Below are 70,160 nucleotides of genomic sequence, written 5' to 3' on the forward strand. Positions count from 1 at the left end.
TACTGATTTTACTGTTAACTACCAAGTATGAGAAACACCAGTGAATGTTGTGACAGCAACGAGTGTGAGCATTTTCACGACCAGACTTGACCAACACTGGCGAAGGTTATAGTACAGATATATTCTGGAAACAGTACCAGTACTTGTCGTCTCTCAGCAGCAGAGACGTGACCAATCGCCCAAACGCCTAAAGAGGCGATCAGTGGCGTAGAGAATAATGTAAAGTAAAATTAAGATAGCATCACAACTTATAACAATTAACGTGGAAAATATATTCGAAGTTGCTCTTTAAGGAGTACATGATATAAAATGGTTCATTCTAAATAACAATGTTATTTTGTGTTGGGAGTAAGAAGCTCCATATAACTTTCACACCTCTGTCATCTGGTGTTGTTGCCAACTTGTGTAGTATGGCAGGCCGTTGGTGGATGTGGTGTAGTACATGTGTGTGTTGGCTCCCACAGGGTAAGTTTGGCAGGAAGTACGTGGATTTAGAGGAGGAGCGCTACCGCCTCAACGTCTTCTTGGATAACCTTCAGTACATCGAGGAGTTCAACAAGAAGTATGAGAGGGGCGAGGTCACCTACAACCTGGCTATCAACCAGTTCAGTGACATGGTGAGTTGAAAACATTATATATTTACAACTTCATAAACTTGTCATGTATAATAACCTACAAAACGGTCCATATCAGATGAGTCTTGAAGAGAAAATATGTAATCTACATTTCATACTCATGAGACGTTTCCTAACTTCTCAATTCTTTCGAGAGATTTTCGATTAACAAGCCGTAACATTCTTGTGGGGTTGCAGACCAATGAGGAATTCAATGCTGTGATGAAGGGGTACAAGAAGGGCCCTCGGCCAGCAGCCGTGTTCACCTCTACTGACGCAGCCCCTGAGTCTACGGAAGTGGATTGGCGCACCAAGGGCGCCGTAACCCCTGTCAAGGACCAGGGACAGTGTGGCTCCTGCTGGGCTTTCTCTACGGTAAGTGTTCGGGCTGCACTAGGTATGTGCTGTAATTGGTGTGAATGGGATAGGTTGTTGTTCTAAGAATCAAGATCCAATATAGTTTCTTTTTGATGTTCATCCCTCCTCCTCCTACCGTGTCACAGACCGGCGGCATTGAGGGTCAGCACTTCCTCAAGACAGGCAGACTGGTTAGCCTCTCCGAGCAGCAGCTCGTCGACTGCGCTGGCGGCAGTTACTATAACCAGGGATGTAATGGTGGCTGGGTGGAACGAGCCATTATGTACGTGAGGGACAATGGTGGCGTTGACACAGAGTCTTCCTACCCTTACGAAGCTAGGGTAAGTTAGTCAGGCACAACTGATAACCTGACTATGATATATCTATCATATAGTGTAAATGTAAAACTTTTTAGCTTTGTGGGAAGTTTCTTTTATATATCGCTTAAAATACAAATAATTTTAATGAATTCGCTCTGTATTTCAAGAGGGAATATCGTTAATATTCTTTTGTGTCTCCTGTCAGGATAACACCTGCCGCTTCAACTCAAACTCCATCGGAGCCACATGCACTGGCTATGTGGGCATCGCCCAGGGCAGCGAGAGCGCTCTGAAGACAGCCACCAGGGATATCGGTCCCATCTCTGTTGCTATCGATGCCTCCCACAGGAGCTTCCAGTCCTACTACACCGGTGAGTACTAGCATACTGCACACATAGTTTCACCCATCGATAGTACATATACACATGGAAATTCAATCATTTATATTTCGCAAAAATATGGTTTTTTTTCAACTTTAAAAGCACACACAAAGATGGTATACAGTTTTGTAATACGATAAAATTGTCAAAGTATTATATAATTTACCGATATACAGTATATTTTTAACAGTCAGTTCTCATTTTCAAAATTTCACCTGAAGACTTACTTAAAGGCCTGTGAGACACGAGGGATGTTAGTTTAATACTTAGTCATCTGCGATTTTATACAATAAACATACTTTTTATAAAGAGACACTTAACTTTCTTGACTGAGGTTTTAGTTTTAGTAAGAAAATGTTACTACGGGCATTGTTCCCTTTACTATATTCACCAACATCAACTCACTCAGTAAGTCAACATATATACCATCCTGTACGATGTTACACAGTAAATCTCGCCAACTATGACACAACCCTCGCTTGAGAAGACAATATGCTCTTCATGGTTAACACTATTTGGTGTTACTCGAGAGGCCACATCGAGGAAATATGTTTTATGGTTCTGCCATGATAAACACAACACATATTCCGTTATCACTTTAACTCTCACCACTTGACTACTGCTACACATGTTACAAGGTTTTTTTATATCGCAGGTGTCTACTATGAGCCCTCTTGCTCATCATCCCAGCTTGACCACGCTGTGCTGGCAGTTGGCTACGGCTCGGAAGGCGGCCAAGACTTCTGGCTCGTCAAGAACTCTTGGGCCACCAGCTGGGGTGAGAGTGGGTACATCAAGATGGCTCGCAACAGGAACAACAACTGCGGTATCGCCACCGATGCTTGCTACCCAACCGTCTAGATGTCATGGCACTGCAGACCACTATACCAGAGCGAATGGTGGCTGCTGGAGCTGCTCCGTGACATGAGACGCCAAACATGAACAGTCTACAAGGACACCTATTACATCTTATTGGTATTAATGTATTGAGATGCAGTAATACAGTATTGATACACTCAAACAATAAAGACTGTTCACAGAATTTTCTATTATCATTCCCCATAAGAAAACTTACTTTACTGTTACTAAAGTTGATTAAAAACATAAATTAACGAAATGAAGCTTGGCTAGGTTTATAGTTTGAACGATAATATGAAGGTCGACAGTATATGATTTTCAAGTTTATTTATCAAAGCTACGTGTCATTGCGATGTTTTGGCAGAGTCACACGTCATCCTCAATGGCTGTGCCTTTACTTTTATAACCTATTTAGTGAGAAAGATCCATACAGTAGTGTCAATATTATAATTCATCATATTTAAAATAATAGTTGAATTGTTCCTGTAGATAAATAAAGACCAATGTGAACAGCCAAAACCTCTCAGGAGTGACGAAAACATTGACCTAATCAGGACAAGTCTTATAAACTATTTTATAGATATTAACAAGACCTTTATGATAAGACCTGGTGATGTCTGTACAAGTGTAAAGGGAAGAATACATCAAGACATGAAACTTTTTACACAGACAGTGCAAATACTCCAGACACAACCCCAATGAAACAAAAATTACCAGACTGAGATAAGGTAGTGAAACATCAATGACGATTGAAAATGATGAGATATTTTTGGTTAATATCATGTTCAGTGATGCGGTCTACTATCATCTTACTGGACATGTTAATAAGCCAATCATAAGTTTATGAGCCAGTGAGAAAACCCATTATCCACCAGGAAGCCATCATGAAGCCTTTCTAGTTCGAGGGTGAGCATGAAACCTTTTTTGCCATCAATTCTGAACGTTACCAAATCTTATTGGAGATAAGTTCTTGACTACACTGAAGAGAAACAGGAATTTCCACACTAGAATTCCTTCCAGGTACATTCCCTGGTGAACGTTTCATTCCAAATAACACCCCAAATATTTGGACGCTGTCCTCATCAGGTATGAACTCATATCCTCAGGAACAGAACGCGTCCCCGGGCTACGAACGGGTTCCGTTCCTAAGACCGTTCTTAAATTGGGAATGTATGCATGTTGAAACACATAATATGTGCATACCGTTCTTACAGAACAATGTTTAAAATCCCACTATATCTTAGCTTAAGTGCTTATATACATATAAAATCACTTAATTTAAGAGAAAGGAAGAAATAGAATGACAAAATACAGTAAATTAAAGTAAAAAATAAGTCACCAGGTAAATAAAATACTGTAAATTTTAAGGTTAACCTCGGTCGTATCGGTTGACGTTCGTAAGTCAGACGTTCGTAAATTGGGGACCCATAACCCCTTTTGTGGTAGCATTTCCAAGATACCGTGTATCAGGCCAACCCACACACTGTTGGAAAACTTCAAACACAACATTATCCACAAAAAAATCCTCCAGATTCCGTTCGTAATGTTATTGTTAGTTGTTGATTAGTTCACTCTTCGTGTACAGGCCGTAGCCGGACAACAATGCGCATGGATCGACAATATCATTAAGTAAACTGACTGTAATTTTATGTCTCTGTAGCCACTGACCAATATTGTGATGCATTTCACATTGAAAACTTTTATCTTCAGCCAATTAATTTGGTAAGTATTGATGTTATTATAAATACCTTAAGAACTATAGTATAGATCCTTTATTTGGGCTATATCTTTATGGACCAACCCGAATACCGACTAATCACTATCACGACTTGACAATAATGCTGAGGGCAGGAATAGTGGACTTGGTTCAGATGATAAGCTCCTCAGAAATCCCCAGGGTGCAAATGTTTCTCACTTCCTAAACAGATGAGGGGGAGGAGGGGATATGAGAAATATCAAAACAAAAGTCTACTCCTAGAATTCAAATAATACCAATTACATGGTGATTATATGGTGTCTGATTGAAGGAATGTTAATCCTACTGTCAGGTGGACTTTTTTCCGTTTTTAAAACTAAGGTAAATTCATTTCTAAATATTGTAATTTTGTATCAAGAGTTCACGATAGTCAAAAAGAAGAATGGGAATAACCCATTACGAGATTTTGATTACGAGAAACTAGATCAGGTTTTTCAGGATGTTTTGTAAATCAGTTGCTCTGTATGCAGCACAATGTACTTAGATAAAAATGACAGTAAAAACGAAGAGTTTCTAAGTTTAAGGAGAAAGAGCATTAGAAAGAGTAATGGGGTGGGGGGGGGGTACGGGTGTTGTGTGGAGTACAGAAGGAGGTTGAGAACGTACAGGTGATACGAAGGGAAGGCGGGTCTGTGTGAAAGGAGGCAAGATACATGCAATATGAGAACTAGCCCTCGTCTTTCGCTGGTTATAATATGCTTACGGGCATCAAAGTCCATGGCACGGGACAAAGAAGGCTACAGTAGCATCCATAGGTCTACTGGAACACACACGTCTTTTGGCACTTTACAGAGCTATCGGGACGTACAGCTTTCTCCTTAGACCTCCTATTGAGTGTCTCGGAGGTCGCGCACTATCGGAAAATTACTCTTCTCCTTTTTAACTTCCAGGTCAGGGAATCATAACTACTGAACAAAGATTGGGTGATAAGAACCAATTAATAATAATAATAATAATAATAATTATAATAATTGACGGTTTATTGAAAAAGTTCTGCAGCCCGAAGGCTGAAAATATACATTGGACATAAATGACTTATTACATACATTGGTGGTTTAACAAAAGCCTTCATTAGAGAAAGGTAAAGGAACATACAGTGAACATATAGATTATTGTAGGTGTTGAACAGCAAAAATATAGTGTAGTAACTCCCTCCCAGATGGTGTTAGGAGGGACCTCACGTGGTGTAGTAGTTCCCTCACAGATGGTGTTATGAGGGGCCTCACGTGGTGTAGTAATTCCTTCACAGATGGTGTTGTGAGGGTCCTCACGTGGTGTAGTAATTCCCTCACAGATGGTGTTATGAGGGGCCTCACGTGGTGTAGTAATTCCCTCACAGATGGTGTTATGAGGGGCCTCACGTGGTGTAGTAATTCCCTCACAGATGGTGTTATGAGGGGCCTCATGTGGTGTAGTAACTCCTTCACATATGGTGTTATGAGGGGCCTCACGTGGTGTAGTAATTCCCTCACAGATGGTGTTATATGAGTGAGGTGTGGTTCCAGGCCTTCCTATCGTAGACGGATTAACACATCGCTGGTTGTTGGGTCTCACTGGCCGTTATCACTGGGTACCTGGGACCTCACAGTGTGAAGGTCAACTTGGGTACCACTGTTACTGTTGAGTTGTTCTCACTGACTTAAGCACTGTTCACCACTGTTCACCTCTGTTTAACACTGGTTCCATTCCTTTCCTAAATGAAATAGTAACTTCTGGCGAGAACATGTTGATATTCCGGTGGGGAGGAGGGTTCAGGGGAGGGAGTTGGTATGGGCCAACATAACAGTTGACCTGGCTGCTCAGAGAGGAGCGCCAGGTACGTCTTGACCCTTCGGTGGTCGGACGTAAAACCTTTTGATTTTGTCGCTGAAATTACCCAAAATATTATGTCGTCAACCAAGATCGTCCAACAATTGATCCAAAAGGAAAAAATCACGAAGTGTAACGTCCGGACCTATGAGAAACTATACTTGCCTGCTTGCCTTCCTACCCACCCACCCACCCACCCACGCCTATTTTTTTCACATATAACAGTACGAATACATGATGAAGGTTATAAAGTAACTTAAAACAGATCAATTTCTCGAACAGCTTGTAAGATGATATATTTGTGAAATGCTGGATTAAATACTGGACGAAGGAATCCCCCGAGTGGATATTACTAGAGAAGAAAATACCCAGACGACTGTAGAAACATATGGGGAGGTCTTCATCAATACAGGACCTTACCTTTTGACCTGAGACCCGGCGTCGTATCTTTATGCATACGGGAACATTGTATTACACTGGTCTACCTCTTAGTGTGTAATCTCATTCTGTTTTCTTGAACAATGTCTGTCAGACAGCCACCCGCTCACTCACAGTGGTTACCAAATACTGACCCATGCAGGCTTGACCACATGATTTTAATGTCTATAAACACCGCCAGAGTAACGGGTCACTTGAACAACCAAACTACGGTAGGATAATTCACACAATAACTGATTATTTTTCCTCTGAGTTTTTATGCAATCCACAGTATTTATCTATTTATTTTTGGGTTCAGCCATCGTGTGTGTGTCGTCCATCATATATCAGAAGATAAGCGTCGTAGCTAATTTTCTTGAATTTATTGACACTTGAACTCTTTTTTTTAACATAAATTTTTTTTTTTTTTTTGTATTCAATTTATTGTTATATCGAACAAGTAATATTAATAACGTCACTAGCAAAGACAGCCTGACTTAAGGTCAGGAATGATTGACACAGCCAGTCACGATGAAAGGTGGCAGGAGGTGCAGCAGGTGGGCAACAGTAGCAGGTGTGCAGGTCCCCACGGACTATACCTGTATATATACTCTCTGTAACACCATCCCAACTCACACTCGAGTAGCACCCCTGGTCTTATAAGGTAAGTATCTTCCTCAAACCTTGTGATTAACAAGTTGTGACTAAAAGAGTTGCAACAGTGTTTCACTCATTATTAAAAAGGTCTTTACTACAGGGTAAGTCAGGTAATGTGTTGAAATATTTACTTGCATCGAAAAAGAAAATTTATAGTAAGGACTGACAAAAATAAGACACTTATGAATAGGACTAATGAGTTAACGAAGGTTTAACTTACAGTACATCATACAAGGGTTATCTCTTCATTTTTGCCCCAGATGAAGGTCGTAGCATTGTTCCTCTTCGGCTTGGCCTTGGCCGCCGCCAACCCCTCCTGGGAAGAATTCAAGGTAAGGTCACCGTGAATGTCAGTTTCTTGGTCATATAAGTCATGTGTTACTTGGTTGGTGTGACTAAAATATCATGATCATACTGAGGTGGATATACTGATTTTACTGTTAACTACCAAGTATGAGAAACACCAGTGAATGTTGTGACAGCAACGAGTGTGAGCATTTTCACGACCAGACTTGACCAACACTGGCGAAGGTTATAGTACAGATATATTCTGGAAACAGTACCAGTACTTGTCGTCTCTCAGCAGCAGAGACGTGACCAATCGCCCAAACGCCTAAAGAGGCGATCAGTGGCGTAGAGAATAATGTAAAGTAAAAGTAAGATAGCATCACAACTTATAACAATTAACGTGGAAAATATATTCGAAGTTGCTCTTTAAGGAGTACATGATATAAAATGGTTCATTCTAAATAACAATGTTATTTTGTGTTGGGAGTAAGAAGCTCCATATAACTTTCACACCTCTGTCATCTGGTGTTGTTGCCAACTTGTGTAGTATGGCAGGCCGTTGGTGGATGTGGTGTAGTACATGTGTGTGTTGGCTCCCACAGGGTAAGTTTGGCAGGAAGTACGTGGATTTAGAGGAGGAGCGCTACCGCCTCAACGTCTTCTTGGATAACCTTCAGTACATCGAGGAGTTCAACAAGAAGTATGAGAGGGGCGAGGTCACCTACAACCTGGCTATCAACCAGTTCAGTGACATGGTGAGTTGAAAACATTATATATTTACAACTTCATAAACTTGTCATGTATAATAACCTACAAAACGGTCCATATCAGATGAGTCTTGAAGAGAAAATATGTAATCTACATTTCATACTCATGAGACGTTTCCTAACTTCTCAATTCTTTCGAGAGATTTTCGATTAACAAGCCGTAACATTCTTGTGGGGTTGCAGACCAATGAGGAATTCAATGCTGTGATGAAGGGGTACAAGAAGGGCCCTCGGCCAGCAGCCGTGTTCACCTCTACTGACGCAGCCCCTGAGTCTACGGAAGTGGATTGGCGCACCAAGGGCGCCGTAACCCCTGTCAAGGACCAGGGACAGTGTGGCTCCTGCTGGGCTTTCTCTACGGTAAGTGTTCGGGCTGCACTAGGTATGTGCTGTAATTGGTGTGAATGGGATAGGTTGTTGTTCTAAGAATCAAGATCCAATATAGTTTCTTTTTGATGTTCATCCCTCCTCCTACCGTGTCACAGACCGGCGGCATTGAGGGTCAGCACTTCCTCAAGACAGGCAGACTGGTTAGCCTCTCCGAGCAGCAGCTCGTCGACTGCGCTGGCGGCAGTTACTATAACCAGGGATGTAATGGTGGCTGGGTGGAACGAGCCATTATGTACGTGAGGGACAATGGTGGCGTTGACACAGAGTCTTCCTACCCTTACGAAGCTAGGGTAAGTTAGTCAGGCACAACTGATAACCTGACTATGATATATCTATCATATAGTGTAAATGTAAAACTTTTTAGCTTTGTGGGAAGTTTCTTTTATATATCGCTTAAAATACAAATAATTTTAATGAATTCGCTCTGTATTTCAAGAGGGAATATCGTTAATATTCTTTTGTGTCTCCTGTCAGGATAACACCTGCCGCTTCAACTCAAACTCCATCGGAGCCACATGCACTGGCTATGTGGGCATCGCCCAGGGCAGCGAGAGCGCTCTGAAGACAGCCACCAGGGATATCGGTCCCATCTCTGTTGCTATCGATGCCTCCCACAGGAGCTTCCAGTCCTACTACACCGGTGAGTACTAGCATACTGCACACATAGTTTCACCCATCGATAGTACATATACACATGGAAATTCAATCATTTATATTTCGCAAAAATATTTTTTTTTCAACTTTAAAAGCACACACAAAGATGGTATACAGTTTTGTAATACGATAAAATTGTCAAAGTATTATATAATTTACCGATATACAGTATATTTTTAACAGTCAGTTCTCATTTTCAAAATTTCACCTGAAGACTTACTTAAAGGCCTGTGAGACACGAGGGATGTTAGTTTAATACTTAGTCATCTGCGATTTTATACAATAAACATACTTTTTATAAAGAGACACTTAACTTTCTTGACTGAGGTTTTAGTTTTAGTAAGAAAATGTTACTACGGGCATTGTTCCCTTTACTATATTCACCAACATCAACTCACTCAGTAAGTCAACATATATACCATCCTGTACGATGTTACACAGTAAATCTCGCCAACTATGACACAACCCTCGCTTGAGAAGACAATATGCTCTTCATGGTTAACACTATTTGGTGTTACTCGAGAGGCCACATCGAGGAAATATGTTTTATGGTTCTGCCATGATAAACACAACACATATTCCGTTATCACTTTAACTCTCACCACTTGACTACTGCTACACATGTTACAAGGTTTTTTTATATCGCAGGTGTCTACTATGAGCCCTCTTGCTCATCATCCCAGCTTGACCACGCTGTGCTGGCAGTTGGCTACGGCTCGGAAGGCGGCCAAGACTTCTGGCTCGTCAAGAACTCTTGGGCCACCAGCTGGGGTGAGAGTGGGTACATCAAGATGGCTCGCAACAGGAACAACAACTGCGGTATCGCCACCGATGCTTGCTACCCAACCGTCTAGATGTCATGGCACTGCAGACCACTATACCAGAGCGAATGGTGGCTGCTGGAGCTGCTCCGTGACATGAGACGCCTAACATGAACAGTCTACAAGGACACCTATTACATCTTATTGGTGTTAATGTATTGAGATGCAGTAATACAGTATTGATACACTCAAACAATAAAGACTGTTCACAGAATTTTCTATTATCATTCCCCATAAGAAAACTTACTTTACTGTTACTAAAGTTGATTAAAAACATAAATTAACGAAATGAAGCTTGGCTAGGTTTATAGTTCGAACGATAATATGAAGGTCGACAGTATATGATTTTCAAGTTTATTTATCAAAGCTACGTGTCATTGCGATGTTTTGGCAGAGTCACACGTCATCCTCAATGGCTGTGCCTTTACTTTTATAACCTATTCAGTGAGAAAGATCCATACAGTAGTGTCAATATTATAATTCATCATATTTAAAATAATAGTTGAATTGTTCCTGTAGATAAATAAAGACCAATGTGAACAGCCAAAACCTCTCAGGAGTGACGAAAACATTGACCTAATCAGGACAAGTCTTATAAACTATTTTATAGATATTAACAAGACCTTTATGATAAGACCTGGTGATGTCTGTACAAGTGTAAAGGGAAGAATACATCAAGACATGAAACTTTTTACACAGACAGTGCAAATACTCCAGACACAACCCCAATGAAACAAAAATTACCAGACTGAGATAAGGTAGTGAAACATCAATGACGATTGAAAATGATGAGATATTTTTGGTTAATATCATGTTCAGTGATGCGGTCTACTATCATCTTACTGGACATGTTAATAAGCCAATCATAAGTTTATGAGCCAGTGAGAAAACCCATTATCCACCAGGAAGCCATCATGAAGCCTTTCTAGTTCGAGGGTGAGCATGAAACCTTTTTTGCCATCAATTCTGAACGTTACCAAATCTTATTGGAGATAAGTTCTTGACTACACTGAAGAGAAACAGGAATTTCCACACTAGAATTCCTTCCAGGTACATTCCCTGGTGAACGTTTCATTCCAAATAACACCCCAAATATTTGGACGCTGTCCTCATCAGGTATGAACTCATATCCTCAGGAACAGAACGCGTCCCCGGGCTACGAACGGGTTCCGTTCCTAAGACCGTTCTTAAATTGGGAATGTATGCATGTTGAAACACATAATATGTGCATACCGTTCTTACAGAACAATGTTTAAAATCCCACTATATCTTAGCTTAAGTGCTTATATACATATAAAATCACTTAATTTAAGAGAAAGGAAGAAATAGAATGACAAAATACAGTAAATTAAAGTAAAAAATAAGTCACCAGGTAAATAAAATACTGTAAATTTTAAGGTTAACCTCGGTCGTATCGGTTGACGTTCGTAAGTCAGACGTTCGTAAATTGGGGACCCATAACCCCTTTTGTGGTAGCATTTCCAAGATACCGTGTATCAGGCCAACCCACACACTGTTGGAAAACTTCAAACACAACATTATCCACAAAAAAATCCTCCAGATTCCGTTCGTAATGTTATTGTTAGTTGTTGATTAGTTCACTCTTCGTGTACAGGCCGTAGCCGGACAACAATGCGCATGGATCGACAATATCATTAAGTAAACTGACTGTAATTTTATGTCTGTGTAGCCACTGACCAATATTGTGATGCATTTCACATTGAAAACTTTTATCTTCAGCCAATTAATTTGGTAAGTATTGATGTTATTATAAATACCTTAAGAACGATAGTATAGATCCTTTATTTGGGCTATATCCTTATGGACCAACCCGAATACCGACTAATCACTATCACGACTTGACAATAATGCTGAGGGCAGGAATAGTGGACTTGGTTCAGATGATAAGCTCCTCAGAAATCCCCAGGGTGCAAATGTTTCTCACTTCCTAAACAGATGAGGGGGAGGAGGGGATATGAGAAATATCAAAACAAAAGTCTACTCCTAGAATTCAAATAATACCAATTACATGGTGATTATATGGTGTCTGATTGAAGGAATGTTAATCCTACTGTCAGGTGGACTTTTTTCCGTTTTTAAAACTAAGGTAAATTCATTTCTAAATATTGTAATTTTGTATCAAGAGTTCACGATAGTCAAAAAGAAGAATGGGAATAACCCATTACGAGATTTTGATTACGAGAAACTAGATCAGGTTTTTCAGGATGTTTTGTAAATCAGTTGCTCTGTATGCAGCACAATGTACTTAGATAAAAATGACAGTAAAAACGAAGAGTTTCTAAGTTTAAGGAGAAAGAGCATTAGAAAGAGTAATGGGGTGGGGGGGGGGTACGGGTGTTGTGTGGAGTACAGAAGGAGGTTGAGAACGTACAGGTGATACGAAGGGAAGGCGGGTCTGTGTGAAAGGAGGCAAGATACATGCAATATGAGAACTAGCCCTCGTCTTTCGCTGGTTATAATATGCTTACGGGCATCAAAGTCCATGGCACGGGACAAAGAAGGCTACAGTAGCATCCATAGGTCTACTGGAACACACACGTCTTTTGGCACTTTACAGAGCTATCGGGACGTACAGCTTTCTCCTTAGACCTCCTATTGAGTGTCTCGGAGGTCGCGCACTATCGGAAAATTACTCTTCTCCTTTTTAACTTCCAGGTCAGGGAATCATAACTACTGAACAAAGATTGGGTGATAAGAACCAATTAATAATAATAATAATTATAATAATTATAATAATTGACGGTTTATTGAAAAAGTTCTGCAGCCCGAAGGCTGAAAATATACATTGGACATAAATGACTTATTACATACATTGGTGGTTTAACAAAAGCCTTCATTAGAGAAAGGTAAAGGAACATACAGTGAACATATAGATTATTGTAGGTGTTGAACAGCAAAAATATAGTGTAGTAACTCCCTCCCAGATGGTGTTAGGAGGGACCTCACGTGGTGTAGTAGTTCCCTCACAGATGGTGTTATGAGGGGCCTCACGTGGTGTAGTAATTCCTTCACAGATGGTGTTGTGAGGGTCCTCACGTGGTGTAGTAATTCCCTCACAGATGGTGTTATGAGGGGCCTCACGTGGTGTAGTAATTCCCTCACAGATGGTGTTATGAGGGGCCTCACGTGGTGTAGTAATTCCCTCACAGATGGTGTTATGAGGGGCCTCATGTGGTGTAGTAACTCCTTCACATATGGTGTTATGAGGGGCCTCACGTGGTGTAGTAATTCCCTCACAGATGGTGTTATATGAGTGAGGTGTGGTTCCAGGCCTTCCTATCGTAGACGGATTAACACATCGCTGGTTGTTGGGTCTCACTGGCCGTTATCACTGGGTACCTGGGACCTCACAGTGTGAAGGTCAACTTGGGTACCACTGTTACTGTTGAGTTGTTCTCACTGACTTAAGCACTGTTCACCACTGTTCACCTCTGTTTAACACTGGTTCCATTCCTTTCCTAAATGAAATAGTAACTTCTGGCGAGAACATGTTGATATTCCGGTGGGGAGGAGGGTTCAGGGGAGGGAGTTGGTATGGGCCAACATAACAGTTGACCTGGCTGCTCAGAGAGGAGCGCCAGGTACGTCTTGACCCTTCGGTGGTCGGACGTAAAACCTTTTGATTTTGTCGCTGAAATTACCCAAAATATTATGTCGTCAACCAAGATCGTCCAACAATTGATCCAAAAGGAAAAAATCACGAAGTGTAACGTCCGGACCTATGAGAAACTATACTTGCCTGCTTGCCTTCCTACCCACCCACCCACCCACCCACGCCTATTTTTTTCACATATAACAGTACGAATACATGATGAAGGTTATAAAGTAACTTAAAACAGATCAATTTCTCGAACAGCTTGTAAGATGATATATTTGTGAAATGCTGGATTAAATACTGGACGAAGGAATCCCCCGAGTGGATATTACTAGAGAAGAAAATACCCAGACGACTGTAGAAACATATGGGGAGTCTTCATCAATACAGGACCTTACCTTTTGACCTGAGACCCGGCGTCGTATCTTTATGCATACGGGAACATTGTATTACACTGGTCTACCTCTTAGTGTGTAATCTCATTCTGTTTTCTTGAACAATGTCTGTCAGACAGCCACCCGCTCACTCACAGTGGTTACCAAATACTGACCCATGCAGGCTTGACCACATGATTTTAATGTCTATAAACACCGCCAGAGTAACGGGTCACTTGAACAACCAAACTACGGTAGGATAATTCACACAATAACTGATTATTTTTCCTCTGAGTTTTTATGCAATCCACAGTATTTATCTATTTATTTTTGGGTTCAGCCATCGTGTGTGTGTCGTCCATCATATATCAGAAGATAAGCGTCGTAGCTAATTTTCTTGAATTTATTGACACTTGAACTCTTTTTTTTAACATAAATTTTTTTTATTTTTATTTTGTATTCAATTTATTGGTTATATCGAACAAGTAATATTAATAACGTCACTAGCAAAGACAGCCTGACTTAAGGTCAGGAATGATTGACACAGCCAGTCACGATGAAAGGTGGCAGGAGGTGCAGCAGGTGGGCAACAGTAGCAGGTGTGCAGGTCCCCACGGACTATACCTGTATATATACTCTCTGTAACACCATCCCAACTCACACTCGAGTAGCACCCCTGGTCTTATAAGGTAAGTATCTTCCTCAAACCTTGTGATTAACAAGTTGTGACTAAAAGAGTTGCAACAGTGTTTCACTCATTATTAAAAAGGTCTTTACTACAGGGTAAGTCAGGTAATGTGTTGAAATATTTACTTGCATCGAAAAAGAAAATTTATAGTAAGGACTGACAAAAATAAGACACTTATGAATAGGACTAATGAGTTAACGAAGGTTTAACATACAGTACATCATACAAGGGTTATCTCTTCATTTTTGCCCCAGATGAAGGTCGTAGCATTGTTCCTCTTCGGCTTGGCCTTGGCCGCCGCCAACCCCTCCTGGGAAGAATTCAAGGTAAGGTCACCGTGAATGTCAGTTTCTTGGTCATATAAGTCATGTGTTACTTGGTTGGTGTGACTAAAATATCATGATCATACTGAGGTGGATATACTGATTTTACTGTTAACTACCAAGTATGAGAAACACCAGTGAATGTTGTGACAGCAACGAGTGTGAGCATTTTCACGACCAGACTTGACCAACACTGGCGAAGGTTATAGTACAGATATATTCTGGAAACAGTACCAGTACTTGTCGTCTCTGAGCAAAAGAGACGTGACCAATCGCCCAAACGCCTAAAGAGGCGATCAGTGGCGTAGAGAATAATGTAAAGTAAAAGTAAGATAGCATCACAACTTATAACAATTAACGTGGAAAATATATTCGAAGTTGCTCTTTAAGGAGTACATGATATAAAATGGTTCATTCTAAATAACAATGTTATTTTGTGTTGGGAGTAAGAAGCTCCATATAACTTTCACACCTCTGTCATCTGGTGTTGTTGCCAACTTGTGTAGTATGGCAGGCCGTTGGTGGATGTGGTGTAGTACATGTGTGTGTTGGCTCCCACAGGGTAAGTTTGGCAGGAAGTACGTGGATTTAGAGGAGGAGCGCTACCGCCTCAACGTCTTCTTGGATAACCTTCAGTACATCGAGGAGTTCAACAAGAAGTATGAGAGGGGCGAGGTCACCTACAACCTGGCTATCAACCAGTTCAGTGACATGGTGAGTTGAAAACATTATATATTTACAACTTCATAAACTTGTCATGTATAATAACCTACAAAACGGTCCATATCAGATGAGTCTTGAAGAGAAAATATGTAATCTACATTTCATACTCATGAGACGTTTCCTAACTTCTCAATTCTTTCGAGAGATTTTCGATTAACAAGCCGTAACATTCTTGTGGGGTTGCAGACCAATGAGGAATTCAATGCTGTGATGAAGGGGTACAAGAAGGGCCCTCGGCCAGCAGCCGTGTTCACCTCTACTGACGCAGCCCCTGAGTCTACGGAAGTGGATTGGCGCACCAAGGGCGCCGTAACCCCTGTCAAGGACCAGGGACAGTGTGGCTCCTGCTGGGCTTTCTCTACGGTAAGTGTTCGGGCTGCACTAGGTATGTGCTGTAATTGGTGTGAATGGGATAGGTTGTTGTTCTAAGAATCAAGATCCAATATAGTTTCTTTTTGATGTTCATCCCTCCTCTTCCTACCGTGTCACAGACCGGCGGCATTGAGGGTCAGCACTTCCTCAAGACAGGCAGACTGGTTAGCCTCTCCGAGCAGCAGCTCGTCGACTGCGCTGGCGGCAGTTACTATAACCAGGGATGTAATGGTGGCTGGGTGGAACGAGCCATTATGTACGTGAGGGACAATGGTGGCGTTGACACAGAGTCTTCCTACCCTTACGAAGCTAGGGTAAGTTAGTCAGGCACAACTGATAACCTGACTATGATATATCTATCATATAGTGTAAATGTAAAACTTTTTAGCTTTGTGGGAAGTTTCTTTTATATATCGCTTAAAATACAAATAATTTTAATGAATTCGCTCTGTATTTCAAGAGGGAATATCGTTAATATTCTTTTGTGTCTCCTGTCAGGATAACACCTGCCGCTTCAACTCAAACTCCATCGGAGCCACATGCACTGGCTATGTGGGCATCGCCCAGGGCAGCGAGAGCGCTCTGAAGACAGCCACCAGGGATATCGGTCCCATCTCTGTTGCTATCGATGCCTCCCACAGGAGCTTCCAGTCCTACTACACCGGTGAGTACTAGCATACTGCACACATAGTTTCACCCATCGATAGTACATATACACATGGAAATTCAATCATTTATATTTCGCAAAAATATGTTTTTTTTTCAACTTTAAAAGCACACACAAAGATGGTATACAGTTTTGTAATACGATAAAATTGTCAAAGTATTATATAATTTACCGATATACAGTATATTTTTAACAGTCAGTTCTCATTTTCAAAATTTCACCTGAAGACTTACTTAAAGGCCTGTGAGACACGAGGGATGTTAGTTTAATACTTAGTCATCTGCGATTTTATACAATAAACATACTTTTTATAAAGAGACACTTAACTTTCTTGACTGAGGTTTTAGTTTTAGTAAGAAAATGTTACTACGGGCATTGTTCCCTTTACTATATTCACCAACATCAACTCACTCAGTAAGTCAACATATATACCATCCTGTACGATGTTACACAGTAAATCTCGCCAACTATGACACAACCCTCGCTTGAGAAGACAATATGCTCTTCATGGTTAACACTATTTGGTGTTACTCGAGAGGCCACATCGAGGAAATATGTTTTATGGTTCTGCCATGATAAACACAACACATATTCCGTTATCACTTTAACTCTCACCACTTGACTACTGCTACACATGTTACAAGGTTTTTTTATATCGCAGGTGTCTACTATGAGCCCTCTTGCTCATCATCCCAGCTTGACCACGCTGTGCTGGCAGTTGGCTACGGCTCGGAAGGCGGCCAAGACTTCTGGCTCGTCAAGAACTCTTGGGCCACCAGCTGGGGTGAGAGTGGGTACATCAAGATGGCTCGCAACAGGAACAACAACTGCGGTATCGCCACCGATGCTTGCTACCCAACCGTCTAGATGTCATGGCACTGCAGACCACTATACCAGAGCGAATGGTGGCTGCTGGAGCTGCTCCGTGACATGAGACGCCTAACATGAACAGTCTACAAGGACACCTATTACATCTTATTGGTGTTAATGTATTGAGATGCAGTAATACAGTATTGATACACTCAAACAATAAAGACTGTTCACAGAATTTTCTATTATCATTCCCCATAAGAAAACTTACTTTACTGTTACTAAAGTTGATTAAAAACATAAATTAACGAAATGAAGCTTGGTAAGGTTTATAGTTCGAACGATAATATGAAGGTCGACAGTATATGATTTTCAAGTTTATTTATCAAAGCTACGTGTCATTGCAATGTTTTGGCAGAGTTACACGTCATCCTCAATGGCTGTGCCTTTACTTTTATAACCTATTCAATGAGGAAGATCCATACAGTAGTGTCAATATTATAATTCATCATATTAAAAATAATAGTTGAATTGTTCCTGTAGATAAATAAAGACCAATGTGAACAGCCAAAACCTCTCAGGAGTGACGAAAACATTGACCTAATCAGGACAAGTCTTATAAACTATTTTATAGATATTAACAAGACCTTTATGATAAGACCTGGTGATGTCTGTACAAGTGTAAAGGGAAGAATACATCAAGACATGAAACTTTTTACACAGACAGTGCAAATACTCCAGACACAACCCTAATGAAACAAAAATTACCAGACTGAGATAAGGTAGTGAAACATCAATGACGATTGACAATGATGAGATATTCCTGGTTAATATCATGTTCAGTGATGCGGTCTACTATCATCTTACTGGACATGTTAATAAGCCAATCATAAGTTTATGAGCCAGTGAGAAAACCCATTATCCACCAGGAAGCCATCATGAAGCCTTTCTAGTTCGAGGGTGAGCATGAAACCTTTTTTGCCATCAATTCTGAACGTTACCAAATCTTATTGGAGATAAGTTCTTGACTACACTGAAGAGAAACAGGAATTTCCACACTAGAATTCCTTCCAGGTACATTCCCTGGTGAACGTCTCATTCCAAATAACACCCCAAATATTTGGACGCTGTCCTCATCAGGTATGAACTCATGTCCTCAGGAACAGAACGCGTCCCCGGGCTACGAACGGGTTCCGTTCCTAAGACCGTTTTTAAATTGGGAATGTATGCATGTTGAAACACATAATATGTGCATACCGTTCTTACAGAACAATGTTTAAAATCCCACTATATCTTAGCTTAAGTGCTTATATACATATAAAATCACTTAATTTAAGAGAAAGGAAGAAATAGAATGACAAAATACAGTAAATTAAAGTAAAAAATAAGTCACCAGGAAAATAAAATACTGTAAATTTTAAGGTTAACCTCGGTCGTATCGGTTGACGTTCGTAAGTCAGAAATTCGTAAATTGGGGACCCATAACCCCTTTTGTGGTAGCATTTCCAAGATACCGTGTATCAGGCCAACCCACACACTGTTGGAAAACTTCAAACACAACATTATCCACAAAAAAATCCTCCAGATTCCGTTCGTAATGTTATTGTTAGTTGTTGATTAGTTCACTCTTCGTGTACAGGCCGTAGCCGGACAACAATGCGCATGGATCGACACTATCATTAAGTAAACTGACTGTAATTTTATGTCTCTGTAGCCACTGACCAATATTGTGATGCATTTCACATTGAAAACTTTTATCTTCAGCCAATTAATTTGGTAAGTATTGATGTTATTATAAATACCTTAAGAACTATAGTATAGATCCTTTATTTGGGCTATATCTTTATGGACCAACCCGAATACCGACTAATCACTATCACGACTTGACAATAATGCTGAGGGCAGGAATAGTGGACTTGGTTCAGATGATAAGCTCCTCAGAAATCCCCAGGGTGCAAATGTTTCTCACTTCCTAAACAGATGAGGGGGAGGAGGGGATATGAGAAATATCAAAACAAAAGTTCTACTCCTAGAATTCAAATAATACCAATTACATGGTGATTATATGGTGTCTGATTGAAGGAATGTTAATCCTACTGTCAGGTGGACTTTTTTCAGTTTTTAAAACTAAGGTAAATTCATTTCTAAATATTGTAATTTTGTATCAAGAGTTCACGATAGTCAAAAAGAAGAATGGGAATAACCCATTACGAGATTTTGATTACGAGAAACTAGATCAGGTTTTTCAGGATGTTTTGTAAATCAGTTGCTCTGTATGCAGCACAATGTACTTAGATAAAAATGACAGTAAAAACGAAGAGTTTCTAAGTTTAAGGAGAAAGAGCATTAGAAAGAGTAATGGGGTGGGGGGGGGGTACGGGTGTTGTGTGGAGTACAGAAGGAGGTTGAGAACGTACAGGTGATATGAAGGGAAGGCGGGTCTGTGTGAAAGGAGGCAAGATACATGCAATATGAGAACTAGCCCTCGTCTTTCGCTGGTTACAATATGCTTACGGGCATCAAAGTCCATGGCACGGGACAAAGAAGGCTACAGTAGCATCCATAGGTCTACTGGAACACACACGTCGGTCGCGCACTATCGGAAAATTACTCTTCTCCTTTTTACCTTTCCAGGTCAGGGAATCATAACTACTGAACAAAGATTGGGTGATAAGAACCAATTAAATGACCATCGAGGTGTTCGGACGTAAAACCTCTTGATTTTGTCGCTGAAATTACCCAAAATATTATGTCGTCAACCAAGATCGTCCAACAATTGATCCAAAAGGAAAATATCACGAAGTGTAACGTCCGGACCTATGAGAAACTATACTTGCCTGCTTGCCTTCCTACCCACCCACCCACCCACCCACCCACGCCTATTTTTTTCACATATAAAAGTACGAATACATGATGAAGGTTATAAAATAACTTAAAACAGATCAATTGCTCGAACAGCTTGTAAGATGATATATTTGTGAAATGCTGAATTAAATACTGGACGAAGGAATCCCTCGAGTGGATATTACTAGAGAAGAAAATACCCAGAAAAGAACAACTACCAGATGGACCGTTGAAATTGTTTCTGGCAGCGAATGGGTAAGAGAGGTTCGAGACAGACGACTGTAGAAACATATGGGGAGGTCTTCATCAACACAGGACCTTACCTTTTGACCTGAGACCCGGCGTCGTATCTGTATGCATACGGGAACATTGTATTACACTGGTCTACCTCTTAGTGTGTAATCTCATTCTGTTTTCTTGAACAATGTCTGTCAGACAGCCACCCGCTCACTCACAGTGGTTACCAAATACTGACCCATGCAGGCTTGACCACATGATTTTAATGTCTATAAACACCGCCAGAGTAACGGGTCACTTGAACAACCAAACTACGGTAGGATAATTCACACAATAACTGATTATTTTTCCTCTGAGTTTTTATGCAATCCACAGTATTTATCTATTTATTTTTGGGTTCAGCCATCGTGTGTGTGTCGTCCATCATATATCAGAAGATAAGCGTCGTAGCTAATTTTCTTGAATTTATTGACACTTGAACTCTTTTTTTTAACATAAATTTTTTTTATTTTTTTTGTAATCAATTTATTGTTATATCGAACAAGTAATATTAATAACGTCACTAGCAAAGACAGCCTGACTTAAGGTCAGGAATGATTGACACAGCCAGTCACGATGAAAGGTGGCAGGAGGTGCAGCAGGTGGGCAACAGTAGCAGGTGTGCAGGTCCCCACGGACTATACCTGTATATATACTCTCTGTAACACCATCCCAACTCACACTCGAGTAGCACCCCTGGTCTTATAAGGTAAGTATCTTCCTCAAACCTTGTGATTAACAAGTTGTGACTAAAAGAGTTGCAACAGTGTTTCACTCATTATTAAAAAGGTCTTTACTACAGGGTAAGTCAGGTAATGTGTTGAAATATTTAGTTGCATCGAAAAAGAAAATTTATAGTAAGGACTGACAAAAATAAGACACTTATGAATAGGACTAATGAGTTAACGAAGGTTTAACTTACAGTACATCATACAAGGGTTATCTCTTCATTTTTGCCCCAGATGAAGGTCGTAGCATTGTTCCTCTTCGGCTTGGCCTTGGCCGCCGCCAACCCCTCCTGGGAAGAATTCAAGGTAAGGTCACCGTGAATGTCAGTTTCTTGGTCATATAAGTCATGTGTTACTTGGTTGGTGTGACTAAAATATCATGATCATACTGAGGTGGATATACTGATTTTACTGTTAACTACCAAGTATGAGAAACACCAGTGAATGTTGTGACAGCAACGAGTGTGAGCATTTTCACGACCAGACTTGACCAACACTGGCGAAGGTTATAGTACAGATATATTCTGGAAACAGTACCAGTACTTGTCGTCTCTCAGCAGCAGAGACGTAACCAATCGCCCAAACGCCTAAAGAGGCGATCAGTGGCGTAGAGAATAATGTAAAGTAAAAGTAAGATAGCATCACAACTTATAACAATTAACGTGGAAAATATATTCGAAGTTGCTCTTTAAGGAGTACATGATATATAATGGTTCATTCTAAATAACAATGTTATTTTGTGTTGGGAGTAAGAAGCTCCATATAACTTTCACACCTCTGTCATCTGGTGTTGTTGCCAACTTGTGTAGTATGGCAGGCCGTTGGTGGATGTGGTGTAGTACATGTGTGTGTTGGCTCCCACAGGGTAAGTTTGGCAGGAAGTACGTGGATTTAGAGGAGGAGCGCTACCGCCTCAACGTCTTCTTGGATAACCTTCAGTACATCGAGGAGTTCAACAAGAAGTATGAGAGGGGCGAGGTCACCTACAACCTGGCTATCAACCAGTTCAGTGACATGGTGAGTTGAAAACATTATATATTTACAACTTCATAAACTTGTCATGTATAATAACCTACAAAACGATCCATATCAGATGAGTCTTGAAGAGAAAATATGTAATCTACATTTCATACTCATGAGACGTTTCCTAACTTCTCAATTCTTTCGAGAGATTTTCGATTAACAAGCCGTAACATTCTTGTGGGGTTGCAGACCAATGAGGAATTCAATGCTGTGATGAAGGGGTACAAGAAGGGCCCTCGGCCAGCAGCCGTGTTCACCTCTACTGACGCAGCCCCTGAGTCTACGGAAGTGGATTGGCGCACCAAGGGCGCCGTAACCCCTGTCAAGGACCAGGGACAGTGTGGCTCCTGCTGGGCTTTCTCTACGGTAAGTGTTCGGGCTGCACTAGGTATGTGCTGTAATTGGTGTGAATGGGATAGGTTGTTGTTCTAAGAATCAAGATCCAATATAGTTTCTTTTTGATGTTCATCCCTCCTCCTCCTACCGTGTTACAGACCGGCGGCATTGAGGGTCAGCACTTCCTCAAGACAGGCAGACTGGTTAGCCTCTCCGAGCAGCAGCTCGTCGACTGCGCTGGCGGCAGTTACTATAACCAGGGATGTAATGGTGGCTGGGTGGAACGAGCCATTATGTACGTGAGGGACAATGGTGGCGTTGACACAGAGTCTTCCTACCCTTACGAAGCTAGGGTAAGTTAGTCAGGCACAACTGATACCCTGACTATGATATATCTATCATTTAGTGTAAATGTAAAACTTTTTAGCTTTGTGGGAAGTTTCTTTTATATATCGCTTAAAATACAAGTAATTTTAATGAATTCGCTCTGTATTTCAAGAGGGAATATCGTTAATATTCTTTTGTGTCTCCTGCCAGGATAACACCTGCCGCTTCAACTCAAACTCCATCGGAGCCACATGCACTGGCTATGTGGGCATCGCCCAGGGCAGCGAGAGCGCTCTGAAGACAGCCACCAGGGATATCGGTCCCATCTCTGTTGCTATCGATGCCTCCCACAGGAGCTTCCAGTCCTACTACACCGGTGAGTACTAGCATACTGCACACATAGTTTCACCCATCGATAGTACATATACACATGGAAATTCAATCATTTATATTTCGCAAAAATATGTTTTTTTTTTCAACTTTAAAAGCACACACAAAGATGGTATACAGTTTTGTAATACGATAAAATTGTCAAAGTATTATATAATTTACCGATATACAGTATATTTAGAACAGTCAGTTCTCATTTTCAAAATTTCACCTGACGACTAACTTAAAGGTCTGTGAGACACGAGGGATGTTAGTTTAATACTTAGTCATCTGCGATTTTATACAATAAATATAATTTTGATAAAGAGACACTTAACTTTCTTGACTGAGGTTTTAGTTTTAGTAAGAAAATGTTACTACGGGCATTGTTCCATTTACTATATTCACCAACATCAACTCACTCAGTAAGTCAACATATATACCATCCTGTACGATGTTACACAGTAAATCTCGCCAACTATGACACAACCCTCGCTTGAGAAGACAATATGCTCTTCATGGTTAACACTATTTGGTGTTACTAGAGAGGCCACATCGAGGAAATATGTTTTATGGTTCTGCCATGATAAACACAACACATATTCCGTTATCACTTTAACTCTCACCACTTGACTACTGCTACACATGTTACAAGGTTTTTTTTATATCGCAGGTGTCTACTATGAGCCCTCTTGCTCATCATCCCAGCTTGACCACGCTGTGCTGGCAGTTGGCTACGGCTCGGAAGGCGGCCAAGACTTCTGGCTCGTCAAGAACTCTTGGGCCACCAGCTGGGGTGAGAGTGGGTACATCAAGATGGCTCGCAACAGGAACAACAACTGCGGTATCGCCACCGATGCTTGCTACCCAACCGTCTAGATGTCATGGCACTGCAGACCACTATACCAGAGCGAATGGTGGCTGCTGGAGCTGCTCCGTGACATGAGACGCCTAACATGAACAGTCTACAAGGACACCTATTACATCTTATTGGTGTTGATGTATTGATATGCAGTAATACTGATGTAAATGATCATTAAATTTATTGATGAGGAAATAGTTTTATATATTACTCCAACATTATATGAAATCTTACTTTGATATTAGTAAATTGAATCATACACAGATAAACCAAAGAATCCCAAAGTTTGTAAATTTATCTTCCAGAGAAGGAGATGAGTGTAAGAGCCATACACCGTCTCGTAGAAAAATTACCTCTTCATGTATCATGATTTTATAGTCAAGGTATAAAATAAAATTTGCAGTTTTCCATTTCTTTATCAACCAATCATGCCAAATTCTGCTTTATTTTTCACGTACAATTCTCTAGTTTACACCTACTTTAATTTATAGTATGTTCTTAATATTTTTCTCTATACCTAAACTTTATCCCTCACACAAGAAGAGTTTATCACATAGTTGTAAAATATTTTATATGCCTTATAATACTATGAACAGGTAAACTTGTGTTACCTGTGGAGTCTACTCGTTTCCTCTTATTAATTCATATTCTTGGGTGAATCAGGTGAAGGCGGTGGGTGACTGATGCATATAGAGTGAACGAGGTGGGTGACTGAAGCATATAGAGTGAAGGTGGTGGGTGACTGAAACATATAGAGTGAAGGTGGTGGGTGACTGAAACATATAGAGTGAAGGTGGTGGGTGACTGAAGCATATAGAGTAAAGGTGGTGGGTGACTGAAGCATATAGAGTGAAGGTGGTGGGTGACTGAAACATATAGAGTGAAGGTGGTGGGTGACTGAAGCATATAGAGTGAACGAGGTGGGTGACTGAAGCATATAGAGTGAAGGTGGTGGGTGACTGAAACATATAGAGTGAAGGTGGTGGGTGACTGAAGCATATAGAGTGAAGGTGGTGGGTGACTGAAGCATATAGAGTGAAGGAGTTAGAGTGAGAAACGGTCTCCAACCCTTGTGGGTTCTATAGCAATGAAGACTACAACTTTACAACCCATAACTCTCACTAATATACTCTGGCAGTCCAAAATTCATAATACCAACCATTTTGTTTATTTCAGTATTATGGAATTTTCAGTGATGCAACTTAGAAATAATTAAGTTTTTGTTTTCCTGCTGTGAGAGAAAACGTTATGAAATACATTAGGAACTACAAAGCGTCACTGGAAAATATTTGACAACAATGTATTTAAGTTTATCGTGTGTGAGTGTAGTAATGGGTGTACATTCTGCAGGGCCACCTTCATCCGAGTAACCCAGCGACGTGGGTTGATATTAAATAACTTGTGGACATTACACAAGTTACTTCACATAATGTTATAATATGTGTTCTTCAGAGTATAATATATAGCTCACTTGTTCTTGATTATGATGTAAAACTGTAAGTCAATATTAATTTTATTTTTCACAATTTGAGCACAAATTAAGTCTTTTTAGAGAAATAAGAGAAATACCAGGAATCATTGTAATGAATTCCGAAGTAAACAAATATTTCGTTTTGGAAATTGCTTGGAGCTATAATAAAAATCACCATTTTCACCAAACTCTGACTTCCACACAATTTACATTTGATTCACTTTAGTAATGATGAAGGAAATTTTTATACGCAGCGAATAATTCTTGCTGAACTGTCTTTATTCTTAAAACAAAACAAAATTATTATATTTTAACATATTAACACCAACAAAGGGTAACGAGTTGATGTAGACTGTTCATGTTAGGCGTCTCATGTCACGGAGCAGCTCCAGCCGCCACCATTCGCTCTGGTATAGTGGTCTGCAGTGCCATGACATCTAGACGGTCGGGTAAGAAGCATCGGTGGCGATACCGCAGTTGTTGTTCCTGTTGCGAGCCATATTGATGTACCCATTCTCACCCCAGCTGGTGCTCCAAGAGTTCTTGACGAGCCAGAAGTCTTGGCCGCCTTCCGAGCCGTAGCCAACTGCCAGCACAGCGTGGTCAAGCTGGGATGATGAGCAAGAGGGCTCATAGTAGACACCTGCGATATAAAAAAACCTTGTAACATGTGTAGCAGTAGTCAAGTGGTGAGAGTTAAAGTGATAACGGAATATGTGTTGTGTTTATCATGGCAGAACCATAAAACATATTTCCTCGATGTGGCCTCTCGAGTAACACCAAATAGTGTTAACCATGAAGAGCATATTGTCTTCTCAAGCGAGGGTTGTGTCATATTTGGCGAGATTTACTGTGTAACATCGTACAGGATGGTATATATGTTGACTTACTGAGTGAGTTGATGTTGGTGAATATAGTAAAGGGAACAATGCCCGTAGTAACATTTTCTTACTAAAACTAAAACCTCAGTCAAGAAAGTTAAGTGTCTCTTTATAAAAAGTATGTTTATTGTATAAAATCGCAGATGACTAAGTATTAAACTAACATCCCTCGTGTCTCAGAGATGAGTTATGAAAACCATCGAATTAAACTCTAAGAAATATTATCGTGATTATAGTAACATTGAGAACATTTTGTTTTAATAGGAAATCTCATGTGTACTGTAGTTACATGTATGTATGACAACTTATGTGCACGTCTTATATGGATGGGTGAAGGCGGGTGTGCAGTGCACTAGTACTCACCGCTGCTGTAGGACTGGAAGCTCCTGTGGGAGGCATCAATGGCAACAGAGATGGGACCGATGTCCCTGGTGGCTGTCATCAGAGCGCTCTCGCTGCCCTGGGCGATGCTCACAAAGCCAGTGCATGTGGCTCCGACTGAGTTAGAGTTGAACCGGCAGGTGTTGTCCTGGCAGGAGAGCAACGCAAATACAATGATATATATTTTTCTTAAATGGAGGAGATTCATAATTTTTATTACTAAGGTTGATTGTTTAAACATGTAAAAGATGCTTTGTCCAAGTCATCCGCTCGCACTTACCCGAGCTTCGTAAGGGTAGGAAGCCTCTGTGTCAACACCACCATTGTGCTTGATGTATTTGAAAGCTTGGTTCACCCAGCCACCATTACATCCCTGGTTAAAGTAAATGCCGCCAGCGCAGTCGACGAGTTGCTGTTCTGAGAGACTCACCAGCTCCCCGTTCTTGAGGAAGTGCTGGCCCTCCAGGGAGCCGGTCTGTGTCAGGAGAGGCAGATGAGTGAGAAACAACAAAATATAATTGAGTTTCGTCAAGTGATCAATGATTTGAATAGTGTGTTCCCATCTCTCCCATCTCTCTCATCCCTCCCATCCTTCCCATCTCTCCCATCTCTCTCATCCCTCCTATCCTTCCCATCTCTCCCATCTCTCTCATCCCTCCCATCCTTCCCATCTCTCCCATGTCTCCATCCCCTGCTTTTATTGTATTATTAGCTGGGGTATCCGACGTTGTTTTTTTTTCTTCTGCCAAGTAGAGTTAACCAGAATGGATGTAGCCACAACACCCTGTCAACATGCCACAGCTCACCTCGAGGCTCACCCATTAGAATTAAAAGGGCCGCTTATAGCCTATATCCGTCATTTAAAAATCGTCGCCATGTTAAACAAAGAAATAGATAATTAGTAATTATTTTAATAATAACGAAGATAACTCTTTAAAGTAAATTTGTAGCGGCGAAAATGATACTGAAAGAGAATTAAACTTTAAGAGAGTAAGACAAGTCGGTAAGGAACTGGTCATCTTTCCATAGGTAAATTTTATGAGTAATTGAACTCACCATAAAAAACTTTTCCCGATAAAAGTGTTAATAAAAAAAATCTTCATTAAAATGAAAATAAATATAACACTAAGAAGGAACTACTACTACAGCACATACCTAGTGCAGCCCGAACACTTACCGTAGAGAAAGCCCAGCAGGAGCCACACTGTCCCTGGTCCTTGACAGGGGTTACGGCACCTTGGGTGCGCCAATCCACCTCCGTTGTCTCAGGGGCTGCGTCTGTAGAGGTGAACACTGCTACGGGCTTAGGGCGAAGAGACGTCTTGTAACCCTTCATCATGGAGTTGAACTCATCATTGGTCTGCAACCCCACAACAATTTTACAACTTGTTAATAAAAATAATTTGACCTATTTTCACTTTCTTAAATCATAACTTATATAGACATTTTCACTACATACGCAACTGTATTTTTTTAATCTTACGTATATAATGCTTTCAACTGACCATGTCACTGAACTGGTTGATAGCCAGGTTGTAGGTGACCTCGCCCCTCTCATACTTCTTGTTGAACTCCTCGATGTACTGAAGGTTATCCAAGAAGACGTTGAGGCGGTAGCGCTCCTCCTCTAAATCCACGTACTTCCTGCCAAACTTACCCTGTGGGAGCCAACACACATGTACTACACCACATCCACCAACGGCCTGCCATAATACACATGTGAGAGCTAACACACACACATGTACAAATAACAGGAAAATACAGTATCGGTCACTGGCATAGAAAGGGGTAGATGTTATGGGTCAAATTTGTATTGGGAATTTATCTTACCCACATCCACCAACTGGCACATGACACTCCAGGGATCAAGAAGTAAAGTACCATCTAACATAGATAATGGTGCTACCTTGAAGTCCTTGAAGGCAGGACTGGCGGAGGCAAGAGCCACACCGAACAGGAACAACACCGCGACCTTCATCTTCAAGAAAAGAAGATATAAAAAATAACAAGATTAGATAATTTAAAGATCAGACAAAAATCTATGATATATACACGAGATAAATGATAATAAACGTCATTATTATACTGATATTTTTAATGAATTATCTAAAAAAAATAAACCTTAAATTGCGTCATCACTTTACTCCATAAGTCAAGGTAGAGTTTTATGGAAGTTGTTATTGTGCTGTTATACACAAACACAGAGTGGAACATACCTCTTGTGACCTGAGCCCTTAGTGAGTGTGGGTAGTGGGGGTGAGGATGGGTATATATATTCAGAGAGGCCGTGGGAAGCTGTACACTTTCTGTTTTTAACTTTCTTTCTGTGTCATCTTTAACTCCTCTCAATGAAAGTCGCTGTTGACTCTTTCGCCCTGGTATATACTCTGCCAGGTTAGGTTAGGTTGAAATAGTGTTTTTCCGATGGTTTTGGATGTGTTTTGAAAAACTTCCAAGTAGGTGGATGACCGAAACGATATTTTTACCGATAGTTTCTGTCCAGGAATGTAATTGTTGTTATTAAAAGTCATAATTGCCACATCAAAATCCCTAGACACACCAGTGATGAAGGTAAGCAAGACTATATATAAACTAGTCCTCACTCTGCATATATAACACAATGTAATGGTGAGTGTTTGAAGTGTATAGGGTTAAAGATGTTAATATTGCACTGAATCTCTGGTCTTATCATCTGTATCCTGTAATCCTCAGTGAGGGTTTGATGCGATTCTCATGAGATCGTTTCTGAACCTGAGCAGAGAGCTATCATGTATCACCCAACTCCTATGGAATATCAAGATCTTGGTGTAGTACTTTTATTCGGTGGCGCCTCTCTCTTTCTCTCTCATCCGATACGTGTCACTGGAGCCTCATACAGTGAAACCCTTATCTAACGGACTACATGTGAGAGATTAATCCGTTAGAACCAAATCCGTTATATAAGAAATGTCCTTCTAACGGACTGTATGAGAGGATTTTCCGTTATATACGAATCCTCTTTTAATGGACGTGTTAGAGGTTAGTCCGTTAGATTGAAGTCCGCTATATGGAAGTTACACTATATTTTAACACCTGTGTATATTAATGAATACTTATGACAATTGTTCAATAGGTATATGAGTCAACACTAAGTAGTTAATTAGGAAAATAAAACTTGAAATACATTATTATTGACCAATTCTTCATACGAGGACTGAAAACAAAAAGAAGGCGATTCTGTTATTGTTGTGTTTTGCATTGATGTTATAATGTATTACTGAGCTTCAATAACTAAGGTCTTTAACCACGTATTCTACATTAGTAAATAAACTAGCCATCAACAATAACAAATGATTAAAATATCTTCCTGGTCTCGGCAAAAATCACCTCTGTGTACTGACTCACTGAAATTCAATTTTGTATACAACTGACGCCCGCCCTGAGATACATTGATATACTATGTAGTGACCTATGACACGTGGTGAGGTCATAATGGAATACACAACACGAACTGGACATGATTTTGGTGTTACTTGGGGAGGAAATTTTTACGAATATGACCTTAATTGAGGATGGTGGTCTTGAAACTATATATACTGTATATAAGACATTTGGGCTTCTTTTTCAAGTGTCTTTTAAATAATATGAGACAAAAATCGTAGATATGTGATGAAGGTAATTCTCTGGATTGTTCCTTTCTGTAAAAATCTTGAATATTACGGAAAAATAGACATTATTAAGTTTTCTCTAAATAACATTCCATTTTCATCATTTTTGGCTTCTTAATAATAAAATTTTACATTGTTCTAGCCTTTTAATGTCTCCTATAAATAAATATATATATATATATATATATATATATATATATATATATATATATATATATATATATATATATATATATATATATACGGAGTGTTTTATTCAAGACATCTGAAGATGTCTTGAATAAAGACGAAAGCTAAGACTCTGTTTCATTTTCCGTGTGATTTTATCAAGATTTATCTTATCCACGTTTTCATTGTGGATTTACATGAAATATATATATATATATATATATATATATATACATACATACATAAACGTTTCTATAATTGTTAAGTATAAAGATAATAAAGTTGACGTTTTCCCCCTGGGTCTGATATTTATATTCTCTTGAAAAATTAAAGAAAGAAAGAAAGAAAGAAAGAAAGAAAGAAAGAAAGAAAGAACTCTGTGGTATATAGTTCCTCATATTATAACCTTTAGACACACTGTCACCACCGACCACACTCGTCTTACTCCCCTCCCAAGTTCCACACATCCCTGAGCTCTACACCCTCGCAGCTCCCTCCTCCTCCAAACGTTCCGACGGACCTGTTTTCGTACCATCATCTGGGTCAGGCTGAGACAAAAGGCGTAAATTTACCCAAACATATCTCAAAGTATAGTAGATTATCTTTAATGATATGTGTTTTGCTTGATGATTAACCCCTTCACTAAAAGGAAGGTGTTTGGTGACGCCGGAGGATGATATTCAGCACAGAGAGACACCTCGTACCCAGAGGTTCAGTGCGTTTGATCTTTGAAGAAAATTATATCTACAATATTTTTTTCGTAAATATATCATAAACATTTTTATTGCTCTCGGTAGTATTACATCCACCACACAGGTGACATAAATATCTAAATCATTTCTTATTTACATGACTGGTAGTTTATTCTCGTGGCCCTGGAGGTAAAGTTGTGTCTTGGTTTTACCCAGATAACTGGAGCCGCCAGCTTCTCATGAGGTGATACAATCCGCACTCTGAGGTGCGCGCCAGCTGAGTAATCTGCCTCATCGTCAACATTGTCAGGGACGCTTTCTCATCACAATGGTGAGAACTGAGGCAACCAGTCAACGGGGTTTTCCCTTGTGGTGGGAAGTGCATTTTCTCTAACTGCTGGGTAGGAGGGGGGGAGACCACTCTAGGTTCCTCGGGTTCACTGTTTGGGAATATTTTGTTTTCGATCTGATCCTATATTTTGACCCAAGGATTACGAATCGAAAAGGGCAAAAAATATGCCTTCAAATAATGTTATCTACGTAATCATTAGACGTCATTCAAGGTCAAATAACAACGTTGGTTTTTACGAAGGCCAAAATTATGTCAAATGAAAGCGCTTATCAGCAAAAAGACTTTTATGTAAATAAAAAAGTAGTGGGGTCAACCTTGTGACCTCTAGATATCATTTAAAACCAACCGAGATGAAAAGAAAGCAACCCAGAAGAAACTGTCGCTCTTCAAGATTCAGACATCACTGTGCTTGACAACTCTTGTCTCGTTACACAGTGAAGGGGGAATTTGCCTCTTTTCTTCGAGTAAGAGTCTGCCACTCCTCCTCTACATCGTTAAAGAAGACCCACCTGACGGAGGAGCTCAATGGAGGAACATGAGATCCCACCTGTGTTGTCTTTATCCATACGACGCAACCAAAGCCAACTCGCTCAACACTTGATAATTATGGATCTTCTGTGTTTTGTCCTCGACTGTGCTGAACTGAAAACTTGAGATCGCTTTACTTGGTGCAGGATTAATACTTTCCCCCCAAAAAGTATCAAATGAAAGACACGAAGCCAGAGAGGAACACTTCAACGAGTTAGCGGATTAGCAAGACTTCCCCAAGGTCAGAAAACGAGTACATTTGCTGGCAGACTCTTCAAACAAAGGGGAACGTTCTGTGTTACTAACAAAGGAAAGGAATAACACCAACACTATCTCGACAACAAGGATTTCTATTTGACTTCACATGACCGTGTTGTGCATCTGGGACCAGGGCGTTGGGCGACGGAATCTTCCAACCACGAGGACGCAGATACTGTACGGGAATCATCGTGCCTCTCATCGATGACATTCAGGACCGTAACTCTATGTTGTTGTCCAGGCAGGAGATACGGACGTTTTTGTTATTATCTTGAGACAGTTCAGGTGTTTGCAGTCAATAAATCCCCAGACTGAACAATGCCTCGCCTTCAGTAGTGGGAAACATCATGGGCACTTTGGTCTGGAACGCTGCCTTGGACTACCAGTTTTCCAGGCCGTATTAGGGTGTGACATTACAAACTGATTGAGGAACAAGAGTAAACGAATATGGTGGAAAAAAATGTCAGATCCGCCCAGAAGTTACAGAAATATGTGAAGTTTTTGAATGATGATGAATTGACTATTATCGAGTGGTTTATGTCGGCTTTATGACCCTTATTTAATTGCTATTGAGGTTAATGTTCTCCGGATGAATATGTTCAGTCACAGGAGCCAGGATTAATAAATGTAATTATATCTCTGAGGCAACTGCTCCAGAGAGACGCCAATATTATTCGTTCTTATGCAACTTGTCTGAAACGTTTGGTTAAATAAACGAAGCTCAGTTTTACTCTGGTGTAATTCACTCCAAAAAGAATCATTAAAAATTTTGTGTGAGACAATATGACATAACGGACGAAGGATTTTGACAACCCTACCGAGACAACAGGAGTCACAGTGTTCATTTTGGAGAGTTACAGCTGATTTGATTTTCTGGTGATCATACAAGAGTGTGTTAGTTTATTGTTTCAAATACCGTAATGCACAGTGAAGGATGATGTGGCAGTCAACACAGGAACTAAAAGAATAGAGTTTGAGTGTAGGAAGAATCGACACAGGAACCCAAAGCTTCATCCTCACACTTCGCCGATGAGCTTCCTTGATCATTATTTTTTCAGTGAAGAAAATTTTTATCACGATGCTGGACTTACCAAAGGAGGATGAAGGGGAACTATTTTTAAACAGTGTGGAATAATCACTAAACGTCTTGGCAAGTTCCCACGATTTAAGGTCATCCATCTTTGAAGTGTGTGCCTGAGTGTACCTTAGTATAGCCTGACTTTTTCGGGAAATTCCACCACTTCAAATCAACTGACCTAATTTTTACCTGAATTTATGGTAACCAAACTCACTTGATTTTATTCTCAACAACATCTGATTAGAGTATGTGAACGATGCAGTGTTATCAACGTAAGCAATGAGTACGTGGGAGAGGTACATGCTGGGGGCCACCTAAGTGTGAATTCGTTTAAGGTGTAGAGAAACTGTAGCAAACACAACAACCACACCCTGAGTTAACGAATTGCATGATCCAGTGTTAAGGAATAGTTCGAGAAGACCGAACAATTCGCCAACTGCACTGGCTAACCATTACCCCGGAACATCCAGATTCCCAATTACTGCTGGGTGGACAGAGGCAAATGGCGTAAAGAAACTTGCTCATAGTTTCACCCTGCCCAGGGATCGAACCCGGCTTCACTCACTTGCGAGGCGAGCATGCTGACCATTACACCACAGGTCGCTACATACATACATACATACATACGTAACCTAATCTTGTACCCTGGAACTGTACTCAAGGGGTTAAACATGAAAAACAAAAACATGAAAGCACATTAAGGAGGAAAACCAATGACACCTAAATCCAAAGTTGTAAATAATACCTTAATCTAATACTACCCCCTCCCCCCCACCCCTCACCCCCCCCAACCCCCTACTTCTCCAGTTCTCATGAGGGGGCTACCACCTGCTGCTCACCTCCACCACCCTCCACCCCTCACCGCCCCAACCCCACTTCTACAGTTCTCATGAGGGGGCTACCACCTGCTGCTCACCCCCCCCACCCCTCACCCCCTAACCCTTTCTACAGTTCTCATGAGGGGCCACCTGCTGCTCACCTCCACCACCTCCACCCTCACCCCTAACCCCTTACTTCTAGTTCTCATGAGGGGCTACCACCTGCTCACCCTCCCCCCCACCCTCACCCCCTAACCCCTTACTTACAGTTCTCATGAGGGGGCTACCACCTGCTGCACACCTCCACCACCCTTTTCCTTTCCCCCGCCCCCCCCTTTACCTTCAATTGTGTTTTCCCTATTATTGTCAAGTACATCAGGATTTTCCCACGCACTGCACAAGGCTACGATGCAGTTAGACGCAAACAAACAAACAAACAAACAAACAAACAAACACTAAATTTCTTAACATCTGTTCCTAAGTGATATATTACCTGGTCCTGAAAGGTGAATAATGATTAATTGGGGGTCTTTTACAGGTGTTTTATTGTATATTATTGTCTTGTTCTTCCTCTTCTTCTTTTTGTGTTTTTCTTCTTCGTTTATCTTCCTTTTTCTAGTGGTTTTTGATGTTATTTTCTTCTTCTTCTTCTTCTGCTTCTTCTACTTTTGTTCTTGTTGTTTTTCTTCTAATTCTTGTTTCCTTTATCATTATTATCATTGTTGTTCCTTTCGTTCATCATCTTGGCATTTCTCATTTTTCTCCTGTCTTTTTCCTCTCCTTTATCACTCTCGTTCCTGTCTCCCATTCGTAACGTAGTGATAATCATAATATATCAAGCACAATCAGATACCATTACTATAGAGAATTAGATCCCTTTAATTTAGGATTGAAACCCCCATAAACAATTCGATTTTGTTCTTGACTATAAACAAGAGAATGTAATAAGGTAATGGATACATGGATAAATAAATATGATCTTAAGGGATATGGCTAAGATGGATAAGTCGTATTTCCTTGGAAATAATGTAGTTTTAGTCTTTTATGTCCAGAATTATAGCGTTTTTGAGTTCGAGAATATCAATAATTATCCAGAATTATGGTATCTTGGAGTTATAGTATTTTTCCATTTATTAATCTCCAGAATTATAACAGCTTGTGGCACTTTGTGTTTCCTATCTATAATTTTGTGGTTTCTTGAAGGTCACTATGGCAAGGCGGGGTTTACCGATCACTGATAACAACCTGACTGTTGTTTTCTTTGCTTTTGTTGTTGTTGTTTTTGTTGGTGTTATTGGTTTATTATTATTATTTTTATTATTATTATTATTATTATTATTATTATTATTATTATTATTATTATTATTATTATTATTGGGTGGTGGGTGATCAGATGGGAGTGGGTGGTGGGTGGTGGAAGGTTGTTGGTGGGTGGTGGGTGGTGGCTGGTGGGTGGTGGGTAGTGGTGCAATAGAAACTTTACAGTCGCAGATGTTGAGCTTCTCACTAAGTGCCAGCATATATACAGGTCACAACACCCTCTGACTCACACTCAGCCACCGTGAACACACCACAAGTACTACGAGGTAAACAACTAACAAATGCTCTTAATAGTTCTTAAGTTTTAAGATTTAATAATATTTAAAATTAAAATCGTTCAACTAATTTTTCTGAATTAGTAAAATGTTTAAAGTTATGTGAGTAAGTTTCTTTATCGTTATGACCAAGAGAAAAGTTTTGAATATGAGAACATAAAGTCACTATTAAGTAGATAACATGAGTAAATACTTTTATTATTAACTTAAAGGCGTAAGTAATGGCGTTTCTTGTTTGTCTCAGATGAAGGTGGCAGTATTGTTCCTGTGTGGCGTGGCTCTGGCCGCCGCCAGCCCCTCCTGGGAGCACTTCAAGGTAATGTCCTATTCAATATCGAGTTTTTCTTGGCCACTTGGACATATCAGGTATCACTTGGTATTGTAGGCAAGACTAATGATGACACACACACACACGTATAAGCTACAGTATTTACTTGTGTGGTCCTACCGGTACTTACATGTGTCGGCTCCCACAGGGCAAGTATGGCCGGCAGTACGTGGACGCCGAGGAGGACTCCTACCGCCGGGTCATATTTGAACAGAACCAGAAGTACATCGAAGAGTTCAACAAGAAGTATGAGAACGGCGAGGTCACCTTTAACCTGGCGATGAACAAGTTCGGTGACATGGTCAGTCAGTCTTCTATATGTTTAGAGTTCGTAAATTTGTCATTTTATTTGGGCAAAAGAAGTAACAATAAATTGATATAATTATACAAAAGACGACTCACGTAAATATACTTGACTTTCTTGCTGTGGGGACTAACGTTGTTATGGTGTAACAGACCCTCGAGGAGTTCAACGCTGTCATGAAGGGAAACATCCCCCGCCGTAGTGCACCTGTGAGTGTGTTCTACCCCAAGAAGGAGACAGGTCCCCAGGCCACTGAGGTTGACTGGCGCACCAAGGGCGCCGTCACCCCCGTCAAGGACCAGGGACAGTGTGGCTCCTGCTGGGCCTTCTCTACGGTAAGTGACCGGCCCGTGTGGCGGGTGATAGGTCACTGTAGTTCCAGTAAATATTCTGTTGCTGGACACAATATCGCTTTACCCGGATTTTCGCTTAATATGAACTGGATTCCCCCAATTAGTCCGGATTTCGTTTGGAAGTCATATAAACAGTTCCTTTTTTATGATATGCGTGAAGAACTTTGGAAAATAGTATTATGAAATAATAAAAAGAAGAATAGTGATAAATCAGGTCACCAGCGCCTCATGGAGAGGGTGACCACTGTTACTGACGAGGGGTGTGCTGGAGAGAGTGAATAAGTTCCACTGATGTTCATTTGTATATCTGGAGGTAAGAATTAAGACAACTTGTTTACACCCTCTGGCTTTGGCCTCCATAGACTGGCTCCCTGGAAGGTCAGCATTTCCTCAAGACCGGCAGCCTGATCAGTCTCGCCGAGCAGCAACTCGTCGACTGTTCCCGCCCCTACGGCCCCCAAGGATGTAATGGTGGCTGGATGAACGATGCCTTCGACTACATCAAGGCCAATAACGGCATCGACACAGAGGCCGCCTACCCTTACGAAGCCAGGGTGAGTCAGTCCAGAGGTGAAGTAACTTATTAACAAACTCCACCTTGAATAATTTTGTTGAAAGCAACTTTTATTAATTATTGCTATTTTTCTAATGGCTTGTAATTATCTATTCTGCACGGCAAGACAGAATAGCAATATCAGAATGAATATCAATAATGGAAAGTATTATTTACATGTAGTTCTTATATTGCTTGTTCCTCTTCTCGCCTGAAAGGATGGATCTTGCCGCTTCGATTCTAACAGTGTTGCTGCCACCTGCTCCGGACACACAAACATCGCGTCTGGCAGTGAGACCGGCCTCCAGCAGGCAGTGAGAGATATTGGACCCATCTCTGTCACCATTGACGCCGCCCACAGCTCCTTCCAGTTCTACAGTAGCGGTGAGTACACACACACACACACACACATACACACACACACATACACACACACATGCACACACACATACACTAATCTTCACTATAGTAAAAATTAGACTTTAGTCAGCAAATACTGCACTGAATAATAATTAGTGTTGCATCACTGCACCACCCGTACCATGCCGGGGTGACAACAACACGCAAGAAGTGGTGGCGGGTTGATCCTACCACAGTAAATAACACAGGTGCCTAATTTGTGTGGTTGTACTCTAGGTGTGTACTATGAGCCAAGCTGCTCGCCTTCCTACCTGGACCACGCTGTACTGGCTGTTGGCTACGGCAGCGAGGGTGGCCAAGACTTCTGGCTCGTCAAGAACTCTTGGGCGACCAGTTGGGGTGATGCTGGGTACATCAAGATGTCTCGCAACAGGAACAACAACTGCGGTATTGCCACTGTCGCCTCCTACCCGTTGGTATAGAGGTGATGGCACTCTAGGTCACCAGGCCAGGGTGAATGGTGACTGCTGGTGCTGCTCCTCGGCATGAGACGCTCACCATGAACTCTGAGCCGTGAACATTTCTGTATATCTCTACGGTGACGTATTGTGTATAGTAGTAACCTACGATAATTTGAATACCAATAAAATTATCAGAATTTTTATTTATGAATTGTCATTATTCCTCCTATAAAGGGTAAGGGTAAGAGGTAATCTATCGAGTAATAAATCACCTAAAGATTAGACACCCCGACTTACCTCACATGATGATCAACACGTCAGGGTCCAGGAGGCAGAACCGACTGGTTAGATAAGGTTTCATCGGTTTGGTTTTTGCTCTTCAACCACGTATCTCGGTTATGGGTAAATTTAGAGAAACGTTTCATAGAATAAAAGCGTCTTATTTTTGTCTCAACCTATAACGAATAAAAGAAAAAACCGCCATTCTCTCCACTGATTATTTTTTTTAGTACTGTAGTTTTCTAAATTTCAACTCCGATATCTCGATTATGGGTAAAATGCACCAAAAGTGCCATAGATGAGAATCATTTTGTTTTTCCTGAAATTCTCATTAACAACAACAAAAAGGTATCTAAATATGTCCTTTACTATAACTGGACCAAGACAAGTTCCGTAGGTCTATACCTGTTGGCCACAAATGTTAACAGCCGGGAACCAGTCTTCTACAGCCGGACCTTCAGAAACTTGTGAAGGTTTCAGATGGTAAACAAAAATTCTTAGCCATAATAATATTAAACCATGAAATAACCATATAATTGGTTAGGTTTGATTAAGGTCATGTCAGGTCAGATTAGGTTAAGGGTATGTTAAGGTTACAGTAGGTTAGCGTTATGCATAAATAATTTTTGTATCCTTATTGTTACATTGTATAATTTACGATCCAAGAAACCTTATATTTTGTTTAATTTTGTAATATTTCAGTATGTTAAGAGTTGAAGACATTTTTTTTAGTAGGGTTCGATGTTTTTGGGGGGGTGGGGTGTTCAGAGAGCTTCGAGCACATGTCTCTGAGCTAATCTAAAGTTTTACACCACAGGGAAGAAACAAAAGAGCTGGTGGTTGGGAGAGGGGGGGGTGGTGGTTTTGTTGTGGAGCTGTGGTGTTTGTGGTGGCTGGTGTGGTGCCTGAGTCCTCCTCCGCCCTGAGCCCTGTCTGTGCTGCTGAGGAGTCGTGGCCGAGGATTGAACGACTAGTGTGTGTCTGAAGGTGTTGTGTGTTAAGGACTACTGCCGTGTTATAGTTGTGGGGGAGCGTGGCAAGACACCGCGGCTCCTGACAGTGACCATACCTCAGCAGCCGAGTCCTAGCTAAGTCCCTTTATTATGTTTTATTAGGGAATTGTTAATGTATTTCACTATTTAAACTATATTGGGTTATTATTCAGCAAACATCAGCTTACTAGCCAGTATTTGTGGAATAATTATTCATTAGGTGAGTACAATGACCCAAGTAGCTGGTTGGGTTAAGATAGGTTTGGTTAGGTTAGGTTTCTTATTCCACATTTTCCCAATACTTCGAAGTAGTGCCCACCAAGGTCAACATTAACAGGGTAGGAAGGGTCATTATGCAGTCACCAAACTATCGTTACCAGTACAGTACACCATTTTTCACTCTACACCGACGTTTTATCAATAAAATTCGCTTTAGTTGATGATTTTTGCGCCAATTAATTTGATTTCGACATTTTTTAGTTGAAAGGAGATATAATGTTTGAAACGACATAAATATTTCGACTTTAAAGGAAAGTTTCGGCATAGTGTATTAGATCACAAGGTCAAGGTCACAAGGTCAAGGTCACAAGGTCAAGGTCACAAGGTCAAGAGGTCAAAGTCACAAGTTCAAGATCACAAGCTCAAGGAATAAAAATATAACCTGTGTAATAGTTGGTCTCGTGACTCATCAGACAACCCGGGCGGTGATGACTAAGGCCAATGAAAACGTCGTCAAGAGTTTAAACATTTATTCATTCGTCAGTTTTCCGAGACAGTTTCCGGACGCCTCCAAGACTCTGAAGAGGAGAAGTAAATACATTACATCAGGATATAAATAATAGCATAGAATTTAACAGCTTAGTTCCTATTTTTGCACGAGAGAGAGAGAGAGAGAGAGAGAGAGAGAGAGAGAGGAGCACCTTACCGTAGATATAACCCAGAGTAAGCTACAGTTCTCCAGGTCCACCAGCTCCTTGAGCCTCAGACGGCCTCCTGTAGCCACGCATAGATCTCATTTCTTCAGGAGTCTGTCACGAACCCAAGAACGGTTAGCCACTGATACATACATGTCCAATATAAGAACTTAAGTCACACATTACTACACAATAGGATATACAGGGTGTTAATATGTACTTAAATTACACATTACTTAACGATAATGATAAAGTACAGGGTATAGATATGTACTTAAAGTAAATATGACTTCGTTTATCATATTACTTTACCATAGAATGATAAGTATATAGAACAATGGATCAGGTAATTACTTTTAATCTCTATACATGTACTTGTGTTTTGGACCGGAGTTAGTATTGTTGTTTTTGAGTCATTGGGGAGGTTGTTCTTGGATACCGAGTATAAATAACATACCATATCACTGAATTTGTTTATCTTCATCGTAAAGGTCACTTCACCCCTCTCATACTTGTTGTTGTGGTCCTCGATGTATTTGAGGTTGTCTTCGAAGATCCTCCTCCGTTGGTTGACCTCTTCCGTATCCTTGTACTGTTTGCCGAACTCAGTCTGTGGGAGTCAAAACACAAGTATATATGAACTATAACATGCCATACCATACCTCCATACCAAACCACCACCACGCCACACCATACTAAACCTGTGGGAGCCAATACTCACCTGCACTACATCACAACACCTGTCATACTGATAAGCAATTAATAAACATACCTTAAATTCATCCCAGGTGAGGGTGGCGGCAGCTAGAGTCATTCCACATAGGAAGATTATCAACGCCTTCATCTGAAATAAACAACAGGGAATCATATTGTGTGATATACTGGACATATATTAATACAGGACTTAATACAGAATATATACTCATACATTACAGGATATAGGTTGATACAGTACATAGTATTAATACTGAATTCTATGTATAGTTCCATTAATAAGAAATCTATGCTATTTTATCCCACCAAAAATTCACAGGTAATTACGCCTCATAGTAAACAAAATATTTACATTCTTAATAAAGAAAATAGTAGAATATTTTGAAAATCATTAAGAAATAAGAAGTTTTAGGAGATTTTTCTTATACAGTTGAATATATATTTTTACCTTGGAGTGTCTCTGTGTGTGTATGTGTGTGGCTGGGTATATATAGTCATGGGGTGGGAACCTGTACACCTGTGAGTGGTTGGACACACCCACCCACCCGACACACCAACCCCACCCCACCATAACCCTACCCTACCCCACCCCACCCCACCCCAACCCCACCACACCCAACCCTACCCTACCCTACCCTACCCCAACCCAACCCAACCACCCAACCCAACCGAACCCACCTCTGCATAATGACACTATTCCATCGACCACCTCACCAGACATTGACAACATACCAACCTTGACTTAACATTGTCACACCAACACGTAAAGTTGTGTGTCGTGTCATGAAGGAAGTTAGAAGAGAGACTGATCTATCCTTGAGTTATCTTACTGTATGTTAGATGTATAAATTTACCTTTGTATGTCCGGAGATAATCTTAGTGTTGGTTGGTTGCAGGTGAAGAGATATTCTGTACTGTATTGACTGTAATTTTTCACATGTTTGTAGTCATGTGTGAAATTAGGTTAGTGTCAGAAGTTGGTGTTAACGCCATCTGTTGTTGGGTGGAATTATTCGTTTGTATATGGGGGCGAGTTAATATGAGAACGAGTTTGTTATGGGGACGAATTTGTTATGGGGGTGAGTTAGTATGAGGGCAAGTTAGTATGGGGGCGAGTTAGTATGAGGGCAAGTTAGTATGAGGGCGAGTTTGTTATGGGGGCGAGTTTGTTATTAGGACGAGTTTGTTATGGGGCGAGTTAGTATGAGGGCAAGTTAGTATGGGGACGAGTTTGTTATGGGGGTGAGCTTGTTATGAGGGCGAGTTTGTTATGGGGACGAGTTTGTTATGGATGCGAGTTTGTTATGGGCGTCAGTTTGTTATGGGGGCGAGTTAGTATGAGGACGAGTTTGGTTTGTTATGGGGACGAGTTTGTTTTGTTATGGGGGCGAGTTTGTTATGGGGGCGAGTTTGGCGGGGGCGAGTTTGTTATGGGGCGAGTTAGTATGAGGACGAGTTTGTTATGGGGAAGAGTTTGTTATGGGGTGAGTTTGTTATGGGGGCGAGTTTGTTATGGGGACGAGTTTGTTATGGGGGCGAGTTTGTTATGGGGGTGAGTTTGTTATGGGGGCAAGTTTGTTATGGGGACGAGTTTGTTATGGGTGCGAGTTTGTATAAGGAGTTTGTATGGTAGCGAGTTTTTATGAGGGCTAACTCCGATAGTAACAGCTTATACTAACCTATACTGACCTACAGTGACCTGTACTTGTTTGCACTGGTAGATTTTTGTCCGAGCCTGACTCACTGCCGTAGCTCTTCATTATAAGTTAAAAAAAATCAATGAAGACGTTAGCTATTTTTTTTCTAGTTTGTATATATAAATTTGTGTTATATATATACTACCTTATGCTGTGTTATTATCCCAGTAGATGTATGTCCGTATGTCCTAAGGTTAATGGGAAAGACTCTTATCCCCTTGGCTGGAACGCTCTGGACACGCCCACAGCACGAGGTATGCGTGAGGGAGCCACCTGGCCACACCGACACCAGACGCATTCCATACTTCACAGTGGTAACACCAGTCCTTATCCATCTCTCTCATCACAGCCACTCATCAGGTTAGTCAGTGAGAGAGATATGTGTCTCATTATTAACGTGGTTTTAAGGATTATCCGTTGTTAATAGGTGAAGATTAGATATAGCATAATTATATAGGAAGATTCTTAATGGTGATATTGTAGTTTTAGATCAATAAGCTGCAAGTGAAGGTGAAACAAGGCGGAGTGCTGGAATGGAATAGGTGCTATTACTGGGCTTCTGGTATACTCGTGGCTGAGACAAAACATCTTACAGATAACCGTTCTTAGCAACACAAAGGCACAAGATGTTATTAGTAAGAGTGAGGAAACTACTACGTGTGACAGAATGAGTTTACGCAGGTGTGGTAGAATGAGTTTACGCAGGTGTGGTGGAATGAGTTTACGCAGGTGTGATAGAATGAGTTTACTCAGGTGTGGTGGAATGAGTTTACGCAGGTGTGGTGGAATGAGTTTACGCAGGTGTGATAGAATGAGTTTACGCAGGTGTGATGGAATGAGTTTACGCAGGTGTGATAGAATGAGTTTACGCAGGTGTGGTGAAAGGGGAGGTGTTGACAGCCGTTAGTACATGTTTCCTACCTTACTTAGCCTTTAAAGGTCGACTGTGTAAAAGTTCAGGTGTGTTAATATTTACCTTCGAGTAGAGAGATCAGTTGAAGATTAGATACCCCACTGTATTTCACCTGGAACAGCGGGAATCGATGAGAGAAGTGAAACTCTTATTCTGAAGCTCCAACATAGGTTTAGGTTGTGTTAAGGTGTTAATTTTAATCAGGTGTAATAAATTTGGGTTTTAGTCTTCATGTAATGAGAGAGAGAGAGAGAGAGAGAGAGAGAGAGAGAGAGAGAGAGAGGAATAATTCGATACTTTAATTCCTAATGAAAGACGAGAGAGAGAAAAGCAATAGGTTTAGAAATTCAATTGAGAAACAGGGAGCTGAGAAGGATGATAACAGGGAGACAGACAGAAACTAGAATAACAACAAAGGCAATAAAATATACAACAAAGACTCAGAAAATCAATGAACGAGACATAAAAAACAAAACAAGACCGAGAAGAACATTACGTCAGTACCAGGAGGAGAATGGGTGGGCGGGGTGGGTAAGTTTATCGTGTCAGCGGTGTTTGTTGACAACCTAAGCTCACCGCGTCTCCTAGCAACCAACCTTCTCCCACTTCCCTCCCTCATCCCTCCAGAACCCCCCACCACCTGTCAATATAGGACTATCATCACATTGATTGTTTCTCCTTATAACTGCTTTATATAGTTGCTTTTTTTATATATAATTACAGTTTATATAATAGGATGAAGTAAACGATATAATTTGACATATAAGAAGAGATGAGGTATTTTTTTTAGATTTTAATAGATTTTAAGGTGTAAAGCGTATGTAATGGTGGGCTGTGGTGGCCTTCCCTCAGATCTGATAATGTTACCTAAATTGATTGTTACCTTGAGACCCTAACTGTATACATACACTCTATCTAGACACAACCTAACACTCAAACATTAGACACACTCAAAAAATAGACACACTCAAACTTTGACCTTACTTTACCCTTTACCATAACCTAACCTAACCACTTCTCCTCTACAGTATGACTCACGAGGATAGCCTGAAGGAGGCATCTGAGGCGGCAGCAAATGAGGCTGGCACGCCCTTAGAGAAACTACAGAATCTTCTCCTTACTCGCGGATACACTGGTATTCTTCGATTCGGCAGGTGGGTGTTGGGGGGCTGTGTTGGGGGACTGTTGGGGGCTGTGTTGGGGGACTGTTGGGGGCTGTGTTGGGGCTGCATGGTGGCTGTGGTGGGTGTGTGTCGAGGGGTGTTGTGGGCTAAGTGGGGCTATGTTCAGCGTCTGCGTGGTAAAAACTCGTATCATGAGAGAGAGAGAGAGAGAGTATAGTTCATCTGACGTCATAAGACAGACAGGCATACAGGTATTCACAACAGTCTTACATTTCCCAGGATGTTTCGTATTGTTGATGACGATGAAAGCAGGACCTTGAACTTAGAGGAACTGGGCGAGGCGATCCATAATTTCGGCCTCGAGATTTCCGAGGACGAGGTGGGCGAGCTCTTCAGTGCCATGGACGAGGACGGCACTGGCACTGTTAACTACGAGGAGTTCCTTTCAAAGCTCAGGGTAATGGTGGTTATCGATAGTTGTTATTGTTAGTAGTAGTTGCTAGTAAGTAGTAATTGTGGTTGCAGTATTAGTGGGAATGGTGGATGTTAATAGTAGGTTAGGTTAGGTTATGGAAGGTTAAGTTAGGTTAGGTTATAGTAGGTTAGGTTAGTGAGAACACATTATAACCTGAAGTAAATTATGCTCCTGTCAACAGCCGGAGATGACTGAGGATCGTGTGGCGGTGGTGGAGGAGGCCTTTGGGGTCCTGGATGAGTCTGGGGACGGCCTGGTCACCCTCGAGGACGTGAAGGGCAAGTACGACGCCTCAGGTCACCCCAGTGTCCTCGCAGGGAGCGCCACAGAGGACGAAATTCTGCTCAAGTTCCTCGGCAGGTTTGAGGGCAACACCAAGCAGGATGGTCAGGTAAGGTGTGGGGGTGGGTTGGGGTGTGGGGGTGGGTTGGGGTGTGTGGGTGGGTTAGGGATTATATGTTGGTGAATGGGTGGGTGTGTGGTGTAATATTAATAATAATAATAACAATAATAATAAACAGTTTATTGAAAAAGTTACAGTAGACTAGAGGTTGAAAATATATAATTGACAAAAATGATTTCTTATATAAAGTGACATAAGATTCTCTCCAAGCTTGTTCCACTTGAAGATAAACCCCCCTAATGCTAACCTAACCTAACCTAACCTTCAGGTGAAATAAGCATGTGGTGAGTGAGGGAGGCAAGCATCAAGTGACCCAGAAAAATGCTTAGCTTATTTAATGTAAGTCTTGTATTAGTTAGTCATCTCTTTTCACCCACTTCACCCTTCTTCCACAGGTGACCAAAGAAGAGTTCCTAGACTACTATTCAAGCATCAGCAAGTCTATAGATGAGGACGAGTACTTTATTGAGGTTATCAAGAAATCCTGGAAACTGTAATTTGATCCAGGAACACAGTCTGAGGGTCGGTGGTCTACTGCAGGGGAAGAGTTAAGGTAGTACATGGCTAGAGGTGGAAGAGATGTCTGTGTTGGCTGCTGGAAGAATCTGAAGTCTTGTGGTAAGGTCTGAGGGCGTAATGGTTATATGAATGTCTTTCCTGTTTGAGTAATGTCGATTTCAGGAAACACATTTAGAAAGATGTAAAGAAATATCGTAAGGAAAGTTGTCTTACACGAGGGGAAGAATGTGATGAAGAACAATTGAGGAATGATTTAAAACCGTAGGATATCAGAGAATGTGAGCATAGGATTTACACAGTCTGAACAATATCATGAGAAAGGAACACCGAAAGTATCAAAAGCTAAAGATCTTAAATTACTGATGGCTGAGCAAGAAGTCCAACCTACGACAACAGACTGTAAAGACACGAACACTGAAGACAGGACAAGCGCACGTAAACAAAATCGAGGGACATATAAAAGGATTGTAGATTACTGGTGACTCTTAGGGGGTAATAATTATGGGAGAGTAATAATAAACTAGCAATATAATAAGGGAGAGGAAGGCTATAAAAGGGTGTATAAGGGTGTATAAGGGTGTCAGGTACAGTGTATGGATGATGGTGTGGACTAATGAAGTTGTAAGGAATGTAAGTGTTTATAGGCAACTGGAGACCGAGTATGGAGATCCAGGTTTTGAGGGCCATAATCTTTCGGAGATCAATTAGTATGAAGATCGGAGACTGGTCGAGGGCTATATGCTGTACTGGAGACCGAGTATGTATGTTTGGGAGAATGAGACTCAAAGGCTACGAGAAACAGAGTATGGAGACAGTAGACTTCAGGAGAGTTAATTTGGAGGCAGTAGACTTAACAAAAAATAGAATGGAGACAGTATAGAGACCGTGAACTATCAAGAAACGATGAGATGGTTATGGTCGAGGTGTCTATTTAACATGTGTCTGTGTCTTGATCTAGTTAATGTTGACCTGTTTACCAGCACTAACGCTTCCATCAGCTGAGTACACACACACCACACCACACACACCACACACACACACACACCCACACACACACACACACACACACACACACCCCGCAAGTTCAAGCATTCAATTCTTTTCTGCACTAAATGATAAAATGTTTTCTGTCATTAAGGGAAGGTAATTACGTAGTTGTGATAAGAGAAAATGTATTCAAGAGGTCGAGGAGCAGCCAGAAGGGTGAGGCCAAGTCCTTTGTGTTGGTTATCGTAGTAGTTAAAGTACCTTTGTGTATGCCCTTAGAATACTTACAGTACGTTCAAGCTTGCCATATATTGTTCAAATTTACAATATCTTCTGTTTAATTAAAAATATCTTAAGATGCAATGTGTATAGACTTACGATACTTTGTTTAGACTTAGGCATACGTTCAGATTTTCCTAAATGCTAAATAACAAAAACTACGACTTATACAACGCTACATTCACACCCCATAATGCTTACTGCCCCAAGCTTACGATGCCTTGAATTGAAACCTACAATACTTGACAATACTTTCTTCCATTACATTTTATTCTGAGGCGTAAGAGTACTATATTTTAACTCTCTTTATATGTATATTATGAAGGAGGAAAGTTATGGAATGTAATTTTCACTTTAGGCTTGCATAATAATCGTGTATAATTCGTATTCATTAGTATTCACGCCTCCTGGGTTATCTTTAGTTATCTTAAGCACTTAGTGTATGTGAAGTAAACCTGGCTTTATAAAGATAGGAGTTATTAATCTCCTGGAAAATAATTTCTCAATGTTTGTTAATGTCTCTTATGTGGAATAAAGTTCTTAGAGGAAAAAGGTTATGTGATTTAACCCCAAGATTCTATGTGGTAATGAGATCTGGTACTTGGCATATGTCAGGTCTAGTACTCGACACATGATAGGTCTGGTAGTCGACACATGATAGGTTTGGTATTCGAGATATGCCAGGTCTGGTACTCGACACATGATAGGTCTGGTACTCGACACATGATAGGTTTGGTATTCGACATATGCCAGGTCTGGTACTCGACACATGTCAGGTCTGGTACTCGATGTACTGGCCACGGTCATACATGTTAGTTAACGTAAATTCAGACGATTCATATTACGCTCAATGGCCCACAAAACATGTAGCTATGCCTTCTTTATTGAGTCCTCCCGTTGAGACGTACATTCTCTCACCGTTTTCTCTCAAGTAGTACCTCCGAGACTCTGATATTTCTTAATACCTCATAACGTGTTCAGAGATTTGAAATTGAGAGAGAACTCAATTGTTTTGCGTTAAATTATATATCTCTGATTACAGATGAAACATAGAGTCTGCCAGTAGAAGTGACGAAGCCCTAACATTGCCTGTAGGGACGCTGAGTGCCAAACTGATACTGAAGTTAGATCATTTTGATTCCCACTCATCAGAAAATCTGATGTTTGTATTGAAATTGTTGTCAGTTGTATATTTTAGAAAATAATTAATCTCCTGCAAAGAATGTCAGTCTTCTTATCTCCAAGATCTAACGGCACACTCTCAGTGGGCTCCTGTCGAAAAATTTTGAGGAGGTTGCAAGAAAACGTTACCATTTTAGCGTTTAACGTCCATTTCAATATTGCCTGATAAGAAGATAAAGTAATAAGCATACAGAAATAAAGACTTAGAAACATAGAGAAACTAAGATAATATAATAGAAAAGAAAAAAGAAAATATAAAATATAATGATATAAAAGAAAAATATCTCCTCTTACACAGATATATTAATGTAATAATACCAAAAGAGAGGAAATGAAAAGAAAATAGTAAAATTCCCCCCTTACATCGACACATGATAGGTCTGTTACTCGACACATGATAGGTCTGGTATTCGACACATGCCAGGTTTGGTACTCAACATATCCCAGGTCTAGTAGTCGACATCTGCCAGAGTCTTGGTGAGTGGTTGAGGTCACCTGACATTTTCAGAGAACTTCATCACCAGCAGACAGCCAGGAACTAATCCTAAATGAGTCTTACACCATCCGCCAGTGGAGTGAACATTGGTACCTGGTGATAGTCATTGACCCGTAGATGAAAAGGGAAATGCAAAAACTTCAATAAACATCTTTTACTTTATAATTGCAATCACCATTGTTCAACCACCGACGATGTTAATGCAGTATCTTAAATTATCTTCCCAAGTGAAATATTTTGGTTTTTTCAGAAACAAAGGAGCAGTTCCAAGCTCAGAGATTTTAAGAAGATAACAGTGGAAACACATTATATAAGTGAAGTGTCCTGGGTCAGTAATGTACTGTTATGACACGACTTCTTGTCTCTTGTTGATGCAATGTAAACCTGGGTGACAAAATACTGCATAAAAACAACATTAAGAGGTTGTCAAGAAGATTGTGTTAATAATGACAATAAATATATACTTAAATGACACTTATTAAACATTGAGAAATCGTATGACCGCTGGCAACATCAGGTGTAGGAGAGGTTGGAGCTATAATTTCTCATATCAACATAAAAATAATCAATATAATTCCTAGTTATGAGATGTTCTCGAGGTAAGAAACATCTTTATTTCTTTACAAACAGTCTCTAAGATATGAAGCTAAGATACACGGGAGAACTTAAAGACAAATAGAGAATAGTAGTTAGTATTAGTAGTGGCATGTTTGTCCACCTCGATCCTCCCACATATTGTTCTTGAGATTTATTAAGTTATCCAGATAATTCTGTTCTCTCTTATTGGTCTTCACTTAGAGAAAACGATTACCTGGTTTCCTTAACTTTAGACAAAACCTAAGTTGATTTATGGAACAGAAGTGTAATTTTCACCGGTAAATAAATCACCTAAACTTGGATATGGGAATTATTATTTTTTTTTAATTATACAAGACAGAAATATATAGGCGGAATCAAGAGACAGGAGCAGCCATATTATTTCCTTTGCAATCACTCATTCTATCTTACTGCAGCAATAGAATATGTTCGTTCTACTGTGACATTCACCTTCCACAAGTCCTTAAATATCTATCTGGTTTATTCTCGTCACTCCAGCACCGCCAGCTAGCAGCACGACCATCCCTATACACAACTCTGCTCCACGCTACTCCATCACCCTCCTGGTTGTCTGTCTTCCTCCTCCAGTGGCGTTTGATGCATTTGAACCCTGATACTAGTTTAATTTTGGATCCAATTTTCCATATATTTTTATTAACAATACAAGTACAGGTATAATACAGCATACGTTTACACGGTCTTAGGCTAACTGAGAACCAAACTGACGCCGGACCTACATCCTCCCTCCCTCCTGTGTGGTCTTGTTCTCCCTGATGCTGGACCTACACCCAACTTCTTGCGCTACAGTAGAGAGACTCGTCTGCAGGGATAAGGAGAGTCCTGTCTATCCGTGCTGACATTTGCCGGATTTTATATCAACTACGTGACTCCCAATACGATATAGCCACCAATAAATTTTTAATTCAAGGTTCTCAAAGTTAAAAGTCTCCTACACTTCCATATTGTAACAAAATAAAGATAATAATTTTTACCTCCTTTGTATCATATCTAGAAGGAATTATCTTGTTTCTGTCTCACAAAATTGACAGTTGATAAGGTGATCACTTAGAAACTAACGTGTGTCCTGGGTTCAGTCTACGCCGCGGCCCGAGTCTGAAGTGAGGAGGTGTTTTCCAGTGACTACCAAACATCACAAGTTTCCTGCACGTACTCAAGTCTCCTACTGTATAATTCTTATTCCTGTGTCCTATTTCAGTCACATATAAAACAAGAACTCCTCATAGTATAATTTACAAGTCAAACTAGCAGTTGGAGCAGTCAGTGGTGTTGGTAGTTTGGTCAAAGTTCTGTGTCGTGGGCTGAGTCAGCTCCCTCCAGCGGCAGTGCACAGTTTAAAGTGATACAGTAAGGTGGACTGTACCTGTGTTAACAAGATACCATAAGATACGTAATAGGATGGATTATATAGTCATTGTGAGCGTCTATGATTCTGGTAAGTGTTTGTGTGGTTTGTTTGCGGTTTGTTTATGTTTATAAGAACATACGAATGGAGGAAACTGCAGCGGGCCTATTGGCCCAAACTGGGCAATACCATTTACACCCAACCCCTATCGCTCATATATCCATCCAACCTATGTTTGAAGCTATATAGCATATTCGAGTTAATGATGATGTTTGGTAACTTGTTCCACTCGTCCACTACTCTATTTCCAAACCAAAGTTTACTTATTTCGCGCCTGGTTGGATAGTTTGAGTACCTTTGTAATGTCCCATTTGTTTAGCCCTGACTTCCATTTATGCACCTCTATCATATCGCCCCTCACTCTACGTCTCTCGAGGGAGTGCAAATTAAGATGCTTTAGCCTGTCTCTATACCCAAGGTTCCTAATGCCCGGGATTAGTCTTGTCATTCTCCCCTGAATTCTTTCTAGGGATTCTATATCCATTCTGTAATACGGTGACCAGAATTGAACTGCGTAATACAAGTAAGGTCTAATAAGCGCAAGATGTAGTTTTAGGATGACCTCTCTAGTCTTGTAACTAACACTCCTTTGTAAGAACCCAAGTACTTTATTAACCAAATCTGTTCTACTGTATCCTTACCAAACTTGCCCTAACTTCACTTACCCTAACCTCACTTGCCCTAACCTCACTTGCCCTAACCCCACCTCCCCTAATCTCACTTCCCCAAACTTAACCCGAATACCGCGAATTATTTGTTTATGCTACACACGTCACGTCACCATTGGAATAAGTCAGACTAAATCAGGTTCATATTAGTTAGAACATTTCGTGTAAATATTAATCCAGTCCCACGTAACCAAATTATTGCCAGCCCAAAACGAATTAGTTCCCGTACAAAATGATTTAAGCTACACTCTTAATTATGCATGCAGCGTGGGTATAAAATGTAGTTAGGTTGCATACAAAATAAGATTTTTTTTTGTGTTTTCATTCTTTTTTTCTGTGACACTGATTTAACGCGATGGAGGAATGAAAGCGGCTGATTTCAGGTATTCGGGCAGGCGGTCGCTGTTCCAAGTAAGGTGAACCATGTTTGTGTTGTGAGAGAGAGCGAGAGAGAGAGAGAGAGAGAGAGAGGACATCAACAAGGACATCTCGTCACAGTCAGAGGAGCAAGAGGAGGGGGTAATCCACCCATCAGTATTCAGGTTATATGAATACCATGCATTGAATAGCAATATACAGAATTGGTTTATGCAGAACAGAGGCTTAAGGACATAAGCTTTTGAAAGGAAGCTTGATATATTCCTCTCGTTGTTTTCCTGTCAACGTGTTTGGAGTGTCAGGGGTTTGTTTTGGTGAGTTAAGCGTCGTCCAGGTCTATGCTGATTGGCCAGCCTACCAACATGGAGGCTCCTACGTCACACATGTCAACATTTGTTTGAATTTATTGTATATTGACATTTTCTGATTAAAATAATTTTTGTATACAGTTGAAGCAGATATGTTTGTAGTTATTTCTCGCTTATATATGAACTGGTTATATTTTGACGTTACTTGATTAAAAATAAAACTTTGTTGTTTATGGGAGACATCATACGTGAACTTTTTTTGTGGATTAATCTTGCTTATATCGTGTTACTGGTTGCTTATATACGGCATTATAACTTATATAATCAGTACTGACCTCCATTGTCTAAGTTCTTCATTACATTAAACTTTACAATGCCTTAGACACTAAAACCAATTAAACTTAGAAATTGGTACACCTTCACGGACAAATATTCTCAGTATAGGAGAGGTGTAAGGCTAAGTGTTAACATAGATATACCTGTAGTGTAGGGGAGGCATAGGGTAGGATGCTAAAACCTATATACACTCTTAACAACTTCAGTCAACTTTTCTTATCTGCGTCAACACCTCGGCGCCTCCCTCTCACCCCAGATAATCTCTTTCATCTGACTTGCTGAAAATTCCCAAGACCCAATCCAGATGGCCTTCCAGAGATTTATTTCAGCTGTGTATTTTTTGAGTGGGTGAGCTCTCTCCATATCACCTATGCAACGGGGTGCAGGAAGGCTAGATAAAGTAACCCTGTGTCTGTCCCTTCTTCAGAGTGCAGAGGTGTTTGATAAATGGACTCCATGCACACCATTTAAACTTGAACATTATTTTTTTCTTACATTATTTTCCCGGTTTCTCGTGGCAGGAACCAGCCTCTATGCAGTTAAGAGGAACTTGGCTATCGTCAATTTTTTTTTCTCTATCGTGGAAGAAAAGTTTATGGGTTGATGATGGAAGGAGGAGTGACGTCCTCTCTCACCGCTCATCGTCTGGTCTCTGGCGTGAAATTACCGCCCCCTCGTGATCACGGCCAAGAACCATCTCTATGCAATTAAGAGGAACTTGGCCATAGTCATTTTTATGTCGGTGGAGGGAAGTTGTGGCTTGATGGAGGGGCTTCCTCTTGCTTATCCTCTCGTTGGAGGCGTGAAATTACTGCTTCTTGTTAATCCCGTCCTGAGCCCCGGAAAATTTGTACTTTCCATACTGATGAGTCACTGATAACCCTCCCTACTTCCCTCCTTCCCTCTAACACTCTCTCCTTCCCTCCTACCCTCTTTCCTTCCCTCCTTCCCTCCCACACACCTCCTCATTACGACACTCAGGTGAAGGAGAGGCGAGGGACACACTACCAAGGTTTAGTTACGTCAAGGGGGAAGACCTCCTCTACCGTGTGTGTGTGTGTGTGGTACTTCATCCCCTTTGAGGAAAATTGCTTCTCCGTGATTCACTGTGATTTGTTTTACTTCATTGTGCTTGTGCTTCAGCTATTGATTCAGTATGTTTTGTTTTAGTATGTTGCTTCAGTATGTTGCTTCAGTATGTTGCTTCAAATATTAATCCTCACACTATAAGCTCAAAGATAAACTGTAAATTACTCTCATCAATTGTAAACACATTCTATATTTTTTTTACAATACCGTGTAAAACAAAACACTATCGCGTTATTTCTCATATAATCTGATAACTTATTAATCCCCAAAAGTAATTTACTGTACAATTTTCTTCGGGATTTACAACTTGGGGGCTGATCTTATTTTTACATGTTACTGTAATTGAGATAGTCGGGAGAGAGAGAGAGAGACTGTAGACATAAACAATCACTACACACACACACACACACACACACACACACACACACACACACATACACACACACACTAAAAAAAAAAGCCTTCAGAAAATGACAAATGTTCAGCTTTACGCGATATAAGTCACCTCATTAATCAAGAATTTCTCCCTTATCTCCCTCTCTTCCCTCACTCCCCTCCCTCTCCCCTCTCTCCTTCCTTCACCCCTCTCCCCTTCCCTCCTTCTCACCCTCCCACTCCCACACCCCCACACACCATTAACCATTAACCTCCCATGTTGTGTATCATAGCTTCATGTTGTGTGATTATTTACACAGGTAACTCAAAGGAGATTAATTACCTTGTAAGCTTACGGTGTGTTGGGGAAGGTTTGGGAAACTTGGGGAGGGTTGGGGAAGGTTTGGGAAACTTGGGGAGGGTTGGGGAAGGTTTGGGAAACTTGGGGAGGGTTGGGGAAGGTTTTGATGGATGATTGAGGAAGGTTAGGGAATATTGGGGAAAATTAGGGAGGTTTGGGGAAGACTAGTGAGGGTATTTGTAGGTCACCAAAGAATACCTTACTTCTTATCTAATCAGTGTTTTCGTTTAATTAATTTCGAGATGACTGATTAAATGTTAAGAGCATTTGGTATTTCTTGTTTCCATACATTGTGCCTTTAATTATATGGAGAATATATAACTAATTAATTTATAAAAAAGAAGGAAGGTTAATTAGGCCTCTAGCTTCATTTCACCTGTTGATTAAATACCCTAATGATACCTGGTTAGATTAGGTTAGGTTTGGTTAGGTTAAGTTACATAGACTGTTGTTATCAAGTGGAATTACTAACTAACCAACCATTTGTCTCGGTAATTAGTGAGTCTGATCTGATATCGAAAACCACCTTCTTAGATAAACACAGGTGACCAGGTGAGGGAAACTTGGTAACATGTGGAAATAACTCAGCATTGACCAATTAGCGAGGATGGATTATTTGTGTAGTCATTGTTAATTCGTAGTGCCTCAGTACCTTGCTATGTTACCTTTCGAGAGCAGGATTTTTTAATTGGTTTAATTAGTCAATGAGGAATAATTATTTGTCCATAACGGATGACTGGATAACTCATTTACCTGTTCTAGGAGTTGATTAATAAGTGATGATAGTTATTCACGCATTATACAGTGGCATCAGATTGGAAAATTAAAAAAAAAAAGGTTTATTGACATTATACCGATGTGTAATTAAGTTATCAACAGGTGTTTGTAAAGGTAAATAGTCATTAGTTTGTATTTGATATGATAATTTTGATCACCTGAAGATTAATCACCCTAAGGTTACCTGGGAGAGTTACGTTGACACACACACACACACACACACACACACACATACATACATACATACATGCATACATACATACATGCATACATACACAAGGGTAATGGGTAACACTCCGAGTCTTATCCATTTTAACTGTACACTGATTTAGCCAATAGAAATACAGCTAGGGAAAATCCAACCAATAAGAACAGCAATTCCCAGAGATGTTGTTACCGAGGTGTCCGACGGTGAGTGAATGATGAAACAAGCGGAACTAACTAACTTATTGCTAGTCTGTAGAGCTCATGTAGTAGCTGTAGAATGTTAGGTTACGTAGGGCCGTTTTAGAGGCTGTAGGAGGTTTATTGTGTAGAATAATGAAGGAAATAGATGTGGGTGTTTGGAGGGACAGAGAGAAGGAGGGATGGAGGGAGGGAGGGACTGGGGGAGGACTGGGGGAGGGAGGGAGGACTGGGGGAGGGAGGGACTGGGGAAGGGAGGGACTGGGGAGGGAGGGAGGGACTGAGGCAGGAGGAGGGACTGAGGGAGGGAGGACTGGGGAGGAGGGGAGGGAGGGAGGGACTGGGGGAGTGGAGGAGGGAGGATCGAGTGGGAGTGGCGTTGAGGGAGCGTGTCTTTCTCTCTCCCCTTGCTCTGTCTCCAATGCCTGATATCCTTAATGAGGCAAATTATCTTGCCACCTGCATTAAGGGAAGATCTTTGTTGTTTCTCTCCCTCCCCTTCCTCCCCCTCCCTCCTTCCTTACTCTTTTCTGTTCCTCGTCACCTCCTCACACTGTCCCTACCTCCTTCCCCTCCTCCCCCTCTTCCTATCCTCACCCTACCTCTCCCCACTCACCTCCCCCTTCACCCCCCACCCCCTTCACCCCCACCCTCCTCAATTCCCCACCCTCTCCCTCACCCCACCTCCTCCTCACCCCACCCTCCTCACCCCACCCTCCCCACCCCACCTCTCCCTCACCCCCACCTCCTCCCTCACCCCACCCCTCTCCCCACCCCCCACCCCTCCCCACCCCCACCCTCCTCACCCCACCCTCCCTCAATCTCCACTCCTCACCCCATCTCCTCACCCCCACCTCTCACCCCCCACCTCTCTCCTCACCCCCACCTCCCTCCCTCACCCCCACCTCTCCCTCAATCTCCACCCTCCCTCACCCCCACCTCCTCCCTCACAATCTCCACCTCTTCAATTCCCAATTCTTCACCCCCACCTCTCCTCCTCTCACGCACTCCCCAGAAAATCTAATCTAATATCACTCTAATGAACGAACTCAGTTGTAATGTCTAAACTAAGCAATAACTCGAGCGAGGAATACTCCCCCCTCCCCCATCACCTCCTCAAGGACAACCTCTTCTTCCTCCTTCTCTTCCTTCTAATCTTCCTTCTCCTCCTCCTCTTCCTCTTCTTCCTCCCTCCCCTTTTCATCTTCCTTCCCTCTTATTTTTCCTCCTCCACTCCACCCACTACCTCACCCACCCACCTCATCCTCGACCCACCTCATCCTCCACCCACCTCATCGTCGACCCACCTCATCCTCCACCCACCTCATCCTCGACCCACCTCATCCTCGACCCACCTCATCCTCCACCCACCTCATCCTCCACCCAGCTCATCCTTGAACAACATGAAGACATTGAGACTCTGACCTCATCCTCTGAATCCTACACTGAACCTCGACTTCACCCTCAGATAACCGAGTAGGATTTTACGGCACACTCCAGCGGGCTCAGCCAGTCATCAGCGCTGAGAATGAGTGTTGCGCTGAGAGATATTGCCCATTATTGCTCGTTATTGCCCAGTGCTTTAAGATTATTGAGTTCCAGTGATCGTGTCGGATGTTGGTCGAGGTGTTGTGTGTGTGTGTGTGTGTGTGTGTGTATGTGCGCAGGATTAACCATGGAAAGAGGAAGAGGGAGGGAGAAAAGGGAATTGAGAGAGAGAGAGAGAGAGAGAGAGAGGGGGTAGGTTAGACAATTCCAGTGGAGGGGATTTAGCAAACTGAAATAATATGCGCATATTTTTTCCCTGGCTCACTGGTGGGGCTTCATTGAAATGTAAATCGGTAGCGTAATGTTGGCGAGGACTGATATTAAACTCTTTTCATATTTGGTATCTCGCCATTGTTATCAGAGTCATCAAGCTCAGTGGAAAATAATGAGAAGCAACAGAGGCCATTTTGGGTTGATTTTTCTCCCATTCTATTCCTTCTTCTTTCTTCTTCTTTTTCTTTCGCTTTTCGTGTATTCTGTATTCCTTCTTTTTGTTGATCTCTCCTCTCCCTTCTCTCCCACTCCTCCTTCTGTATTTTCTTTCTTGTTTTTCTTCTCTTCTCACTTTTTCTTTCTCATTTCTTCTCCCTCTTCTCCTCCTCTCCTGCTCCTCTCTCCTCTTCCCTTTCTACCTTCTTTTCTCCCTTTTTCTACCTTCTCCCATTCCTCTCTTTATTCTTCCCCCACCTTCTTTTACCCCCTCCTCCTCCTTCCACCATCTCCAACCACTTCCTCCTTTATCCTCCTCCTTCCCCACCCCCCTCCTTCTCCTTCCTCTCTGAGCCTGAAGCCATAAGCGAACTAACTAAATGAAAATACCCCAAAGGCTCCTCCTGTGTCGAATCTTTATACACTGTCTAGAAATGTGAAATCATATTATACTGTTTCACTTGAGCTTCCTCGCCTGAAATGAGGGTTCAGAGAGCCTTATCATGAGTCTATCTCCTCTTGTAATGGTGATGGGAGAAAGTGTCTTTAAACTCTGTCTCACTTTAAGTTGGAATGGAAAGAGCGATTCTCAAAAGTTCCCCCAACGTTAATTTTTCTCTTAGACAGACAGACAGACAGACAGACAGACAGATAGACATATATTAATAGACAAAACAGACAGTTCAGTTCTATATACTCTTGAAAACATCACCACTTACGAACAGAGATAAAAATACCCCGAGACATTCTGAAACTAAAGGGACTCAGGTTATTACTTAAAATGGTGTGGAAATTGGATGAACTCTAACATAAATAAGTGTTTTAGCTTCACTCGTGTCAGGGGAGGGAAGATATCATTGAAATCTCTGAAAATTTATGTCAGGTTCTTCGTTTTAGTTTAAGTTAAATGGCGTGGAAGTTACATAAAGATCCGAACATAATTATATAATTTTTTTTCGGTCATTGTGGATTAAAAATGGTATTAGATTATCAATGATTTTTTAGATTATATTCTCGTAATTGAAGGTGTAAGAATTAACCGATTAATTAAGGTAATGTAAAAACTACGTAGAAGAGTAACGAATAATTATATAGAATTAAAACAACTTTAGTATTAGTTAGGGTATAAAATTGAGATATTTGTTAGAGGTTTTATTTTTTATTGACGTCATGTGATCTTACCTAAAGGAGTCCCAATGGAATTTTAATGGGATTTTATTTATTTTTTGCTTAAATCATTAGAATTTATTATTTAATTTATTTTATTTCATACTTAAATTAATGAAGTTTAGAAGTAAATTTTTTGTGATGTTTTTCTACAATTTTGTTATTGTATTTTTAAATCTTATATTTTTGTTGTACTTCATATAATTTTGTTTTATATTCATTAATCTTATTTTTGTGTTGTTACTTGTATTAATATAACTTTGTTTTTTTTATATATTTACGACTGCTATTTTTATTAATTAACTTTATAACACACAGTTGGGTTTACTCTTCCATCTTCACTATCGACTCATATTCAACGTACAAATGTCTCTCAGAACGTGAACTACAGCCCAGACCAGACGTTTCATAAGAGGTGCGCGGCGTAGCGGACTGTCTCCATAAGATTAAACTCCTCGGCGCGATATTGCAGCAATTTCTCGGTTGTTTACGGGCTGAGAAACTCTAACTTGGAGGTGATATAAGTCGGGGAGTGAGTCTAGCTGCTGGGTTATCACTGTCTTCGAGTACCAGAGAGGAAAGAAAAAATATGAAGGAGTAGAAGATGATGAAGAAGGAGGGAGAATATACGAGGGGTTGGTGAGTCATCTTGATACGGTCTGGTGTTCTTGTTATTTGGGTCTTGGGGTCTTGGGGTTTTGGTCTTGGGATTTGAGTCTTAGGTTTGAGTCTTGAGTATCGTCGTTTTTAGGTGATAGACAAAAAAAGACGAAGAAGAAGAACGAAAAGAAGAGCAACAACAATAACCACAACAACAACAATAATAACAACATAAACAATAACAACAAGAACAGCAACAACAACAACAACAACAACAATAAGACAAAAGACAAGATTGGTGAACCATCTTGTGTTGTTAAGGTCGTAAGTTCATGTTTATTAGGTGCTATTTTAAGCCTTAAATTAAAAGTCTTAGCCTCGGGCGTTATTCTCTCTCAAGTGGCAGAGGAAGACAAGAAGAAAGGAAGAAAGTAAACAAACAAAAATAAGAAAGTAAACAAACAAGAAGAAGTAAGGAAGATAGTAAACAAACAACAATAAGAAGAAAGTAAGAAAGTAAGCAAACAAGAAGAAGAAAGGAAGAAAGTAAACAAGCAAACAAGAAGAAGAAAGTAAACAAACAGAAGAAGAAAGCAAACAAACTCGTCTCCTACCCACTCGTCCCCACCCCTCATCCCACTACCCACTCGTCCCCTACCCACTCGTCACTACCCTCGTCCCCTACCCACTCGTCCCACTACCCACTCGTCACCTACCCACTCGTCCCACTACCCACTCGTTCCACTACACTCGTCCCCTACCCTCGTCCCTACCCACTCGTCCCATTACCCACTCGTCCACCTACTCGTCATTCTAAGTCCATTTTAAGGTATTTTTTATAATATAGTTTAAGTCAATCTTTTAAGTACAGTTACAAGTGAGTGTTTAGGTGAGGAACTTATACTTCTGAAGGGAGGATGGTGTTAAATGTGGTGATAGTGGGGGTGATGGTGGTGTTAAGATGTGGTGATAGTGGGGTGATGGTGGTGTTAAGTGTGGTGATAGTGGGATGATGGTGTTAAGTATGGTGGTAATGGGGAGATGGTGTTAAGTATGGTGGTAATGGGAGGATGGTTAGTGATGGTGGGGTGATGGTGGTGTTAAATATGGTGGCGGGAGTGATGGTGTTAAGTGTGGTGATAGTGGGGTGATGGTGGTGTTAAGTATGGTGGCGGGGTGATGGTGTTAAGTGTGGTGATAGTGGGGTGATGGTGGTGTTAAGTATGGTGGTGGGGTGATGGTGTTAAGATGTGGTGATAGTGGGGTGATGGTGGTGTTAAGTATGGTGGTGGGGTGATGGTGTTAAGCATGGTGGTAATGGGGAGGATGGTGTTAAGTTGTGGTGATGTGGGGTGATGGTGGTGTTAAGTATGGTGGCGGGGTGATGGTGTTAAGTGTTGGTGATAGTGGGGTGATGGTGGTGTTAAGTATGGTGGTGGGTGATGGTGTTAAGCATGGTGGTAATGGGGAGGATGGTGTTAATGTGGTGATAGTGGGGTGATGGTGGTGTTAAGTATGGTGGTGGGGTGATGGTGTTGCATGTGGTGGTAATGGGGGGAGGATGGTGTTAAGTGTGGTGATAGTGGGGTGATGGTGTTAAGTATGGTGGTAATGGGGGAGGATGGTGTTAAATGTGGTGATAGTGGGGGATGGTGGTGTTAAGTATGGTGGTGGGGTGATGTGTATGTGATATGGGGTGATGGTGGTGTTAAGTATGGTGGTGGAGTGATGGGTGTTAGGTGTGGTGGTAATGGGGGAGGATGGTGTTAGGTGGTGATATGGGATGGTGGTGTTAAGTATGGTGGTGGGGTGATGGTGGTGTGGTGGTAAAGGGGTAGGATGGTGTTAAGTGGTGTAAGTTGTATTAGTAGAGGATCCAATTGGTTCATAGCTCCTATCTTACATGGTGGTGTAACCTTAATATCATCACTCACACTCATCCTTTGATCTGTGTGTGTGTGTGTGTGTGTGTGTGTGTGTGTGTGTGTACCTAGATTCATATATAAATTGAAGACCTACATGAAAGACATCTTAATAAATGACAATCTACACACACACAAATCCCTATGAATGCAAAAGTTGTTCCTCATTTATCATGTGTCCCCTGATGGTCAACGAGTCAGGTAACGGAACTCTAAAATGCACCCACTAAAATATAGGTCAAGCGGGCGTGTAGCAGCTGAATAAGGACACGGACGAGTGGCAGCTAAACACGGACACAGACGAACAAATTTATTATAAACCTGTCCTTTTTTTGTAGCCATCAAAGGATTAAGGTACATTTAGGAACAAGAAAACCTGAACATCAAAGTTATTTTTTCTTATTTTTTTCTTTTACTATGGCAGGAGGAGTACAATTTAGTGTTGAGGAAAGGACATGAATGTGTGGGTGTGTATGAAGTTAATGTGTGTGTGGTGCTGTGGTTGAGAGATATACCAGGTAGGCGTGTATGTGTGTGTGTGTGAAGGAGTGTGGTCAGTGGGTGTGGTCCAGGTGTGTTAATGAGGGATGTCACGCTTCACCTGGCTGGCACTGTGCCGTCAGGGCGTCTTGAGTACCCACCGCCACCCCACCCCACCCCACCCCACCCCTCACACTCGCCTTCCCTTACTAATAACCTGAACCGTTCAATGAGGTCAAGATCAGCATGTGTGTAGCTCTCTCTCTCTCTCTCTCTCTCTCTCTCTCTCTCTTCTCTCTTTTCTCTCTCCTTCTGCCTCCATCCCTTCATGCCACTGAGAGAGACAGACAGACAGACACAGACAGACAGACAGACAGACAGACAGACAGACAGACAGACAGACAGTCACAGACAGACACACCACAGACACAGACAGACAGACAGACAGTCACAACAGTCCGACAGACAGACATCAACACGACAGACACAGACAAACACGACACAGACAGACAGACAGTCACAATGACACACAGACAGACAGACACAGACAGACACAGACAGAAAGACAGACAGACAGACAGTCACAGACACACAGACAGACACAGACAAACACAGACAGACAGACAGACAGACAGTCACAGATAGACACACAGACACAGACAGACACAGACAGACAAACAGACAGACAGACAGACAGACACAGACAGACAGACAGACACAGACAGAGACAGACGGTGAGAAGACGAGTGAGTAAGTTGCATCAAAATATTAAAAAAAAAAAAAAACTGGACAGACACGTTACGTCGTCATATATAACCGGGGAAAATAAAATAAATCCCTCAAAGATTACTTTTTTAATTACTAACTTTCGTGTGAGTCGTGAGAGGAGTGTGAACCAGCGTCCCAACAACCATGGAACAGAACAAAAAGACACAAAACAAATATATAACATTGTAGAGAGTTAAATGTTGTTTGTTATGAATGTGTGTGTGTGTGTGTGTGTATGTGTGTGTGTGTGTGTGTGTTTAACCTTTGTTGTCGCGTTCGTTTTCAATCTTCGTCTTTCCTTCTTTCCATTTTGCTTTTTCTTCTTCTCTCTCTCTCTCTCTCTCTCTCCTCTCTCTCTCTCTCTCTCTCTCTCTCTCTCTCTCCTCTCCTCTCTCTCTCTCTTCTCTCTCTCTCTCTCTCTCTCCCTCCTGCTGCTGCCTCCCCACACCGTCGTTTAATAATATACCACCAGACCTCAGCCTCCTCTCACTCCACCCCGCCCAAGCTACACATTCCAAACGACTGGAATCTGAGACGAGCAGCAGCCGATATTGTCGCGGAGACCATTCCCAATTCCCACACGCCGGGGGTGGGGGTGGGGTGGGGGGGGTCAATAGGGTGTGGAAAAGTAGTATTTTTGTGTATATATTTTTTTGTCACGAACATATGTATACACACATTTATATACATACATGTACATATACACTTATATTTTACATAGGCACACATACGCACCTATACATGTATTTTTGCTAGTGTATGGATGTATATATATATGTGTGTGTGTGTGTGTGTGTGTGTGTGTGTGTGTGTGTGTGTGTGTGTGTGTGTGTGTGTGTGTGTGTGTGTGTGTGTGTGTTCTTCCGTCACCTCTCAACAGGGTATAACAATATATTAATTTAAATCTCAAATACTCTACAACAGAGACATACATTTATCCATAAACCTTTGATATTGAAGATTAAATTGGTTCGTATTGTAAAGGTGACGTCAGCATGTCACTGATATGTTGATGTCACTTCTCAATTGGTGGAATGAGAGGATGACGTCACAAGGGGTCGGGTAACGTCATTAGGGGGTCGTGTGATGTCATAAAGGAGGTCTGTCAACATGTTTTTCCTCTACTGCCTCGTGTGAAGGTAATTAGGAGAGAGAGTGTCTATATAGCTCTCTCTCTCTCCTCTCTCTCTCTCTCTCTCTTCTGTTTACCTCCTTCTGCCATTTTCTCTCTCTCTTGCAATCCCTTCCTCCTCCCCCTCCTCCTCCCATCACCCCCCCCTCACCCCTCTCTGTCAAGGTGTCTAGACGTTACTCCGTCAGTCACTGTCAGGGGTGAGACATTCCCCTCACCTGGCATGTCACTGAAGTCATGCATCTCTCCCCTTGTTCCTCTGTGCCATGAATAATAACAAGGGAGAGGAGAGACAGGAAGGAGAGGGGGAGAGGAGGAGAAAGAGAGGGAGGGTGTAGGAAGGAGTGAGATAAGGAAGGAGGAAAAGGAGAGAGAGAGCGTGAGTGAGGACCACCACCACACTCCACACCACCACCTCCACCACCACACACCACACTCCACCACCACCCCACCACACACCACCTCCACCACCACCTCCCACCACCACACACCCTCCCACCACCACCTCCCACCACCACCACACTCCACCACCACACTCCCACCCACCCACACACCACACTTCACCACCACACACACACACACACCACCACACACCACCTCCCCACACCCACACACCACCCCCCACCACCTCCCACCACCCACACACCACACTTCACCCCCCCACCACCACACACACCACCACACACCACCACCACCACCACCTCCCACCACCACACCACACCACTCCCACCACACACCACTCACCACCACACACCACCACCACCACACACCACCCACACCACACTCCACCACACACACCACCACCACACACACCCTCCACCACCACACACCACTCCCACACACACATCCACCCACCACACCACCACCACACACACACCCACACTCCCACCACACACACCACCACCACACACCACACTTCACCACCACCCTCTACCTCCCTTTCTCTCTTTCACTCTCACTCACTATTTCTCTTCTTATTCCTTTTCCTCCTTCTTTATCTCTGTTCCCCAAATCCTTCTCTCTCTCTCTCTCTCTCTCTCTCTCTCTCTCTCTCTCTCTCTCCAGCACCTTCTACACAATGAACAGCTTAACCACTGGACCGTCCGGGACCTTTAGGATTAACTAGACTTGTGGAACTACTGAAGGAGGGCAAACTGCGGAGAGGACACTGGGCAAGGAGGACACTGGAGGGGAGCTACGAAGAGGACTACTGAAGGAGGGAGCTACGGAAGGAGGACTACTGAAGGAGGAGCTACGGAAGGAGGGACGACTGAAGGAGGGAGCTACGGAAGGAGGGACGACTGAAGGGGGCCGGAGGACACTAAGAGAGCTGGAAGGAGGACTACTGAAGGAGGGGAGCTACGGAAGGAGGGACTACTGAAGGAGAGCTACGGAAGGAGGGACGACTGAAGGAGGGGGAGCTACGGAAGGAGGGACTACTGAAGGAGGGGGAGCTACGGAAGGAGGGACTACTGAAGGAGGGGGAGCTACGTCCTTCTGCTTCTACTTTCTGCTTCTATTGTGGTTCCTCCTCCTCATCACCACCACCACCACCAGAGCTATAAGTTTCCATCACCATTTTCTCATTAATGAACCATTAATTTAAGGCAAAAAAAAAAAAATGGAGGAAAAATACTACATTATTCCTTGCCTCAATTATTACATTTTACCAGGAAATATAAATGTGAGATTAGAGGATGAGACTGTGGTGGTGATGATGGTGGTGATGGTGGTGATGATGATGATGGTGATGGTGGTGATGATGGTGGTGTTGCTTATTGATAGTGATATTTAATAATCTCTCTCTCTCTCTCTCTCTCTCTCTCTTATACTCAGCATCCCTATAAGACATTAAGATAATAACACTTCACAATGTAAACACAATTTTTTTCCCGCCATAACGACACGTCCCGTAATCTTCCGCTCCATGAATATAAATTTACTCGGCGACAACAGTGTCCACGCCGTGTTAGTATTTTTTTTTGGGGGCCCCGTATACAAAGTATTTTATAGATTTTATTTAATTTTTTGTTTAGTTTAAGTCTTTCGTGGATATTAAAAAAATGCGTCCCGGAAATATTAAAAGACATGGTTTAATTTTTTCTGGATCTGTGATTTTATATACCGTCTCCCTCATTGGTCACGGGAGAGTTTTAGTGTAATGTTGACGTCATTTAGTATGTTGCCTTTATGTGGAGTGAGTAGTGTTTGGGTGTGGTTTTTTTTGTGTTTTTTGTCAAGGTTGGAGAAAGAATTACGTATGTATCTATTTGTAAACCAGTGAGGAAACCTGAGGGTGGTAATATTAACGTAAGTGAGAATTTTTTATACACGTCCTCACTGCTAACTCTAATATAATATACACCATGTTGCCATATTTCGGCTATCTGGAATATTTTGCGACGTTCTCTAAACTTTAAACCATTAATTAAAGTTTGGTGATGAGGACGGGGGTGGATATAAAGTGCTCTACCCTTCCCGGGGAAAAAAAAACACGAAAACAAAAATAAAACTTTGCTTCAACAAGAAAAAAAATATAGAGGGTTAAAACACTGGCGGTCTATCCAACACATGAGTAACTTTTTTTTTTTTTACGCTTTAATCGAGGAGGTTAGCGGTGTTGCACGCGCTAAACACGAGCGGGTTAGCGCTATTACACCCTCTAAACATGAGGGGATGTGTGGTAATATGCGCTAAACACGAGCGGGTTAGCGATAATACTACCGCTAGAAACGTGAGGTTTGGCAGAGTTGCATCCGATGAAGATAAGATGTATTGTGATTCATGCCATACAAATAACTCAAGTTACCGGTAATAAAAGGGTCTAAAGATTATAAAATGAAGCGAGTTTTTGATGATACAATAAATTAAATCTACCAGAGTAGCAATATTTTACACGATATAAACAAATGAGTAAAAAAATATAAAGTGCTACATCTGCTGAAAATGAATAGTTTAGCGGCACCTCATCCGTTAAACACGAGCTTTGGCGGCATTGAACATGCTAAAAGTGAGCAAGTTATCAACGCTGCCAATGTTAAATAAAAAAGAGATAAAAAGCTGTACTAAACCCGCTAGAAAAGAGCGGGTTAGCGGTCTTACGTCAAGTTAACAGCGACCGGGGTAGATAACTTTTGAGTCGAGTGAACAGTATGTAAACAAACACTGGTCGAGGTGAGACAGGTGTGAGGAACAGGTGAGACAGATGTGAGAAACAGGTGTAAAAGGTGAGGAGTACAGGTGAGGCAGGTGTGAGGAACAAGTGAGACAGATATAAAATACAGGTGAAACAGATGTGAAGGATAGGTGAGGCAGATATGAGGAAAAGGTAGAACAGGTGTGAAGTGCAGGCAAGACAGGTGTGAGCTACAGATGAGACAGATGTAAGGCACATATGTGTCATACAACTGAGGGTAAAGAAACTGTCTATGCCTGGAGTATGGGAATATAGGAACAACAGGAAAGAAGGAACTGGGAATGCCTGGGAATGAGAGAACGGGAATGACAAGCGATGAGTAAATAAGCATAGAGTAAAGGAAATGGAGAGGAAATGAATAACGACCGAGTGGAGGGAAATTAAAAGAAGAGATAAGAGAGAGGGATGAGGGGGAGGAGGAGAAGGGGGAAGAGAGGGGAGAGGGGAGAAGGTGGAGGAAGAGGGAGAAGGGATAAGGTGAAGGAGGAGTAGGAGGAGGAAGAAAGAAGAGGGGGAAGAGGGAAAGAGAAGGAGGAGGAGGAGAGGAGGGGGTGGTGAAGGAGAAGGAGTGGGGAAAGGAGGAGTAGGGAGAGGACTGGAGTAGTGAAGGATTGGGAATGGGATTATGAGAAAATCCCTACACCCGGCGTTGTGGGAGTAAGACTGATGACAACACGGAATTAATGGACCTCTAAGACCGAGGGGCGTGTGGGGAGGGGGAGGAGAGGAAAGGGGGGGGGGGGGTGAGGAGAGGAAGAGGTGAGGAGAGAAGGAGGACAGGTAGGAGGAGAGAAGCGGAGCTGGTTGGTTAACATTGAAAAATTTATCAAACGTTTGGTGTGAGTAGAGATGATTGACTGACAGACTGGCTGACAGGTCTATTGATTGACTGACAGACTGGCTGATGATCTAGAGGGGGAGGATCACTACTTGGGGGCCTCGTGTAGTGCCATATGAGAGTGCCAGCGCAGGCAGAAGAGTACTAGTAGTGTGTAGAACAGAAGAGAACGCCAGACTTTGCTGACTTACTTACGCTATTGTTAGGGTGATACGCCAGACGCTGTTGACCGCTCATACTGGCGATGTTTTGTACGGTGTATATATATATATATATATATATATATATATATATATATATATATATATATATATATATATATATATATATATATATATATATATATATATATATATATATATATACATAATTCATCTCGTAATATACAGAGTTGTATTGAGTTTTATTAAGAGGTATATGTTGGGTCTCGCCTCACACTCACCTGCAGCGGTAAATAGAAATTTCATCAGGTGAGGTTGAGTGTTGCAAGAAGTACAATATGTCTCCCGGCAGCAACACTCGCAACACAATGGCCGGGTTTAGTATGGCATGCAACACGCTGTCGCCACTCACACAAAGTTTACCCTCAAGCAATAGAAAAGAAATGTATTTCCTGCGATTGAAGAGTGTGTAAAGATTATAAATAAATATTGGAAGAGGACTGGGTAGTGTGTGTGTGGTGTTGGCACGACCGTGTTGGTGACTGATCCCCTGTGAGGGTAACTGGTGATACTTATGACTGTAATGCCAACATGTTATCACTGTAGTGTGTGTGTGTGTGTGTGTGTGTGTGTGTGTGTGTGTGTGTGTGTGTGTGTACCTGTACTAATCATATACACACCACAGTAATTCCTCTAAATAAAAGATAAAACAAGAAAAAACCCGAACTAAACCTTTGAAAATTAATCACAATCAAAGGCCCATCAGACATTAAACACAGGTGACAATAGATCATAGTTAACATAATGTATTCAATGGTTGTTTGAGGGTTAGTGAGTGGTTTCCTTGTTGACATCATCCTCACTACTGTAACCAGTTGCTTCCTCGGCCTTGACCTGCACGTGTGGCACTAATCTATATTAACGCTGACGAGGATAATGTACGCTGTGCCTACACCTACGAGACAACCTGACCTATTGACCTGTCCAGTGTTTATTTAGTTCACCTGGAGATTAACCTGACCTGATTATTTTACCTTAATATTAAAATACCTTTACGTTATTTGTGGTGTTTATGTTATGTTATGTTATGTTGTGTTGTGTTGTGTTGTGTTATGTTGTGTTGTGTTATGTTGTGTTATGTTGTGTTATGTTATGTTATGTTATGTTATGTTGTGTTATGATATGTTATGTTATGTTGTGTTATGTTATGTTATGTTATGTTGTGTTATGTTATGTTATGTTATGTTGTGTTATGTTATGTCATGTTATGTTGTGTTGTGTTGTGTTATGTTGTGTTGTGTTATGTTGTGTTATGTTGTGTTATGTTATGTTATGTTATGTTATGTTGTGTTATGATATGTTATGTTATGTTGTGTTATGTTATGTTATGTTATGTTGTGTTATGTTATGTTATGTTATGTTGTGTTATGTTATGTCATGTTATGTCAGTGTGTTACGTTAGGTTAGCATTAGGATGTTTAATCATTAGGTGAAATAAGCTGAGGGCGCTAACCTTGTTGTGGTTGAATGTGGGTGCGCCAAGTCCGTAGACTTGCTAGTGATCTTCAGGTGAT

At 41.3% G+C, this 70,160-nt stretch overlaps 8 protein-coding genes across 8 annotated transcripts in view; 6 read left to right on the forward strand and 2 right to left on the reverse strand.

The window, feature by feature from the left end:
• Nucleotides 1–2,713, forward strand: part of LOC121857028 (digestive cysteine proteinase 1) — a 3,203-nt gene extending 490 nt beyond the window's left edge. The window contains exons 3-7 of the mRNA XM_042352853.1: nt 465–617; nt 813–989; nt 1,118–1,312; nt 1,497–1,662; nt 2,327–2,713. Coding sequence (XP_042208787.1) covers nt 465–617; nt 813–989; nt 1,118–1,312; nt 1,497–1,662; nt 2,327–2,532 — 897 coding nt within the window. The 3' untranslated portion in view covers nt 2,533–2,713. The remainder of the gene's footprint in view (nt 1–464; nt 618–812; nt 990–1,117; nt 1,313–1,496; nt 1,663–2,326) is intronic.
• Nucleotides 2,714–7,104: 4,391 nt separating this feature from the next.
• LOC121856988 (digestive cysteine proteinase 1) lies at nt 7,105–10,302 on the forward strand. The gene is made up of 7 exons (XM_042352787.1): nt 7,105–7,175; nt 7,429–7,500; nt 8,059–8,211; nt 8,407–8,583; nt 8,709–8,903; nt 9,088–9,253; nt 9,916–10,302. Exons 2-7 carry the CDS (start codon nt 7,429–7,431, stop codon nt 10,119–10,121), a joined length of 969 nt encoding a protein of 322 aa, XP_042208721.1. The 5' UTR covers nt 7,105–7,175; the 3' UTR covers nt 10,122–10,302.
• Nucleotides 10,303–14,696: 4,394 nt separating this feature from the next.
• LOC121857034 (digestive cysteine proteinase 1) lies at nt 14,697–17,899 on the forward strand. The gene is made up of 7 exons (XM_042352860.1): nt 14,697–14,767; nt 15,021–15,092; nt 15,651–15,803; nt 15,999–16,175; nt 16,304–16,498; nt 16,683–16,848; nt 17,513–17,899. The coding sequence occupies exons 2-7, from the start codon at nt 15,021–15,023 to the stop codon at nt 17,716–17,718; spliced, it is 969 nt and encodes a 322-aa protein (XP_042208794.1). The 5' UTR covers nt 14,697–14,767; the 3' UTR covers nt 17,719–17,899.
• A 3,520-nt stretch (nt 17,900–21,419) lies between these two features.
• On the forward strand, nt 21,420–24,621 carry LOC121857033 (digestive cysteine proteinase 1). Its single transcript, XM_042352859.1, has 7 exons — nt 21,420–21,490; nt 21,744–21,815; nt 22,374–22,526; nt 22,722–22,898; nt 23,027–23,221; nt 23,406–23,571; nt 24,238–24,621. Exons 2-7 carry the CDS (start codon nt 21,744–21,746, stop codon nt 24,441–24,443), a joined length of 969 nt encoding a protein of 322 aa, XP_042208793.1. The 5' UTR covers nt 21,420–21,490; the 3' UTR covers nt 24,444–24,621.
• Nucleotides 24,622–26,155: 1,534 nt separating this feature from the next.
• Nucleotides 26,156–29,409, reverse strand: LOC121857031 (digestive cysteine proteinase 1-like). Its single transcript, XM_042352856.1, has 7 exons — nt 29,376–29,409; nt 29,066–29,137; nt 28,665–28,817; nt 28,337–28,519; nt 27,440–27,634; nt 27,142–27,307; nt 26,156–26,540 (listed from the first exon to the last, which is right to left on the reverse strand). Exons 2-7 carry the CDS (start codon nt 29,135–29,137, stop codon nt 26,335–26,337), a joined length of 975 nt encoding a protein of 324 aa, XP_042208790.1. The 5' UTR covers nt 29,376–29,409; the 3' UTR covers nt 26,156–26,334.
• Nucleotides 29,410–36,222: 6,813 nt separating this feature from the next.
• On the forward strand, nt 36,223–38,857 carry LOC121857032 (digestive cysteine proteinase 2). Its single transcript, XM_042352857.1, has 7 exons — nt 36,223–36,286; nt 36,540–36,611; nt 36,772–36,924; nt 37,080–37,262; nt 37,643–37,834; nt 38,052–38,217; nt 38,470–38,857. The coding sequence occupies exons 2-7, from the start codon at nt 36,540–36,542 to the stop codon at nt 38,673–38,675; spliced, it is 972 nt and encodes a 323-aa protein (XP_042208791.1). The 5' UTR covers nt 36,223–36,286; the 3' UTR covers nt 38,676–38,857.
• Nucleotides 38,858–40,659: 1,802 nt separating this feature from the next.
• On the reverse strand, nt 40,660–41,717 carry LOC121857035 (digestive cysteine proteinase 2-like). The gene is made up of 4 exons (XM_042352861.1): nt 41,612–41,717; nt 41,297–41,449; nt 40,851–40,953; nt 40,660–40,722 (listed from the first exon to the last, which is right to left on the reverse strand). The coding sequence occupies exons 1-3, from the start codon at nt 41,705–41,707 to the stop codon at nt 40,873–40,875; spliced, it is 330 nt and encodes a 109-aa protein (XP_042208795.1). The 5' UTR covers nt 41,708–41,717; the 3' UTR covers nt 40,660–40,722; nt 40,851–40,872.
• Nucleotides 41,718–43,425: 1,708 nt separating this feature from the next.
• Nucleotides 43,426–47,621, forward strand: LOC121856969 (crustacean calcium-binding protein 23-like). Its single transcript, XM_042352758.1, has 5 exons — nt 43,426–43,610; nt 45,192–45,317; nt 45,567–45,744; nt 45,944–46,153; nt 46,561–47,621. The coding sequence occupies exons 1-5, from the start codon at nt 43,426–43,428 to the stop codon at nt 46,660–46,662; spliced, it is 801 nt and encodes a 266-aa protein (XP_042208692.1). The 3' UTR covers nt 46,663–47,621.
• Nucleotides 47,622–70,160: the final 22,539 nt, after the last annotated feature.

This window comes from Homarus americanus, unplaced genomic scaffold (genome assembly GCF_018991925.1).
Source record: "Homarus americanus isolate GMGI-L3 unplaced genomic scaffold, GMGI_Hamer_2.0 scaffold44060, whole genome shotgun sequence".
In the NCBI taxonomy this organism is placed as follows: domain Eukaryota; kingdom Metazoa; phylum Arthropoda; class Malacostraca; order Decapoda; family Nephropidae; genus Homarus; species Homarus americanus.

What these genes read in the sequence shown, in the direction of transcription:
- LOC121856988 (XM_042352787.1), top strand. Translation starts at nt 7,429, where the DNA reads ATGAAGGTCGTAGCATTGTTCCTCTTCGGCTTGGCCTTGGCCGCCGCC. An exon ending in CCTCCTGGGAAGAATTCAAG is followed by an intron (nt 7,501 to 8,058) that starts GTAAGGTCACCG and finishes TGGCTCCCACAG; the next exon opens with GGTAAGTTTGGCAGGAAGTA. An exon ending in CCTACCCTTACGAAGCTAGG is followed by an intron (nt 8,904 to 9,087) that starts GTAAGTTAGTCA and finishes GTCTCCTGTCAG; the next exon opens with GATAACACCTGCCGCTTCAA.
- LOC121857034 (XM_042352860.1), top strand. Translation starts at nt 15,021, where the DNA reads ATGAAGGTCGTAGCATTGTTCCTCTTCGGCTTGGCCTTGGCCGCCGCC. An exon ending in CCTCCTGGGAAGAATTCAAG is followed by an intron (nt 15,093 to 15,650) that starts GTAAGGTCACCG and finishes TGGCTCCCACAG; the next exon opens with GGTAAGTTTGGCAGGAAGTA. An exon ending in CTTCCAGTCCTACTACACCG is followed by an intron (nt 16,849 to 17,512) that starts GTGAGTACTAGC and finishes TTTATATCGCAG; the next exon opens with GTGTCTACTATGAGCCCTCT.
- LOC121857033 (XM_042352859.1), top strand. Translation starts at nt 21,744, where the DNA reads ATGAAGGTCGTAGCATTGTTCCTCTTCGGCTTGGCCTTGGCCGCCGCC. An exon ending in TCAACCAGTTCAGTGACATG is followed by an intron (nt 22,527 to 22,721) that starts GTGAGTTGAAAA and finishes GTGGGGTTGCAG; the next exon opens with ACCAATGAGGAATTCAATGC. An exon ending in CCTACCCTTACGAAGCTAGG is followed by an intron (nt 23,222 to 23,405) that starts GTAAGTTAGTCA and finishes GTCTCCTGCCAG; the next exon opens with GATAACACCTGCCGCTTCAA.
- LOC121857031 (XM_042352856.1), bottom strand. Translation starts at nt 29,137, where the DNA reads ATGAAGGTCGCGGTGTTGTTCCTGTTCGGTGTGGCTCTTGCCTCCGCC. An exon ending in CTGCCTTCAAGGACTTCAAG is followed by an intron (nt 28,818 to 29,065) that starts GTAGCACCATTA and finishes TGGCTCCCACAG; the next exon opens with GGTAAGTTTGGCAGGAAGTA. An exon ending in CTTCCAGTCCTACAGCAGCG is followed by an intron (nt 26,541 to 27,141) that starts GTGAGTACTAGT and finishes TTTATATCGCAG; the next exon opens with GTGTCTACTATGAGCCCTCT.
- LOC121857032 (XM_042352857.1), top strand. Translation starts at nt 36,540, where the DNA reads ATGAAGGTGGCAGTATTGTTCCTGTGTGGCGTGGCTCTGGCCGCCGCC. An exon ending in CCTCCTGGGAGCACTTCAAG is followed by an intron (nt 36,612 to 36,771) that starts GTAATGTCCTAT and finishes CGGCTCCCACAG; the next exon opens with GGCAAGTATGGCCGGCAGTA. An exon ending in CCTACCCTTACGAAGCCAGG is followed by an intron (nt 37,835 to 38,051) that starts GTGAGTCAGTCC and finishes CTCGCCTGAAAG; the next exon opens with GATGGATCTTGCCGCTTCGA.
- LOC121857035 (XM_042352861.1), bottom strand. Translation starts at nt 41,707, where the DNA reads ATGATTCCCTGTTGTTTATTTCAGATGAAGGCGTTGATAATCTTCCTA. An exon ending in TCACCTGGGATGAATTTAAG is followed by an intron (nt 41,450 to 41,611) that starts GTATGTTTATTA and finishes TGACTCCCACAG; the next exon opens with ACTGAGTTCGGCAAACAGTA. An exon ending in TAAACAAATTCAGTGATATG is followed by an intron (nt 40,954 to 41,296) that starts GTATGTTATTTA and finishes GGTTCGTGACAG; the next exon opens with ACTCCTGAAGAAATGAGATC.
- LOC121856969 (XM_042352758.1), top strand. Translation starts at nt 43,426, where the DNA reads ATGTCCGTATGTCCTAAGGTTAATGGGAAAGACTCTTATCCCCTTGGC. An exon ending in AGTTCCTTTCAAAGCTCAGG is followed by an intron (nt 45,745 to 45,943) that starts GTAATGGTGGTT and finishes TCCTGTCAACAG; the next exon opens with CCGGAGATGACTGAGGATCG. An exon ending in ACACCAAGCAGGATGGTCAG is followed by an intron (nt 46,154 to 46,560) that starts GTAAGGTGTGGG and finishes CTTCTTCCACAG; the next exon opens with GTGACCAAAGAAGAGTTCCT.